General features: G+C 39.6%; 4 protein-coding genes across 6 annotated transcripts; all 4 read right to left on the bottom strand.

Annotated features, from left to right (window-relative positions):
• Positions 1-6,014: 6,014 nt before the first annotated feature.
• On the bottom strand, positions 6,015-7,615 carry LOC134817372 (glutamate receptor ionotropic, kainate 2-like). The gene has a single exon (XM_063826509.1). It carries the CDS (start codon positions 7,533-7,535, stop codon positions 6,015-6,017), a length of 1,521 nt encoding a protein of 506 aa, XP_063682579.1. The 5' UTR covers positions 7,536-7,615.
• On the bottom strand, positions 7,615-8,693 carry LOC134817373 (uncharacterized). Its single transcript, XM_063826510.1, has 2 exons — positions 7,669-8,693; positions 7,615-7,624 (listed from the first exon to the last, which is right to left on the bottom strand). The coding sequence occupies exons 1-2, from the start codon at positions 8,691-8,693 to the stop codon at positions 7,615-7,617; spliced, it is 1,035 nt and encodes a 344-aa protein (XP_063682580.1).
• Positions 8,694-13,181: 4,488 nt separating this feature from the next.
• On the bottom strand, positions 13,182-16,000 carry LOC134816847 (glutamate receptor ionotropic, kainate 2-like). The gene has a single exon (XM_063825843.1). It carries the CDS (start codon positions 15,997-15,999, stop codon positions 13,237-13,239), a length of 2,763 nt encoding a protein of 920 aa, XP_063681913.1. The 5' UTR covers position 16,000; the 3' UTR covers positions 13,182-13,236.
• A 13,119-nt stretch (positions 16,001-29,119) lies between these two features.
• On the bottom strand, positions 29,120-55,445 carry LOC134817576 (solute carrier family 23 member 1-like). Of its 3 annotated transcripts, none has more exons than XM_063826775.1 (17): positions 47,674-47,727; positions 47,185-47,313; positions 45,834-45,932; positions 45,516-45,645; positions 45,120-45,190; positions 44,590-44,713; positions 43,541-43,626; positions 42,507-42,652; positions 42,167-42,251; positions 33,304-33,351; positions 32,980-33,121; positions 32,604-32,736; positions 31,773-31,893; positions 31,311-31,475; positions 30,861-30,971; positions 30,580-30,709; positions 29,120-30,452 (listed from the first exon to the last, which is right to left on the bottom strand). In XM_063826775.1, exons 2-17 carry the CDS (start codon positions 47,266-47,268, stop codon positions 30,298-30,300), a joined length of 1,830 nt encoding a protein of 609 aa, XP_063682845.1. In that variant the 5' UTR covers positions 47,269-47,313; positions 47,674-47,727; the 3' UTR covers positions 29,120-30,297. The 3 variants fall into 3 exon arrangements, with proteins under 3 accessions (XP_063682845.1, XP_063682844.1, XP_063682846.1); XM_063826774.1 differs by lacking the exon at positions 47,674-47,727 and adding an exon at positions 47,629-47,671; XM_063826776.1 differs by lacking the exons at positions 47,185-47,313; positions 47,674-47,727 and adding an exon at positions 55,386-55,445.
• Positions 55,446-56,527: the final 1,082 nt, after the last annotated feature.

A 56,527-nucleotide genomic window follows, 5' to 3' on the forward strand; every position in this document is an offset into this window, starting at 1 on the left:
TGTTTTAGGCTAAATTGAAAGTTTAATGAATTTACAAAAATGTATGGTTTGGCATAATCATTGCCTACAATCCTGACCTGAGTAATTTCCCTCTTTGAGACTTTATTTAGGGTTGAAAATTGAGTTTATCGAGAGGAAGTGAGAAATCTCTGGTTCAAATTTGGATTTGAAGCCATGTTTAATTTTTTCTGTTGAGGTCAACTTTTTGTGCAGAAAGTGCTCGATTTTAGGGAAACAAATTTATTATTATCAAACATGTCAATCTTACAAATGTCAACAATCCTAAAATAATTTAGAACCGAAACGTGATCCTTTGTAAAATTATATGTCCCAATAATCAAATTGACTTGTACTCAAGTATAAAGTTAAACAATTTACTCCAATAACCACGGTCACTAGCAAGTTCTCTCAAATGGAGAATATCATCATACGACTCCAGCAAGATGAAGCGCTTCCAGAACTTAACCTTCAGACCGTGGTGCAGGAGGTTACGTCTGTGAGCCCCGAGTCTACCAACTTCACTACACATCTCAACAGCAAAACACAGCGCAGCTTGAGCTGGTGATCTTTCATCGCTCCTCAGTATGTGTCCAAGCATCTTCCACCTAGATAACTCAGCATAACTCTAGTTGCTGGGGAATGCCTAAATGGTACTGGGACTAACTAGATGCATGTCACCGTAACCACCTCAGAAAGATCATGAATGTCAGCTGGCCACGCAGTATGATGTCCAAAGATACCCTCTACAAACAGAGTAACTCTACCCCTATGTCAAACAAATTTAAGTTTGCTTTTAATTTTTAATGTGCTGTCGGCACCTGAAATGGACGAAATCTGCAGGGGTGTACTAAAATATAATATGTGATAAAAATGTCACCGCTTTTGCCTATTGCCTATGTTTAATGGCACATTTTCTTTGATTAGCATTTTCAATTGAGTGTATGAAGTCCAATTGTTAGTGGTTAGATAACCAATGAGTGAAGCTTAATTTTGTATTGCATATACTAATTTCTACAAACCATAGAATATTAAATATCAAATGTGTCCAGTATGGCGCAAATGAGGGTGAGAGTTGTCCTAACCAACTGCATGCCCCTACGATCGCGTCACCACTGGTGAGCAAGCATTGGATTGTTGTTTAGCTGTGTTGAAAGGGAACATTACTTGATTAATTCATCAATTCGGATTTTAACAACGATGAGCTATGATATACTGTTCATCTTAACTTATTGGATCAATTTTATTATATGATTAGATTTTGTCAACGAACTTGGCACACAAAAGATTATAATGCGGAGGTTGGCTGGCTCTTTTATAATATAAATAAATGTGACACTCCGATTTACAGAATGCTTGCTAGAGAATTAAACAAATAAATATTATCAGACTATACATGCAGCATGAGTAACTGGTGAATGAGCCTTTGGTAAAAACGGATCCGGAAAAGTCAATGCGGAAGACAATACCAAAGACCCGAGTGCACTCGGGTCTGGATGATGATTAATCACTCTACACTCGACTGTCACGTGACTTTTTCTACTCGTTCTCTAGCTGGTCCTGAACGACTATTCGAAACCCTAACCCTCTTATCTGATCCCAACCCTAACCCTAACCCAATCCTTAATAAAAGCATATGCTGAAACCCTAACCCTAACGAGAAATTGGACTAACTTCCTTATACGGTCATATCACGTGATCGAGACAGTTTTTCGCCAATATCTCGACAGGGGAGCATTTTAACCCTATGTCATAGGGGGTGATTCGGAATCATGAATCAGCGTCCGAAAATACATCGATTGAAGTTGGTTTCAACTGTCGGGGGCCCTTTTAGAACAATCTCGAAGATCGACTGTAGAGTGATTTAGCACGCTCGCTCGGGTCTTTGGTATTGTCGTCGGTATATTGTCCATTATCTACGTTCTGCTTTCATAATTTCAACAATAGTGAGTTCTAAATATACAGCTTTAAACCGACTAAGTGTAGCCTGGATGAATTAAATACTTGACAATCCGCACTCCTATAATTCAAAAGCATGAGTAACTCGTAGTGATGTATGATCCTTAAAAACTTAAAATTTAAATTTGTTGTCCTAAAAAAGTTGTTTTCCCATATAGCCTGCTAGTCTGTTGCTCACGTCTTTCATGCATGGATAGCCTAGGATGCCACGTGAAAAGGGTGCCGCGCACAAAATATTCAATCCACGTTCGGAAAGTATTTGTTACTGTTGCTTTATAATACAAACTAGTTTCATCGAACGATTTTTTCTTGCACATAAATCGTAAATCAAATCATTGATATATGCAGGATCAACAATAAAAACGATTAACTGTATCCATTCAAAATTTAAAAACTACAAACTAATATGAAATTTAATGTATTACATTAATATAGGTAACTCAAATCAAAATTTCGAACGCGCGTACGCAATGTGCATCAAACTCAAAACAATTGACAAAACAACCAAAAAATATTGCAATTTATAATCATAATGAAGTATGTCAATCTGTTGAGCAGAAATCAAAAATATTTGATACATCAAATATATAATAGGCTAGGCGCGCGCTATATTTTTACCAAAAGTACATCCAATAAATTTGATCTACGTACGTATTGAAATGTATCCTTGTGTAAATTTGTATTGATCCCGTTTGATGCGACAAAAAATTCTTTTATTAGGCAAGGAAATTACTAAACTGTCAACGTTTCAATGTTATTGACGTACGTAATTGCATGCCACTCTTCGCGCGCGAAGTGTTGTAACATTGTATCAACAATGTTACAACATCGTATGCATGATCTCAAATTATTTGTTTGCTGTAGGGGTATTGGTATGGGTACCACTACCTAGTGGCCCTGGAGTCCGAAGAGATGATGTCCATATTAGGAGTTAGTTGGATGTTCATTTGTTGTAAAGGTTGAAGGTCGCGCGCGAAAAGTGGCATGCAACGTATGTCAAGGTAGTCTTATCAGCACGTTCGTTACTTGTAGGTTTATAATCTACCAGGACGCGCGCCGAGTTGGACTCGTCGACGGTTGAAACAATCATTTTACGAGTATCACCCGTTAACAGCTTACAATCTATCGGCGGCTTACTGGGCCGCGCTCAGCCTGTCATTCCGCCGAATCTCTATTGAACATAATAGCCTGAGGTCCCCAGGTTGCTCTAACCAGAGCCCTCTCGCTTGCAGTAGCGCGCGACCGCCGTACGCGTATACACATGGCTATGTGAATGCGTAATACATACAACTTTGACGGATGTTACTCGTCTAAATTTCTTCGAAGTAGCGCGCGCCGGGCCAGATCACCATTAACAATGGTCAAATACAATTTATTGAAATGTGTCTTCGCGGCAGGAAGGGTCCAGGAGATCACGACGTAATAAAGTAATTGATACATGTTACGTATCCCAAATATATATCTTCGGCGGCGCGCGCTTCGCGCGCGAAAGGTGGCATGCAACGTATGTCAATAAAGTAAGATCAAGACAATTTACATATTGGACAAGAATAATACACAAATATTATTAATAACGTTCGTTAACTTTGAATTTACAAAGTTAATTATTACTATCAACTAGATAACTTCAGAAATGGGACATTAATGCAATGGCGTAACGTTGCCTGTTGGTGCCCCCGCCGAAAATGCACCCCCTCCCCTGTTGGCGCCCCTCCCTAAAATTGAACAAAATAGGTGATTTTAGCATTTAATTTAGAGGATACGCTGGCAAAATCTTTAAAAAAGTGCGTTTCTAGAGCAAAACGCACAGTTTTGCTGGTACCTCAGTTGAGTTTTTCAAAATTGTCCCACATTCAAACGCGAACGACGATTTTGCGGGGTCAGCGGGGCTTTTGTTACGCCACTGCATAAATGAATATCTTAAAATCTGATAAGTAGCAAGCGTGCTAAATCATTGTCATACGTTGTATGACCCGTCGCGCACGAAGTGACGATACTATAGTGACGATACTATAGTGACGATACTATAGTGACGATACTATAGTGAAGCGACAGTGGGGGTTACCACGTGATACAACTAAATCACTCTACAGTCGATCTTCGAGATTGTTCTAAAAGGGCCCCCAACAGTTGTAATTAACTTCAATCGATGTATTTTCGGACGCTGATTCCGAATCACCCCCCATGACATAGGGGTGAAATGCTCCCCTGACGAGATATTGGCGAAGAACTGTCTCGATCACGTGATATGACCTTACTGGGCGGCGCTCAGCCTGTCATTCCGCCGAATCTTTATTCGGTTTATGTTTATGAACATAATAGCCTGGGGTCCCCAGGTAAGATATGACCGTATAAGGAAGTTACTCTAATTTCTCGTTAGGGTTAGGGTTTCAGCATATGCTTTTGCTAAGGATCGGGTTAGGGTTAGGGTTGGGATCAGATTAGAGGGTTAGGGAATTTCGAATAGTCGTTCAGGTCCAGCTAGAGAACGGGTTGAAAAATTCACGTGACAGTCGAGTGTAGACTTAAAGTGATTAATCATCATCCACATCTCCTACGGTCATAAGTGCGCGTACCGTCACGAAATTGTCAACAGTTAACCTCATAAAAATAGTAAGGAGCAAAATTTAAAAAATCACTGCATCATGCATTATAATCGATTGTGCCTCTGTCAGGAACATATGTTCTAAATTTGAAATGATACGGATGAAAGTTCTAGGAGAAGATAGGTTTTGAAGGTGGTTTCAGGGGTCAATTGCTGACAGTGACAGGGGGAGGGGGTAAAATTGGTCAAAATCTTGCTGACGTTATATCACTTGATTCACGATGTCAATCCTTCGCAGCTCGGTGAGGCACAGTGGTGCATCTCGCGAGAAGCATTATTTGATGCGCGCGCGACCAAGTAGTGCATCGCGCTACAATTATATCACATAATATGTGAACGCTCCCTTTGTATCACTATCACGTCGTGACCCCAATTGTAGCGTTTCTACATGCTACACTTACAGCTCAGTACAGGGGGAGCCGCGCACTCGTGCGTGGCGGGTCATACAACGTATGACAACGCTCCCTTACTCTTAGTAGGGGTACGTTTCACGTGTTACTGTTAGATATGTTTATTGATTTTAAGTTAAACCGTCGTTTTTAAATAATTTACAAAGAATCTAACACAAGTGTGTACAGTGTACACAGCACAATTACCAAATTTACAATCCGCCGTCATAATTTTCTACTATAACTAGGAGGTGCACCATAAAAATAAACTTGCTCGGATTTTAAAATTTTTTGTACCATTCTTTTCTAGAGACTGTGAGAATTTTCACAATACCAAATTTGTCATACCTTTTTGGAAAAATCAGTGAGTTTCGCCTAGGTGTCATATTTGATGGTGCGCGGCTTTAGGAGCAAAATTAGCTGTAAAAGTCGCGTAATTTGACCAAATTTGACCAAATTCGTTGGTTTTTGTCGTATTATTTGGATATATCTTCAGTTCCTTGAATGAGATCATTCTGAAAATTGGCGACGACCTTCCAATAGTGCTTTCACAACTGTCCGAAAAATTTGGTGGATATCGGAGTTGATATAGTGATCAAAATGGGGCAAAATATGCTGCTTTTAGCTGTAACATAATGTCTGATGGTTAGATATGCTTTAAACTTTTCGGACACTTTCCTTGTAAGTCTATGAGTAAGCTTACCAATTTTTGTTGCAATCGGAGGTCGGGAAGGATACTTAATATCTATTTGTTTGAAGAAAATTGTGCTGGCCGAAATTAGCGCTAAAAAACCATCCTACAGTCGGCACGCGCGGCTCACTGTCGATGGTGCACTACCTACTATAACTTTGTCAACATCTTAATTTATAATTATTTTAGCTTCATCGCCTTTTCAGAATTAAAAAAAATTTCGGCTAGCGATTTAGTTAAAGCGGAAGGAGACACTTGTTCTAGGGTGGTCCATGTCTTCGTTGCCTTCCCATGTACTACTACTGCCTCCTCAGCTACATTGCATTTGCTTGTAGTCACATTTTCTACTATAGCTTCGTCAACATCTTCATTTCTAATTATCTGAATTCTGATCATGAAGTTTTCTTCCGTTTGACAAATCATTGCTGATAAATCTAAAGCGTCTTTTCAAAGCCTTCATAAAAGTTAGGCCGTCGATCTGCATTGATTCATTAACAGAAACATATACAAACTCAACCAAAAACAGGATGAAAGAAATCGCGACTCCTGCACTAAGTAAATAAAACACTCCCGCTAAAGTGTCCAGATCCAACGTACCCTTCTCTGCCATGACTGATGTGGAACAAACGGTAGCTCCCCCTGTCCACTTTTCCCACAGACTGTCAATAAAACCTTCTTCTCTAAACTTTAGGAGATATGTGTCTATAATAGTTTCATACGGAGAGTCTTTTGGTAAACCAAAAGCGTACGCAAAGGATTGAAACTCTTCTCCGACAGAAAATATATCACAGTCCCCTCCGAGATTGTATGCCAGGACGGGCGACTCATCTATGAAGACAAAGTTACCTTGACGTACTGTATCCAGGGCATCTGAAACGTTCTGTAACTTTATTCCCTCATTAGCAATTCTCAAGTATCTGGTGTCCATGTGCGTCTTCAGAAGAGTCTCAGGATGTCTGCTCCCAATAACCCCCCACTGGTACGTATCCTGTGCCAGTAAATCAAGGACTGTCTTCAAAGAAGTGCCGAGGTTACTGAGAGTAAGGGAGGCAGTGAGGTTAGCGGTGTACATGGAGGTTACAACCAACATGAAAGTCCACCAAATAATGATGAGGAACCGTCCGGATATACAAGGGAGTGCGGGAATTGACAATTCCACTTCACCAGTGGCCATCATCCACAACGAGCTGATAAAGGAAGCCTCATCACTTTTACCCTCTTCCTCTGCCTTGTCTATCAGACAACCGTATAGCTTATTACCATGTATTGAGCACCGTCTCTTCTTCATTTCATCTCTCTGTCCTGTACATTCGTTACAAGAACACGTTTTCACGGCGTAAAGTTTAGTTCCATACTTACTATAGGGAGAAAACTTACCAATGCAGGAGATGAGAGCAACCAGGATGAAATATGAAAGCAGAACCATCAACCAGACGAGAGGGTCGAATGGAGACAAAAAGAAGTATTTGTTACCTGTCTTTGATTCACCCTTCACCACCGCTTTTAAGCCTGCGTCCATAAACGCGAAGCTGAAATCAATGACAGTTTTTCTGGCTGAGTTAGTTGATAGGTCGATGGCTATTATGTCAGTTTTATCCGCTAGCAGATCTCCGATCATCCCATTCCATTCCTTGGTAGTCTCGTTTTTTGCTCCAAACTTTAAATCAGCGGGGGAAATGTACTCATATGTGAAAGACAACTCTTCAGCTAGCCGTACCACCATGTCGTTAACCATTCCCGACCAGCAGGCATTTCCTTCGCATTCCTTTGTGGAATGAAACATGAAAGGTTTCTCCTCGACTGTCCCTAATCTTAAGTGTCTATCTACCAGATTCTTATTAACACCAGTTGGAACGATATTGGTTCCGTCAAAAAACTGCATGTTTTGTGTCATCTGGAGGCCTGATGAGTTGGTCCAAGTACCGACCGTACTAAACTTATCATCCACAAAGTTCAGTATCTCGTAAGACGGCTCATTCCTTTCTCCGTTAATTGTAAAATTGATTTCTCCAGAAATTCCCGTATACCTGGTTTGTAGTATTGAATCCAGAACAGTTTTACCTTGGTTCCAACCTTCTGATTCAGAAGAACAATCCACGTCTTGTGTAATGTCCTCTGAAACTCCGATCAGTGCTTCGTCAACAAATCCTATTGCATCAAAAGTAAGATCTGTGTAACTGGTCAAATCTTCAGCTTTACCGACATTCAAAATGTAAGAGTCCTTATATTTCTTGTACTTGCTACTTTTTATTTGAGCTGGCTTGATCCCTATTAATCCCTCATAAAAACTCAAGGAGTTACCATTATCTTCCGCTAAATATTGAGGCTGTGCCGCAATGGCATCTGTAACTATCCACACATATTCTGGTCCCATCAGACCTATCTCGTGGGCCTTTTCCAGGACACGTTTCCCAAACTCAGCTGCGGCATTGAGTACGATAACCTTGACAAGGGAGTGCCGGATCTCTGACAGTGGGCCTGATATTTCCGTTGTAGTATTATCTGCTGAGAAAATGAGAAAATCTTTTAACTCTACACTTGAGTCTGTTAAAAGTAAATTCTCTAGTTTTATCATCCCGTTTAGTCCATACGAATCTGCCGTTGCCAGAATTGAAACTTCGTGCCAGTTGTAATATTTGATCAAATCGTAGATAGCTTCACTCTGATAAAAATCCGATGCCAACATTCGAATGATGTATTCCCGATTTTTATTCCAAAGAAACGGATCGGTCGCTGAGACTGCTATATGTGGTATTTCCAAGGGTGAGAATATGTCCGACTGAATGGCGGTGTCTGGAGAATCTCCTTTGGTGATGACCACAGAAACTCCCTCCGTCACCAGCTGACAACATGCTTCTATCATGCTCTGCAGTTTGGTGTCATCATACTCCACTGTTACCAGAGTATAGGAAACGTTCTGTGCGGCGTAGCTGGACAAGCTCTTCAGGGCATTGTTGTACCTGTCTTGTTTTGAGATAAGGAATCCTACTTTGGTTTCGGAGAAGGAAAGTGTGAGAGCGCAGAGAAAGGACAATAGTTTGTACGAATACATCCTGACTAGGTGAGGTGTTGTGTAGATTAATGATGGTTAGAATGATATCTGCTTTAATGAAAATATTGCACTGCCTACAGTCAGAACATCAATGAAAGCTGGCGGCATTACAAATGATGTATATTAGAGCTTTTCATTACAAGTTAAAACGAGGCCTTCATATTACGGAGCCAGGGTGTGGACTGGTTAAAGCCGACTAAAGTCGAAAGCTTTATTCGAGGACATTTAAGCCTAAGGGGGCAGGGAGCCGGGGGTGGGGAGCGTCTTCATGGAAATAGCTAAATTTATCGCTGGTCAGTGGTGAAAGGGCATTGAAATACAACAACAGATGAGTAAACTTTTATCCGCGGAAACAGGAAAGTAGAAAGATCCAGTATGCAGTACGAGATCGGGGACGGGTTCTATGAACAAACAGTCGATTGAATTATCGAATACAATGCGTGCTGCATATTTACCTGCGCAAAGTTATTTACGAAAAATTAATTTGCAAATTTTTTGTCATACGTTGTCAGTTAATTGTATGACCCGCTGCGCACGAGTGCGTGGCTCCCCCTGTATCGTCGAAACTCTACACTATAGTGAAGCGATCTCGTGGGGGTCACCACGTGATACATCAACTTTTGTTGTATGAGTGTGTGCGCGCAAGCGTAATGTTTACTTAAGGACCTATGTGTCATGCTGCATGCTTTATTTGATTGACGATCAGACGATGTCAACCCATCGAGATCGTTGCTTTGTAGAGTCAGAAGAAGACCTACGCCGCAGACTAACACCAACAGATTTGAGATTATCACCTCAACTTTTGTGATGAAATAACATCCGTCAGACGGCTGAATACGTTACCGATCATATTCATAACAGCTAGGGCTAAACGACCCCGTCATCAGAATGAGAAAAAACCTTCCTTTTGTTATATTCTCATATTGTATGTTAGTTTGGTGTGAAGTATAATGTTCTTTTTAAAAACTAACATTGTTAAACTAAATAATATCAGTAAAAGATGATATATTTTTCAACAGGTAAAATTCATATAATTGACGATTAAGAGATAAAGGAGTGTGTTCAGGACTCTGAAAGTGGTATAACTATACTCTTATAGCAATGGTATGAAATGATTAACTTTATAGTCAAGGTCTCGTGTCTCTATGACCTTTGCTTTTGGCGCAGTGAATCTTGCGTTTCAGCGCAATGCGCAAATTCTTACTACCACTGGGCCGGGCCGCGCTCAGCCTGTCATTCCTCCAAATCTCTATTTGGTGTTATCAGTTATGTTAATGAATATGATAGCCTGAGGTCCCCATTGTCATAGGTTGTATGACCCGCCGCGCACGAATTTAAAACACATTTAAAACACTCCTTCGTGACTAAATCGACGATTTAGAGAATTTTACGCATTCAAAGCTCGACTTTAATGTTATAAAAATGAACTGATAGCGAGTGGAGCATCGTCAAAGGGTCACTTCTGGGAAGGATGATGATTAATCACTCTACACTCGACTGTCACGTGACTTTTTCAACCTGTTCTCTAGCTGGTCCTGAACGACTATTCTAAACCCTAACCCTCTAATCTGATCCCAACCCTAACCCTAACCCAATTCGTAACAAAAGCATATGCTGAAACTTTAACGAGAAATTAGACTAACTTCCTTATACGGTCATATCACGTGATCGAGACAGTTTTTCGCCAATATCTCGGTAGGGGAGCATTTTCAATTTTAATCCTATGTCATGGGGGCCGGGGGTGACTCGGAATCAGCGTCCGAAAATACATTGATTGCAGTTGATTTCAACTGTCGGGGGCCCTTTTAGAACAATCTCGAAGATCGACTGTAAAGTGATTTAGCACGCTAGTTGTAGCGCGATGCACTACTGGGTCGCGCGCGCATCAAATAATGCTTCTCGCAACCGGTAGATCGGCGAGATGCACCACTGTGCCTCACCGAGCTGCGAAGGATTGACATCGTGAATCAAGCACGCTCGTTTTGGGATCTCTGCGAAACCTTGATGTCAAAAATAAATACATGTGAGCATGATTCATATGCATATTTCATGTCTAATAACCCATTGATTGCTAAATACCGAGGAATCAATGTTTCTTGATTGTTAAATTCAGAACTACATGTAGGGGGTGCACCATAAAAATAAACTTGCTCGGATTTAAAAAATTTTTGTATCATTGTTTTCTAGAGACTGTGAGAATTTTCACAGTAACAAATTTGTCATACCTTTTTGGAAAAATCAGTGAGTTTCGCCTAGGTGCCATATTTGATGGTGCGCAGCTTTTGGAGCAAAATAAGCTGTAAAAGTCACGATTTTTGTCGTATTATTTGGATATATCTTCAGTTCCTTGAATGAGATCATTCTGAAAATTAGCGACGACCTTCCAATAGGGCTTTCACAACTGTCCGAAAAATTTGGTGGATATCGGGGTTGATATAGTGATCAAAATGGGGCAAAATACGCTGCTTTTAGCTGTAACATAATGTCTGATGGTTGGATATGCTTTAAACTTTTCGGACACTTTCCTTGTAAGTCTATGAGTAAGCTTATCAATTTTTGTTGCAATCAGAGGTCGGGAAGGATACTTATTAATATCTATTTGTTTGAAGAAAATTGTGCTGGCCGAAATTAGCGCTAAAAAACCATCCTACAGTCGGCAAGCGCGGCTCACTGTCGATGGCGCACTACCTACTACATGTTAACGTCCTAAAAATAATTAATCATTACATGTTCCGGATAGGAACATTTTTCTTTTTGAAAATATTGTGCGAACTGCAATAGCGTAGAGTGCAGCTGCAGTTGGGTTTCAAGTTTTGTCGAGATGGCTATGTGGCCATAATCCTATTATTATTACCTGTTAAAAATTGGTAAAAAATATGGGCGTGGCTCAAGTCAGTATTACTATTATACGAATGACGAAACCGTAGAGACAAAAATTTTGTTGTTGTTGTTCCTGACCCTATAGAGCAACTAATTAGAGGTGATCTCTAATTATTTGAACGAAAAGTGGTTTTGTGAACCGCCCTAGACCGTATAAATGTATAATGAAGTTGGTGATGATCTAATTCATTGTCAGGGTTTCAGCATATGCTTTTGTTAAGGATTGGGTTAGGGTTAGGATCAGATTAAAGTGTTACTACTTACTGTTAGGGTTTCGAATAGTCGTTCAGGGCCAGCTAGAGAACGGGCTAAAAAAGCCACAAATGTAGTGATTAATCAATATCATCATCTGCATTTCCTACGGCCATGAGTGCGCGTCACGAAATTAAATTGTCAACAGTTAACCTCATAAAAAGAGTAAGGAGAAACATTTTAACAAGAATTGCGCCCGTTGTTTCGTTTTGGCGGACGCTAGATTTCCATTTCACTATAACTATTAATATAACTATAAGCTCTAATCAGCTCACCTTATAATAACAATATTGAAACATCAGTACACTACGCGTGCCACGTTCAAGTTGGGCTTATTACAAAATACTATACATTACTAGTATTCATTAAAATACGCTCGTGCCGCGCATTTATTGACCACAGACTAGCTATACACCACATCTCCGCAAGCAATCCTATTCCTCGCGCTAGTTGTCATGGTAACGGACGGAAGGAAGTAAGTAAGGAACACGACATATTCAGACCCCCCTACCGCTATCTCTAAAATCCACGTTTTTTTACAAAAACGTCCATTCGTAAACCTTTCACTATTGCCTTTTTACAAAAGGGTGAAAAGGAAAAAGTCGCTGCATCATGCATTAATATAATCGATTGTGCCTATGTCAGGAACATATGTTCCAAATTAGAAATGATACGGATGAAAGCTCTAGGAGAAAATAGGTTTTGAAGGTGGTTTCAGGGGTCAATTGCTGACAGGGGGAGGCCGAGGGGGGTAAAATTGGCCAAAATCTTGCTGACATCATATCACATATGTGAACGCTCCCTTAGGTATATTTCATGTGTTAGATATGTTTATCGATTTTAAGTTTAACCGCCGTTTTAAAATAATTTCAAGGTTGTTAAATACGTATTAGGAGGGAATACGTATTGGAATACGAATACGTATTAATCCTCGAAAATTGACGTATTACGACGTATTCTTTATTCAAAAAATTCAAAAATTCAAATATGTTGAGGGGACTGAACTTTAGAAAATGGTCTTAAACTTTGATAATTGCGAGATCGTTTTAGGAAACGAAATCATTAAATATGTATTAATATGTAATTGATAATTTCGCAAAAAATGTTAGCTTATTATCCATGAAATTTGATTACAAATTTAAGTTATCATGTATAACTGCACTCCTTTAATGCATGATCAATGATGAGGGTGGCGCGCAGCTGTAATGTTTAATTTTGACACGGCGTATTATGGCGTATTCGTGGACGTATTTAACAATCCATAGAAATGACCGTATTCCGGCGTATTACGACGTATTCTTTATTAGAACCGAATACGTCGTATTCTTTCACGAAAATTTGACGTATTTAACAACCTTGAATAATTTACATATAATCTAACACAAGTGTGTACACAGCACAATTACTAAATTTACAATCCATCGTCATAATTTTCTGCTATAGTTCCTAACAATCCATCGTCATAATTTTCTGCTATAGTTCCTAATTCAACATCTCGATTTATGTTTATTTTATTACGACTTTTTCTTCGGTTTGACAAGTCATTCCAGATAAATCTAAAGCGTCTTTTCAAAGCCTTCATAAAAGTTAGGCCATTGATCTGCATTGCTTCATTAACAGAAACATATACAAACTCAACCAAAAACAGGATGAAAGAAATCGCGACTCCTGCACTAAGTAAATAAAACACTCCCGCTAAAGTGTCCAGATTCAACGTAACCTTCTCTGCCATGACTGATGTGGAACAAACGGTAGCTCCCCCTGTCCACTTTTCCCACAGACTGTCAATAAAACCTTCTTCTCTAAACTTTAGGAGATATGTGTCTATAAAAGTTTTATACGGAGAGTCTTTTGGTAAACCAAAAGCGTACGCAAAGGATTGAAACTCTTCTCCGACAGAAAATATATCACAGTCCCCTCCGAGATTGTATGCCAGGACAGGCGACTCATCTATGAAGACAAAGTTACCTTGACGTACTGTATCCACGGCATCGTTGAGTCCCTGTAACTTTATTCCTTCATGAGCAAGTCTCTTGTATCTGGCGTCCATGTGCGTCTTTAGAAGAGTCTCAGGATGTCTGCTCCCAATGACCCCCCACTCGTACGTATCCTGTGCCAGTAAATCAAGGACTGTATTCAGAGAAGTGTCGAGATTACTGAGAGTAAGGGAGGCAGTGAGGTTAGCGGTGTACATGGAGGTTACAACCAACATGAACGTCCACCAAATAATGAGGAGGAACCGTCCTGATATACTAGGGAGTGCTCCAATTGCATGTCCCACTAGACCAGTGGCCATCATCCACAACGAGCTGTTAAAGGAAGATTCCTCACTTCTGCCCTCTTCCTCTGCCTTGTCTATAAGACAAACATATAGCTTGTTGCCATGTATTGAGCACCGTCTCTTCTTCATTTCAGATCTCTGTCCTGTACATTGGTTACAAGAACACGTTTTCACGGCGTAAAGTTTAGTTCCATACTTACTATAGGGAGAAAACTTACCAATACAGGAGATGAGAGCAACCAGGATGAAATATGAAAGCAGAATCATCGACCAGACAAGAGGGTCGAATGGAGACAAAAAGAAGTATTTGTTACTTGTCTTTGATTCACCTTTCACCACCGCTCTTAAGCCTGCGTCCATAAACCCAAAGCTGAAATCAATAACAGTTTTTCTGGCTGAGTTGGTTGACAGGTCGATGGCTATTATGTCAGTTTTATCCGCTAGCAGATCTCCGATCATCCCATTCCATTCCTTGGTAGTCTCGTTTTTTGCTCCAAACTTTAAATCAGCGGGAGAAATGTACTCGTATGTGAAAAACAACTCTTCAGCTAGCCGTACCACCATGTCGTTAACCATTCCCGACCAGCAGGCATTTCCTTCGCATTCCTTTGTGGAATGAAACATGAAAGGTTTCTCCTCGACTGTCCCTAATCTCAGGTGTCTATCTACCAGATTCTTAGTAACACCAGTTGGAACGAGATTGGTTCCGTCAAAAAACTGCATGTTTTGTGTCATCTGGAGGCCTGATGAATTGGTCCAAGTACCGACCGTAGTGAACTTATCATCCACAAAGTTCATTATCTCGTAAGACGGCTCATTCCTTTCTCCGTTAATTGTAAAATTGATTCCTCCAGAAATTCCCGTATACCTGGTTTGTAGCATTGAATCCAGAACAGTTTTACCTTGGTTCCAACCTTCTGATCCAGAAGAACAATCCACGTCTTGTGTTATGTCCTCTGAAACTCCAATCAGTGCTTCGTCAACAAATCCTATTGCATCATAAGTCAGATCTGTGTAGCTGGTCAAATCTTCAACTTTACCGCCGTTCAAAATGTAAGAGTCCTTATATTTCTTGTACTTGTTACCTTTTATTTGTGCTGACTTGATCCCTATTAATCCCTCATAGAAACTCAAACAGTTACCACTATCTTCAGCTAAATATTGAGGCTGTGTCGCAATGGCATCTGTAACTATCCACACATATTCTGGTCCCATCAGACCTAACTCGTGGGCCTTTTCCAGGACACGTTTCCCAAACTCAGCTGCAGCATTGAGTACGATAATCTTGACAAGGGAGTGCCGGATCTCAGACAGTGGGCCTGATATTTCTGTTGTAGTATTATCCGCTGAGAGAACTATCATATCTTTTATCCTTACACTTGAGTCTGTTATTAGTAAATTTTCTAGTTTTACAATCCCGTTTAGTCCATACGAATCTGCCGTTGCCAGAATTGAAACTTCGTGCCAGTTGTAATATTTGATCAAATTGTAGATAGCTTCACTCTGATAAAAATCCGATGCCAACATTCGAATGATGTATTCCCGATTTTTATTCCAAAGAAACGGATCGGTCGCTGAGACTGCTATATGTGGTATTTTCAAGGGTGAGAATATATCCGACTGAATGGCGGTGTTTGGAGAATCTCCTTTGGTGATGACCACAGAAACTCCCTCCGTCACCAGCTGACAACATGCTTCTATCATGCTCTGCAGTTCGGTGTCATCATACTCCACTGTTACCAGAGTATAGGACACGTTCTGTGCGGCGTAGCTGGATAAGCTCTTCAGGGCATTGTTGTACCTGTCTTGTTTTGAGATAAGGAATCCTACTTTGGTTTTGGAAAAGGAGAGTGTGAGAGCGCAGAGAAAGGACAATAGTTTGTACGAATACATCCTGACTAGGTGAGGTGTTGTGGAGATTAATGATGGTTAGAATGATATCTGCTTTAATGAAAATATTGCACTGCCTACAGTCAGAACATCAATGAAAGCTGGCGGCATTACAAATGATGTATATTAGAGCTTTTCATTACAAGTTAAAACGAGGCCTTCATATTACGGAGCCAGGGTGTGGACTGGTTAAAGCCGACTAAAGTCGAAAGCTTTATTCGAGGACATTTAACTTTAAAGCCTAAGGGGGCGGGTAGCCGGGGGTGGGGAGCGTCTTCATGGAAATAGCTAAATCTATCGCTGGTCAGTGGTGAAAGGGCATTGAAATACAACAACAGGTGAGTAAACTTTTATCTGCAGAAACAGGAAAGTAGAAAGATCCAGTATGCAGTACGAGATCGGGGACGGGTTTTATGAACAAACAGTCGATTGAATTATCGAATACAATGCGTGCCATATTTACCTGCGCAAAGTTATTTACGCAAAATAAATTTGCAAATTTTGTTGTATGTTTGTGTGTTGTCCGTCATACGTTGTACGACCCGCTGCGCACGAGTGCGCGGCTCCCCCTGTATCGTGGAAATTCTAACATAGTGAACAGTGAAACCCCACCATAGTGAAACGACCGTGGGGGTCACGACGTGATACAAAGTAGGGGGTGCACGATAAAATAAACTTGTTCGGATTTTCAAAATTTTTGTACCACTGTTTTTTGATTCACGATGTCAATCCTTCGTTGACCATTGTTAATGATCTGGCCCGGCGCGCGCTACTTCGTAGCACTTGCCGTCGGGCCATAACATTTCGAGAAGAAAACGGCGCGCGCTACTTCGAAGAAATTTAGACGAGTAACATCCGTCAAAATCCTTCGCTGTTCGCAGCTCGGTAAGGCACAGTGGTGCATCTCGCTGATCTCGCTCCTACTAAATCGCTCGCCCAAATTTTAAGAAAATTCTTGTGAAAAGGCCCTTCGGGTATGAATTTAATCTGGATCGGTGTATTTTTGGACGCTGATTCCGAATCACCCCCCATGACGTAGGGTAAAAATGCTTCCCTGGAGAGTTATGGGCAAAAAACCGTTTTGGTCACGTGACAGGCTAGTAAAACATGAATTCGATTGTTTAGGGCTCGGGTTAGGGTTAGGGTTGTTACTTTACTTGGGTTACTTGGGTTGGGTTCCGAGCTAGAGTGCTACCAGGCCAAGAATGTCTTGCATCTCCACCGCCAAGTAGTAGCACGTCAGACACATGTGCCACCGGCCCACTCCAGCATTGAGTTCCTGTTCTGTCCAGTGTACCCAGGTGTTGGTGGAGTGTCAGGGAATTCATTGAGGAAAGCATCAAGAGCAGGTTTGAAAGTGGTCAAGGTTAGGAGGGACTTGATGCTAGGAGGGACCACGTTGTACAGTGCAGAGGCTCTAGAGGCAAAGGAGTTGAACCTCAGGTTATTGACACTATTGTACTTGGAGGACCCTAGTGGTCGTATACACGTAGTTCCGTATCGTGAGGTCTCGCGGAAGTTGATGTTCATACTGTTTGGAGCGAGATTGTTATAGATCTTCCAAACTAGGATGATAGTGTATCTCTCACGCCGCCTGTAAGGAACCTCGAAATTCTATATTAATTTCAATCTTCCTTTAAAGATAGTTAAATGAATTAGGCTTATAGTTAACAACCATTTCCATAGAGGATAGATAGTAAATTTGTTAACGATAGAAGTATACCAGAAATGGAATATACGTTGACGTTTAATTAACAAAAGGACACTTTCTGTGAGAAAACTATCAAATCATTTGACACGCTTGATGAGTTACCACGGACTTATAGAGGGGTTAATTAGGAGCACAAGACCAGCCTATCACAAGACGAAGCGTGACGAGGAATGATAAGCAGGGAGTTTAAACAAGGAGGAGCAATTTCGATCGGGATGAACAATACTGCGTTCCCTGAGAAAAGGCTGGAACGGCAGAATAGACTCTGGGAAATTCAGGGAGATATAGCGGAGAATGATCGAAGGACCGATGTCTTTCTCACGTCAGGGCAGTCTGTTAGGTTGTGTCAGTGCAACGTGCTTGTAAACAGAGTCCAGTAAGTGAGTAAGCTGGTTCCGCCCGGGTGCTTTAACCTTTCCAGTCATAAGTATTCCAGTTGCAGTGGATCCGATCCGTCGCATCGAATAGATTCCACCGTACATTAAAGAACAGTGACTATTAAGTTTCCGGGTAGAAGTAAGCTAACGACGATAAGATTCCCGATCTCCTTCTCACTTGAAGGACCCTGGACCATTATACGGATTGAAGTTGTTCTCGAGGTAGAGAGACACGAACATTCCTGCTCAAACCGTGCTGCCTTTGCCGATACCTGCTAGAGTAATTGATTCTCCTTCGTCAACCGAGACCATTCGTGACAGTCAAACTGTTGACGGTGAGACTCAGTCAAAGACGCGTGATATTCCAGCCCTCCTACACTATTTCTAAGAGAGAGACTTATCATAAGGTGATTGCACCAGCATATACTTAGATACCAAGATAGTTCCTTTAATTAGGTTATGAGAAGAATTTCTACCGTGTCAATTAATTAGTATAGTATCAAAATGTTACTTTCATTGTTATATAAACATCTTTCAAGACAAGAAGGTTTTCGCTCATTAATTATACTACCATTAGTTGTTCTATATTTTGTTCTATATTGTCGTTTCAATTTGTGTCAACCCACCAAAATTGAAAGTCTGAATTATAATCACTAACCGCACTAAATTAAATAAAAAGTAACATGAAACTCTGAATTCTAGCAAAACTATAATTTCCATAAAACAAAAGTTTTAAGACGCTCAATCGTGGGTTCAGAACCTTCCGAAACGGACTCTCTTGATATAACCGGGGCCTCCCATGTATAGTTCTAGCCAAGTCAAAAGGAGCTCTAAATAAATAATTTCTTGGAGGAAATAAAGTACTACATACCATGGACATGGGAGAGGTGATTATTACCCGGTACTTGCAACTAACACCTGATTAAATTGGTACCGTGGTTAATAACACCGCCTCTGAAGGGAGTACATAGACAGGCGACGGAGGCGTTCCCAGTAGTTGAGACTTCCAATTCAAGACACTGGATTTTAGCAGTGAAGGATCGTTGAACTGCTTCGAGTTTGATAATTTCGCACTGCATGTGAGGAGACCACAGAGGACAGCAGTATTCCAGATGAGATCGTACGTAGGACTTGTACAGGAGCATCATGGTCGCTACATCCCTGGAGATGAAGGTGCGTAGCACCCAGCTAGCCATGTTTCTGGCTTTGGCAGACTTCATCGCTATGTGAGTGCGCCAGTTGAGGTCTGGGTCGATATAGACACCCAGGTCCTTCACGTGGTCAGAGCCCTTAAGAGTCTCTCCAGATGGTAGGATGTAGGGCTGCTTCAAGTCTTGTAGTTTGCCGTGTTGTAGAAGCTGGAACTTTTCCTCGTTAAGCTCCATGTTGTTAGCATCAGCCCAATTCACAACCGAGAGAAGATCTTCTTGGAGAAGGATGCGATCGATATGGGGAAATATATCTTTGTGGAGCTTCGAGTCATCTGCAAACACTTTTATCTTGCTGTGCTTGACAACGGAGAAGATGTCGTCAATGTAGATGAGGAAGAGAAGGGGACCTAGGACAGTACCCTGAGGAACCCCACTGATGACATCGATGATCGTGGACATGACCCCATCCACGATAACATGCTGCTTTCTGCCAGTAAGAAAGCTGGCTATCCAGTCGTAGAGCTTACCACGGATACCAAAGGCCTGGATCTTCTTGAGAAGAATCTTGTGGTCAACCTTATCAAAGGCTTTGCTGAAGTCGAGGTAGAGCACGTCAGCATTTTTGTCGAGGTTGTGGAAAGGGTTATGGATAGCTTCGGGGTTATGGTTAGGGTTAGGGTTGGGATTAGGGTTTATGTAAAACCGTTTTGTACGGCTGCAAAACCATAAAAACCAAAGTCACGTGAAATTTTTGGGCGAGCGAATTAGTAAAAGCCCGCCGATCTACCGAGAAGCATTATTTGGTGCGCGCGCGTGTTTTAGCGCGATGCACTATATAGTTATACTGGGTCGCGCGACCCAGTAGTGCATCGCGCTAAAGCACTGTTTTCTTACTAGAGACTGTGAGAATTTTCACAGTACCAAATTTGCTATACCTTTTTGAAATGATCAGTGAGTTTCACCTAATATATAAGTGCCATATTTGATGGTGCGCGGTTTTCGAGCAAAAGTAAGTGTAAAAGTCGCCTAATTTGACGAAATTCGTTGATTTTTGTCGTATTACTATTATTCTGTCATATCTTCTATTCCTTAATATAAATGAAATCATTCTGAACATTCAACATTGTCATTTGTGAATTGCTCTATTCACTTCCAGAGCCCTTGCGCTTGCAGTAGCGCGCGCCCGCCTCTTGACTTGTGAAACAAGCGCGCCCGAAGTGGCGCGAAAGCACATGGTTAGGTGAAATTTGTGAAGACTGAAGACCTTCCAATAAAGCTTTTACAAGTACAACTGTTAGCTGTCCGAAAAATTTGGTGGATATCGGAGCTGATATTAAATGATATAGTGATCAAAATACGCTGCTTTTAGCTGTAACATACTGTCTGATGGTTTGATATGCTGAAAATTTGTTGGGCACTTTCCTTGTAAGTGTATGAGTAAGCTAACCAATTTTTGTTAAAATTGGATCAAGGGAAGGTTACTAAATACGCATTAAAAAACCATTCTACACTATATTGCTCTAACCAGAGCCCTCTCGCTTGCAGTAGCGCGTCACGCAGTACGCGTAGGCACATGGCTATGTGAATACACTATATACATCTATACATATTGATATACTTCACGACAATCTGTTGTAAAACAGGAGTTCCAGGAAGCCCACTTCCCGATACTGGATACTGTACTCCTTAAACATGAAAAAAAAAATTACAGTCGATTTGGTCAACGTCTAAACGCCCTTCAAAGTTTCAGATCTCTAACTCAATTTTAACATGGTTTTTAAGGCACCTGAATATGGCTATTTTGGGTTTTTACCGAATTTCGGGCACTATCCGTCGTGGAGTAGAGTCCGCGGCGGAGCCGCCGGACTCCGAGCGGACTCCGGCGGTGCTCCGCCAAAATGTATTTCGTTTGGACTCGTATACATTTTGGCGGACTCCGAGCGGAGCCGAGCGGACTCCGAGCGGACTTTAAAGTCCGCCGCGGACTCCGAGCGGCTCCGCGGCGGTTCGGCGGAGTGTCCGCCGCGGACTAAGCCACTAGGCGGACTCGGCGGACTCTCCGCCGGACTTGAATCCGGCGGAGTCCGGCGGAGCTTGGCGGAGTCCACCGGCTTCCAACAGAGTCCACTGACTTCCGACTTCCGACTTTCGACTTCCGACCCTCGGCTAAATTTGTCACGTGACATACAACATAGCATTTTGCGATATTGTGGTCAGATGAAAAGGTCGCTAGTGATAAACCTTAACCATTACCCTCACAATGTCAATAGCGTAGAACTCTAATCCTAACTTTGACCCTATAATGTATAAACGTTGACCCTAACCCTCCACCAAACCGTCAGCAGCGAAATATCAATGTCATTGACTGGTCACGTGACCAATACAATTTTTGTCATAATATCTCATATAGTACAGTCAAATCCGTCCTAATTTAAGCCTTTGTCGGACAAAATTCGCAACAAAGCGATTTTAACGGGATATGGTCGGGACAGGTCCCAGGAATCATTCCAGAGAGTTCCCAAAATCCTCGACTTCAGGAAAATCCACAATTACCACTTTTTTACCACCTTTTTACCACTTTGGTTTTCTGCAAATAAGTCACGTTCTGAATATCCTAGAAGATTCTAGTTTAAAGCATTGTGTTTAGAAAACAAAGAAGAACAACTTTTCCTTTAACAACTTTTTCAAAAATAAATTATTTAATTAATAAATTAAATAATTAATAAAATTTCAAATATTTCAAAAATATATTTTCATAAAAAATGTTCACAATTACATTCCACGTGCAATGAACTAATTTTTATAAAAATTTTCACTTTCAATATTTTGGACTTGTAAAATTTTCGAAATTCGTAAAGAATAACCACTATTTATCACTTTTTATCACAAGACGTCACTCAGAGCTGAATCAGTCATGCCGTTGTACTGCCGTTTAATTTCGTTCAGTGACCAGGGGTTGTTGATCCAACCTGTGGTGCGTTGATTTCTTTATTTATACAAGGTATGAGAGGCGTCAGGATAAAGAATAGGACTGTACGTATCCGTTTCAAATTTGCTGGGCATAGTTTAAAAGTTAGTGCACTTACTTAAAAGATAAATAGTTTAAATAGTACCTGAGGACAGCAACCCTTTCCATATTTCATTCCATGCAAATTTACATTGTCGATCATTCGCCCTCTTAAAGCTATTCACCGAAACTAACTCCTCATTTGCCTGGTAAATTAAAACATTGTATTGGTTAAGAATAGCTGATTTCATAAAAATCGAGATCACTAGATGAAGCAAGACTTTCAGTTCTTGAACAGAAGTCGCAATCTTCAACAGCAGACATCAAGTGCGAACAGCTCCCGCCAACATTCTTATCGTGTTTACCATCAGCAGCAGGTGTGGGATGAGAATGACCTAGATCCGATAAGCTGGGATGGAAGATGAACAATGGGACACATGTACCAGTGACCACTCTTATGAGTACAGCTCCGAAAAAGCTCATTCAAAAAATCAGTTGCAAATGTTTAAAGTCAGGTTGTGGCAATGAAGCAGGAATACATTGTGGATCAACCTGCCTCAAATGTCAGGACAATTGCAGCAATGTGCCAGCTGAGGACTCATAAGTTAGACTGTTATCTAGTATATATATGGTTATATAAAGAATTACTTCGATTTCCCGATTAATTTAATGGAAATTTGTTAATTATTCGTGATATGTAATTTTAAAATATTTTGATCAAAAATAATTTTTATAATTTTTGGATATTTGTTTAATAATCGAATTAACTAATTAATTAATTATCTAATCCAAAGGTTGTCAGATAAAACTTTGTTCTCTTTATATTTTGAACACATTGGTTCAATCTAGAACCTTCTACGATATTCAGAAGTCGTTTTTTTAGCGGAGATTCAATGTGGTAAAAAGTGGTAAATAGTGGTTTTTCTTCTCAAATTTCGTAAATTTTACAAGTTCAAAATATTGTTAGTGAAAATTTTCAAAATTTTCATAGAAATTAGTTCAATATTCGTGGAATGTAATTGTGAACATTTTTCATGAAAATGTATTTTTGAAATATTTTAAAATTTATTAATTATTTAATTAATTAAATAAATAATTTATTTTTGAAAACGTTGTTAAAGAAAAAGTTGTTCTTCTTTGTTTTCTTAACACAATGCTTTAAACTAGAATCTTCTAGGATATTCAGAACGTGACTTATTTGCGGAAAACCAAAGTGGTAAAAAGGTGGTAAAAAAGTGGTAACTGTGGATTTTCCTGAAGTCGAGGATTTTGGGAACTCTCTGGAATGAATCCTGGGACCTGTCCCGACCATATCCCGTTAAAATCGCTTTGTTGCGAATTTTGTCCGACAAAAAGACGGATTTGACTGTACTAATATATAGGGAAGCGTTTTTAGTTTTACCCTACACGTTGCATGTGGCGTCATTCGGCCGCCCGGCCGGATCCCAGCAAGCAAAAATACGTCGACCATCACAGGACGACGCCAGCACTTTCTGACTCTACGCTCTTCGAGCTCCGATCGTCCTGTGACGAAGTAAGGACGAAGCCTGAGGTCCTCAAGCTCAGGTAACATCGACCACCGATTGAAAATTCAGAAATTTTTTGACATAAAGGTCAAATGTAAAACTAAAATCTTGATGTTGATTGATTGACGACGTCAATTTTTGAGCACAGCGCGAGCGCATGCGGAAAAGGACCGCGTAGCTAGTCAAGATGTTGATAAATATTTGGCTTGTGGCGCGATGTGTTGCTCTAACTATAGCCCTCTCGCTTGCAGTAGCGCGCGACCGCCGGAGGCGGAAATGACCTGGTTAGCTAGGTGAACGCGATGTGCCTTGTAGGATGAAATCCTACTAGCTGACGCCACTCGCAGCTGTGCTGCTCGCTGTACGTCAGCGATCGAAATTTATACGCGTATCACCCGTTAAGATGTGCCACCCGACGCGCCACACAATTTTTCTCGTTGCTCGTCGCACGTCGACGAACAACGAAGCTCGTTGCGACGTGCCGCGCAATGAGCTGCCAGGCTAGGACATCGTCCTGGTCCAACAAATTTTGGCGAGCGATTTTCTCCAAAAATTTAACGAGGGCGCCGACTTCCACTCTGGCTAGGTTTCTTTTTACCCATCGCGCGTTCCTTAATGGGATGAGGTAAAATTAGGTAAAAAGAATCCACTGACTTAAAATTCCATGCACTCTGGCCTGGCCAGAGTGCTTTCATAAAACTCAATTACTAGCTTGGCGTTGTAGGATTATATACTTTAATTTCGGATCGAGTGAAGCGAGTGATACACATTATTTTGATTAAACTCATGCTGATCACAATACAGTACAGGGAGGTGGGTAACACGGCTTGCAGTCGCAGCTGCGGCTCCTCGCTGGCGGTAATATTTCAATGAACAAGAATTAAGAAAAAGAGAATTTAAGAAAAAGAGAATTTTATTTTCCACAGAATAATCAATACATATAATATACTTCAAAAACTTCAAAATATATTGTAAGTTCATCTATCGTTCATAAAATGGGGTACTCTCAATAATCAAGCACCACACTGCAAATGCAATTGAAATTGGAGATGTAAGCATAATGGGCGCGGGGGCGCCGCGCACGTGGATCGAGCCGGCCCACGTACCCAAATTGCAAATGCAAATGTACATGTCACAATGTCACACTCACAGTCACATTTATTAATTTCTACACAATTTATTCATTATACTTATCTGCCCACGATCGAGTGCTGGTATCAGTTTGTGTCTTTTTTAAAGATCTTTTTTATTTATTTTTATTTTAATTTTTTATTTTTTTATTTTTTTTTCAATATGCAACCTACTAAAACCAATGGGGCCCTCCCCGGGGTCATTACTCTCGCATTTGCGAGAGTCGTCTCAAAGGTGTGAAAGTAGGTCAAGATTTGTTCACACCAAGCCCTAGCATCGCTATTTGCTGACCATCTGCCTTCACTGAAGGTATGTTTTTAGACTTAGAGAGTGGAGGACGACCGTCAGCTTGGGATGCAGGGCCAAGTGGTCAACAACGTCAAGGCTCCCTTCCACATGGGCCATGTTGGTTTTGGCAGATACTGTGGTAATAAGATATGAAGTGAATGAGTGAAATGAAGTGATTGAAAAGGGTTTAAAAGAGGAACAGCTTGTAAGGTAGTTTAGGAATGGAAGGAATTAGGGCATGTACTACAAAAAACAGTTAGTAGTATTGTAATTGACATACGTTGCATGCCACTTTTCGCGCGCGAAGCGCGCGCCGCCGAAGGCAAAGTGGATTATAATGCAGTAGAGTTAGTTATATTATCAATATTTACTTACCGCTTGATTTGAATATGAAGTATAAAAGCTCATTCCGAGTTGTGTTCTATGAGTAAGCTAGATGGTAGCATATTTATTTTAAAGGGATTAGATTTATTTATGTTTTGTTTTGGAACCATCTACTTCTGAGCTGCCCTGTCAAAATTAAAAGGGTGTATAGGTTGTCCCGGCAAAAGCCTCCTTAAATTATTAATGGACGATCCTAAAGACCGTAATTTGGTCATGAACACTTCAAAAGAATTGAATGAAATAAAGGATATTGCCCGCTGTAAACAATGTCGGAGGAACCGTTATTGTAGCTTTTGCCCATTTTACGGTGTGAAGATGTTTTTACCATGGTAAATTCGGTACACGTACTCAAGTTCGACACGCACTCTAGTTCGTCACTTACTGTAGTTCGACGAACCCTGAGGTTCGACTCTGTCGAACTAAAGTGCTCTATCTGGACTCAAGTTCGATACGCACTAAAGTTAGACAAGAGAACTTTGACTGTCGGACTACACTTTTGAAATCTCCAATATCCAGCAACGATCCTTTACGAGCTTGAAATCTATTCGTTTGTTTGTTTTCCACTTCTCTCATCAATGCTGTTCAATTATGTGTTTATATAATTTCTATAATCCATATCTATGGACATTTAATTGACCTCATACTCCATTGTTAGTTATTAGAATTGTAGGCTTAACGAAGAAATAAAAGAGTAACGTGGTAACTCTTACTTCGTATTGTAGATCTAGATTGTAGTTTATGCTAGTTAAGTATTTAGCTAATTAGTGATTCACTCCCGGCGCGAGAACAAAGCGCCAGGAAAATAAGACAATTTTTCGCGCGAACTTGTAAATTTACTTACGCCGCGCAGAGGTGTTCCTTCATGGTGTATCCATAATATCTCTGATATTTGGATACGAAACATGTATCAATATTGTAAGATAGTAACAATAACCATTGATAATAAAATAACAAAGACAGCAATATAAATGGGGTGGACAATTTGCCCTAAGGCTAATCGGCCAAGATCGAATTCGACACAATAGAACTTTTGTACATTGTTGTGGCCTATTTTGTCTCCTGTAAGTGAAAGTATCCCTGCCAGATCGGCATGTCCCCTGCCTGAAATCTTTTGCTAATGTACCATTTGGCAACAATATTAAAATAATTTATAATTTGTGAAGTGTGATTACAAACTATAAAATTAATTTTATTGGGGTCGTTGTAATTTCTATCGATATTCCTTTTTATAAAGTCTTCAAGTATTGTGATGAAGCTATTTGTGTGGATACAATGGAGATAGATATGAGGAATTGTTTCTAAGTATGTGTTACACAGGCTACACATGGGAGTATCTGTAACAATTTTCATTTTGTGTCTCATGTATCTACACAGTACACGTCGTGATCCTCATTAACAATTAAAAGCTTGTACTGAAATTGAATCAACTTAAAATTTTTAGATACTAAGAAAAATAGGTTGCTAAGAACGACCGCCCAATCTATTGGTTGATTATTTAGGTCTGGTTGATTATTTAGTTTGTGTCTTAAGACACTCTTTAGTGGTCTGAATAGTTCTGCTATGTTGAGAACAGTTCTTTGAAGGTATTATTGAAGGTATTATTGCCATCTGCAATTTACTCCTTTAGTGTATGCAGCCAACGCTGCCTGTGGCTCATCGGCAGCAAATGTAGAAAGTTTCTCTATATCCTTTACCCATTTCTCTACTTTCTTTTTGACATGATATTCCTCCTTGAACCTAGGGGTTCCAATTACCGCTCCGAGGTAATAATATATGTAACTATAATATAAGTTAAATTTTGAAGTGAAGGAAAAAGGACGAGTTTTCGATAATCTGTGATGATGTTTATGTCATTATTTTTGATTTGATTTGATATTTCGCTGCTGACGGTTTGGTGGAGGGTTAAGGTCAACGTTTATACATTATACTTATAGGGTCAAAGTTAGGACTAGAGTTGTACACTATTGACATTGTGAGGGTAATGGTTAAGGTTTATCACTAGCGACCTTTTCATCTGACCACAATACCGCAAAATGCTATGTTGTATGTCACGTGACAAATTTAGCCGAGGGTCGGAAGTCGGAAGTCGGAAGTCGGAAGTCGGAAGTCGGAAGTCGGAAGTCGGAAGTCGGAAGTCGGAAGTCAGTGGACTCTGTTGGAAGCCGGCGGACTCCGAGCGGAGTCCGCCGAGCCCGGTGGACTCCGCCAAGCTCCGCCGGACTCCGCCGGAGTCAAGTCCGGCGGAGAGGTCCGCCGGAGTCCGCCGACCACTCCGCCGGAGTCCGCGGCGAACACTCCGCCGAAGCGCGGCGGAGCCGCTCGGAGTCCGCGGCGGACTTTAAAGTCCGCTCGGAGTCCGCTCGGCTCCGCTCGGAGTCCGCCAAAATTTATACGAGTCCAAACGTAATACATTTTGGCGGAGCACCGCCGGAGTCCGGCGGCTCCGCCGCGGACTCTACTCCACGACGGATAGTGCCGAATTTCGTATAACATGCCATGGCGCGTATTTTGCGCAAATTTCTTAAAAACCTCCACATAACTATTTCTTATTCCTGTCATCTTTAACATTGAATTAGAATGTTTTGAACTTAAATATACCTGCCGGACTACGTTCGATGAGTCTTAATGCCTGTAAAATAATAAAGGGGGTATAATAGTAAAAGGGGTAAATAGTATTGTGAATATAATGGCAACGGTAATGCTTGCCAGCATTGTGATCAAGACCTTTTTTATGCGTCACAACGTTACGAGATTAAATACTTGTGGTCAGTAGTATCAACTTATGTCAACTTTTTTCTGGTTTAATTGACCCTTCTACTATCTTCTACCACCTTCTAATTCTACCAGTACCACCTTCTAGTTCTACCAGTATCACCTTCTACCAGTACCACCTTCTACCGGTACCACCTTCTACCGGTACCACCTTCTACCAGTACCACATTCTACCAGTACCACCTTCTACCAGTACCACCTTCTACCGGTACCACCTTCTACCAGTACCACCATCTACCAGTACCACCTTCTACCAGTACCACCTTCTACCAGTACCACTTTCTACCATTCAGGATTACAACAACACAGAACACAAAAGATAATGTATGCCATACTTGGACCTTTTGATCGAGTGTCGAACTCTGTCCAAAGGTCAGTGAGGCAGTGGTTCACACTCTGTTGAAATCTCTTTAGGGAGATGTTGGGGACTCCTTAGTTTTATCAGGGATAGGGGCGGTAGTTGAGTGTGTCCCATATACCTAGCACCCTGCCTAATTGTCCGGTATTATAATACAGGGTGGTAATTTATATTATATTTACGTACATTATGACTCTGAGCCACCCTGTAAACTTCGATTTCGATCCAGGATTTATGCGACGAGTTTGCTCCGTAACCAAAACCAAATACTTCAGTGCGGCCGGTTTCTACTGACAGTGACCGAGTTGATACTTTTGCACCGTTTCAACTACGACAGTACAATCCCGGCCGAAGGCCGGGTTACAATAGTTTACAACATATACTTATAGTGAGAGAAATAGAGAACGCGCTGTTTTTTACGTGTAGAGATCATGTTTACATTACAGGCGTCTGTTGTAAAGATTTTATTGTCTCACGTTGCGATCTTAACTATTATTCAAATAGATCCCTTCGCGCGGCAGGAAGGGTCCAGGTGATGCAAGAAGGACCAGGAGATCACGACGTGAGACAGTATACATATAATTGAACAAGAATGAAGAATAATACAAAATATTATTAATAACGTTCGTTAACTTTGTAAATTTACAAAGTTTATTATTAGTTATTACTATATAACTTTAGAAATAGGACATAAATGAATATTTTAAAGATCTGATAAGTAGCCTAAAAAGAAAGAAATACAGATATATAAACTGAAACAACGTCTTCCATCCTGTTCTATGAGAAGCTAATCTTCTTAAACTATACAAGTCGTCTGTATTTACAAAATACAAATGGAATGTCTCTATAACTTAAATCGAAAATACTTATAATAATACAAAATGTAAAACTGCACTCTGTAAATCGAACCATTATCATATCAACGAATTTGACATGCATATCGTTTGGTTACCAATATAATCAGAGAATTGTATTGCTAGCAGAGAAAACATCCGCCAGCCTCAAGACCGGCGAACCGTAGGGCCAGTTACTTGAGAATTGCTTATATTATATTACCCAGTATTATACTTATAGATAACTTCAAAACTATACGATAACCTCACAAATTAACCAAGTTTTGTCCGGCGTTTAATAGAAATCTTTAACCTTTACTTTGGATGTTATCGTTTGACGAAGTTGTTAGTAATGGTAATACCATAATAATATTGATACAGTGAAACATATTTATATACCGGGTGCCTCCATTTTTTGGGCCTCTTCCTTTTCCCCAAATGTTCCGTCAATTATCCCGTGTTTTGGTATTCCGCGAAAGCAATGTGATTTTTCAATGCTCACATCGTATTTGGTGGTAATGTGATTACATATTATCAAACTGTATTCCATCGATATACGACACAACAGGTACATAATGTATGAGACGCTCCAAAAGTTATTTGACAGGCTTTAGATACTAGGAATTGGGATCATCACCCTTTGAACCTCTCTATGCCGAGTTTGTTTCTATATCATGCACTACTCGTTTCCCCCGAGGAGCCCAGTATTATAGATATGTAATATGTATGGTACGCATGGTTATTATCTCATAATACATTGTTATTACATACTGAACCCTTTAAACCCATTAACAAATGGTAATCTTCTGAGGCCAGGGAATCTCTTGGCAGCCTTCTCCATCAAAGGTTCGTAGTATATCTTCTCGAGGAGCGCCTTATCAGAACAAGCTTTTGTTGCCAACTTGTAACTCTCCATCCCTGAATGATATGGAAAGTTGAAGACGGTGACTTAATCCAGAATGGTGCATATTATGAACAAATAAGTTATAAGATTGAAGTGAGATTGATAATCCAGTTAATAACACTGAGACACACTACACAGTACCTCTCTCCTTATCAGTTCCAGGGATAGTGTTATCGAGGAAGCAGGCTATCACTGCCCCTATTATCATCCCAGAGGTTAATATCACTGCCACCAACTGGTCAAACTCTTCGTTACCCGTCTGTATAGCACCCTACAGGTTAAATCAGGGTAAACTCGGGATAAAATCGGGTTGAAATTAGGATGAAATCGGGGTAAAATCGAAGTAAAATTTAAAACTATTAAATTGTTAAATTAGTAAATTAAATGTTTCAAAACACTTATGAAATGAATAAGAAATGTACTTTAAGTTCATCGTCAGCCATGACTTTTTCAGCCCACATTGGCACAACCAGACCTATGTACAGAGATACACCAATAATAAACACGTTTCTGGATGAGGTCAGGTCTACAAACTGAAGATGAATGCGTTAGAAATTATCAAATTTGCCTTCAAATGAGACCAATCTTCAAGGGTTTGTAACTGAGCTGGAGTTGTTTCATCACAGAAAGTTTTAATATAAATTTGATCGGAAAGCATCTCAGTGTCATTGATTCAAGGACCAATGATTGAAATTCTAAGAGCAAATGTTTACGCATATAGAAAATGTCATGAAAGCAAAAAGCTTCCTAGTATTTTATTAACATTTGACCACGAATTGGCAACAAAACCGTTAAAAATGATTTTTACGAGATACTCGTAGTTTAAGATAACGAATACGATCACAAGATAAGAACATAAACTAAGATATTACCTGAAGATTGGAGATACCGACAGCTGCAATGATTCCAAACATAACAAGATACATTCCTCCGATGATTGGCTCGGGCATTGAAGCGAAGAATATTCCTACCTTTCCAATCAGTCCAATAATCAACATTAGAATAGCACTACACAGTATGACTGTTCTGCTTCCGACCTGACAAAAAATCATTGTTTTATTTCTATTGTAAATTGTACAACTATACATTTGTGTTAGAAGCGGTGTCGTTAATTTCACGAATCACACTCCCTTGCAGTGGCGTAACTTTCATAAATCATGTTATCACCTCATTGTAAATATTCTGGTACTGTGTAAATCTAATTGCAATACTGCTGAAAATGTATTTGAATTTTAGAATTTATTATGAATTGAAAGTCCGAAAAAGCAAATATAGCCCTAAAATGGTTTCCATTAAATTATTTGAGCCTGAAGCTGCTCACTTATTTTGTGTACCTTGGTGAGGGCAATAGCTCCAATATTTTCACTGTAACTAGTCACTCCGACTCCTGGTCCACAGAGACCCGTCAGGAAACATCCGACCCCTTCTAATAATATGCCCCTGTTCAACACGTACCTGAAATTATACAATGTACAGTTGTTAAATAATAGCACAAATAAAATAATAGCACATATACGCTGAATTATATGCATTTTAGGTGGTGATGGTTGGGTCCGGGACTCTACGGCGTGAGTCTTACTCCGGAGAGTCCGGACCCCGTGATGGTTGTATTGAGCAATGATCTGCAGGCAAAGAGCAAACTAGAGGCACAACCCGGCCCCTTTCCTTAGAGGTTCATCATGTACGTGGTCCTGCTTAGTGGGACATCATATGATCATATCAGCTTATCAAATCAAATCAATCGATTGATCAGTAATACTCGTCAAAATTTAGTCAAAGCATTCTTTCTGCTATATAATTTTATCGATATCAAGGATATTCATTGCCAGAACCTGGCCTTATATAAGCGGTAAAAATTTAGTCAGTCAGGATCACTCGATGAAGTGGCATTTTTGATCGACCACAATTTATAATTAATTATACCATTATTTTATGAATTAACAATGAATTCTTTCTGCTATATTAATTTCATGCTTTCAGTCATGTTTTCTATATCTGTGAGAATTAGAGTTCTCAAATTATCCAGACATGATTATGATTTAACAGGATAGTGGAAACCTGAGAGTTCTCAAGCCTTTTTAAGCCTCCTCTGGCTACGACCTAAAAGCTGAAAAAACCTATCTGAATACAAAAAAATAAAGTAATATAAACAAAAGTTAGCTTACTTTGGTGGGGGTGGGGCACCAGCCAGTTTAGCACAAGCATAATAATCACCTATACTCTCAATAACACCTCCGATAACCCCAGCAACCATTCCAACGAACCCTCCGACGGTCACTATCGGGGTTCCAAACTGACCTGGGGAGTTGATACAAATAATTCAAATGAAATGACTGCTAGTTGGCAGAACTAATAATTTACTAGTTTTTATTACGTACCAGAACTTATAATTTACTAGGCGAGCTGGCTAAAATTGCGCGCGCACAATGCGCGTAGGAAGATTTATGGGTATTCGGATTAATTCATCCGGTCAACGTGAATGAGACATTTTTATTTTCAACAGTAAAATATCGTTCGAAGTTCGCGCGTGCTGCATTTTACCTGGGTACGGGAAATAAAACCAAGATGCTTCATCAATTCTCTTTTTAAGGTCAGTCACTCTGGCAGGGTTACCTTCAGCAAAGGTATCAGTGGCTGTCAGTATACCACACAAAGCCCACACGATAATTAGAGATAGGATGATCTGAGGAAAAATCGTTAAAAGTGATAATTGACCAATAAATAAAGAACAATAGGTATTGGTTGCGAGAAGTGAGGTGATCAGACGATAATTATTATCCTGTAAAACTATACAAAACGGGAAAGGGTCGACGTATTGGGTGGAATTTCTTCAAATTGACATCAAATTATCTTGATAATACTTACGGACAGCGTCGAGAACAGCTTCAGCCAGGCGACTTGAAATTTCGCACCCTGTAGAAGAATGCTGCGTTAAAGTGGACAACTTAATCTCCTTATTTATTCATCAGCAAAAATTGTTAACAAATTTAGACAGAAATTATAACGGGGGTGAAAGCGGCACCTAACAATCCTATTTCCTGACTGATACTAGTCACTAGTCCGATTTTCCACTCTAATTTGGACACAATCCTTGGTAACAACTAACACACATCTTGTAAAGGTACAAGTGGGCCGTGGGAGGAAGGGAGAAGTGTGCTGGGTAGATCCGGAGCTCTGGCTTGCTGAACTACTTTACTGAGGGATTCCATAATCGGGAGCGTTTACTTCTGTTGAAGCACCTGAGACCGGGTTCTGAATTGCTGACAAGAGTTGTTCTGTAGGCTTCCTCTTGAGCGTTGTTAGAAGTTCACGTCTCTGTGGGGTAGCCAGATTTGCATCTAGTGGTTGTGTGGTTTAGTTCCAAGGGAAAGAGCGTTGACTGAGAAAGCGAGGTGGAATTGACACTAAGTAGATATGTTCTTCGAGCAACGCCAAGCAGAGGAGAGGGCGGTGTCACGGGGTTTCTTCCTGCTGTAGATGTATCCGCCAGAGTCCAGCGGTTGGTGACTTCCTCTAGGACCAGTGATGAATTTGAAGAAGGATGGCATGATTGTTGATAAAATGGGATACTACTGTCCTCAAATATTTATATCTAAGATCTAGACCGCGTATTAAAACCTGATTGGCTCAGGTACTCCCCTTGATACGTACGTATCACATCCCTTGATACGAGCAGCTCTGTTTAATATCGTTATAACCTTGGCTGCTTACTCTTATTGTCAACAGTGCGTGGGAACCCCCATACACCCCGACCTGACGTCCCGTCGAACATCTATTAATTTAAAACCACATTTTTGGTGATGACTGGACTGTGGACTGTGGACATGAACAACTCTACAAAAGTGTAAACTCTTTGCATGGTATTCTAATTACGAGTAATGTAACGGATTTTAACTCTCCGCCATGTTTAGATAAACACTTGATTGAATGTATCTGCTTTACTTCCGGCGACTAGGAACACAAGATAAAAGCTTATTTTACCGGTTGCACACTGTGTGTAAAGATGTATAATATATAATACCATATATAGCATTGAATGTGATTTAGGTGTTTTTAATACAGGGGGGCCGAAATACGTTGGCCTTTATAGCTCAGTTACTGAGTGCCCGATTGAAATAATTCATTGACTTTTGGCCCCCTCCTGTATGAAAGATATAAGTAGGATTTATTGCCAACAGGAGTTTCTCCTGGATACACCAGACCTTCTCAGTAACATAAAAAACCTTAATGAATCTGCAGACATGTCAAAATATAGCACCATCAACTTGTTTACTTTAGACGTGATCAGTCTGTATCCAAGCATAAAACCTGAAATAGCTATGTCTGCATTGGAACATGCCCTGAACGGTAGTGCTATGATCGATAAACGAAAGGCTATTCTGAAAACATTCACGGAGATTATCTTCACAAACTCCTTTGTCACTTTTCAAGAAAATGTGTACACAGGCAAAAAGGGTATCCCAACTGGAAATTGTATTTCGCGTCAAGTCGCTGATATCATGCTTCATTGGGTGCTATTCATCAACATCTGGCCTGAAATGATACAGCTATGGAGTCTTATTTTATTCTGGCGACGCTTCATCGACGATGTCTTTGGAATTTGGAAGGGCTCCAGGAGGCAATTTGATCTTTTTGTGTCGAAACTAAATGAAGCCGCAAAACGATTTGGAATTCAGTTCGGTGATTGTCAGTTTGGCAAATCAGTTAACTACTTGGATGTAGAACTCTCCCTGGGGGAGAACAACAACATCGACTACAGACTATTTAAGAAAGAGACTGATGCCAGGCTTTACCTTAATACTGATAGTTTCCACCCAAACCACGTCTTTAAATCAGTAGTATTCTCACAGATGATCCGAGTGATCAAGCGAAATTCGCAGGATCACACATGTGTGGAGGACCTGGAGGAACTTAAAGAAGACCTAATGAAAAGTGGACACAAGGAGGGGACCTTAACGAAAACAGAGCCTGAAGCAGTCTTGAGGTCAATAGAACACGATTTGTATGAGAGGGAAGATAAGAAGCCAATCACTGACAAAGTTGTCTTTTCAGTGAAATTTTTCAAAGAGGTCACTGAACTTAGGAAGTTGGTACACACTACTAGTGAGGACATCAAACAATTATGCGGAGACGTACAGATATTGTTTGCGCTACGTAAACAGCCATCTATAGGCAACACAGTAGTGCGCAATAGAAAACTCAGTTCGTGCTCCGAAACGGATTCTTTCACCGTCAGCCAAAACTGTGGCGGGAGAGGCTGTGCAACCTGTCCCCAACTGTTCAACTCCAACGAAGTTATCACTGTCAATGGTTTGGATTTAACTCTGGATTTCCGGTTGACATGTAAGGACAGCAATATAATTTATGTCGCCCAATGCCAAATTTGTAATAAACTTCCCCAGAGCCTAAAAGACGACACCTATTTCGGCCAAACGGTTTCTCCATTTCATATCAGAATGAATGGACACAGAAACAAGTTTAAAATTGATAATGAATTGTCATTTGAGAAGTCGGCACTTTCCATGCATTGTTTTCTAGCGCATAAATCTGATTTCACTATGGGAGTTTTTAAATTAGGTGTAGTAAGAAAAGTCCGACCAACAGCACTTGATAGAGAAGAGAGCATTCTTATTTCAAAATTTAGAACTAATATTTTTGGGTTAAATAGGATTGTAGTTACTCGCTGAATAATCTGTTATGCTCTGTTGTCCATTCTACCTAGCACATTGAGCTCTTTAGTAAAGTTTCAGATTAAAATCTGTTTTGAATTTTCAAGTTGTTAACTTTTAAATTGCTTTCATTAGTCTAACCTAATTTTATTTTTATAGGCTAGTGATGTAAATATACGAAGAATTCACCTATATTTGTGCTGTCTTACTATGTGTCCAAACCAAATTGAAAATAACATTGATACTTTGATAGCTACAGTGGCTCCATGCTCCATTCTAGTTTCAGACTTGGTCGTTTGCCAAGGTTATGTGGAATGTGGTCGCTTGCCAAGGTTGTGTGGAATGTGTTGCTTATTTGCGTGGTTTTAATATTCACATGTATGATAGTAAAAGTAAAAGTTTCCCCACGCCCTATCATATTTTACCAGTGGCAAGAACTGTAGCGTTGATTTTTCGCTTCCTTTAGGATGTGCGCCTTATTCTACCCCTCCCTGTTGTGCAACTATTCAACAAGAATAAAGAATTTCATGTACCTTACTCGGGATTATTATGACCGGGATAAAGTGGTGGGTTTAGGGTAATTTCGCCATATTTTTCCCGAACCACATTTTCACCGGTCGTTAATAAACCCGCCTACTCAGCTTTTAAGGTTCCCAAGGGGTATGGGTGCTCATATTTTAATCGTTGTCTTATATTCACTAAAGAAGACTATTGGGACACTTGTTGTAGGTTTTTCGACTTCATTTGGCTAAAATTGCAAAAAATTCACCTTTTTGCCCAATTCTTGTCATATATCCTTATTGTCAAATTTGATTTAAATAGGCCAATTTTTAATTTCTTAGGTATTGACTATCTCTATTCTCTACATAATGAAATAGGACTCAAAGTAAAAGTAACAGTTAAATTAAAACTTGAATTAATTAAAACTGATGAAAGGGATGATCCAGATGAAGATAACGAAGATGATTACAACTTATTGGAAGACTAAACAGCTCTCCCTTTATCTTAACTAGCAGGAACCCGTATAAACCTAAAATAGTGTCAAGACTCAAGAGACTAAAATAATTATTACCTATTTAATTCGCGTTTTTGACACCACTTGGGGGTTCAAATTTTGGGCTCTAAAACTCCTATTCCTTGGCCAATTTTTTATTTTTTCATGCTGATTTGGAGGCCATTAAAGCATTTGACCCAGTCAAAAAAGTATCAGTTGTATATCTTTTACGGTTTTTGCGGAAAGTCGCGTTAAAGTTGATGCCGTGGTGTCAGTAAAATGGTACGGATAAACACATCCATATATATCGTCTCGCTTTATATATAGTAAGATATCGATCTGGTTGTTACGCTTCAAATGTTAAAAATTATTTTCCATCTAGTTTGATTAACCACGAGTCATTATTTCTGTCTACTTTCAACAATTATTGATAATTCGACTTGTTTCACAAGTTTTAGCAATGCGAAAATTTCTAAACTTGCTTATCTCTAATTAGGAAATTTACATCTGAGACAAAATTTTTGAATCTAAAATTGAAAGGTTGGACACCGGTAAAATGGCGACCGGGAAAATGTGGTGGGTTTTGAGCAATTTCGCCATATTTTTCCCGAACCATATTTTAACCGGTCGTTAATAAACCCGTCGTAATAATCCCGAGTAAGGTACGTAAGGTAAAATAGGAATTTCGTCACCTTAAAGCTTTAAAGCTTTAAAGTGAACTGTCTAGTATGTGGTATTTGGTAATCAAGTAATTATTCTTGAGGTCATTAGTTTGTGATATTTCTTACAGAATTCCAGAGGTATTCACCCTGATAGCTACCGGTACAATTAATATCTAGGGAAATATGTCACTTATTGATTGACAGTTTAGACAATCATCCTTGCTAGAACAAAATTATACGCCAAATTACTTTATGTAAGGCAATAAAACCTTAAAGAAAAGTCCAGTTTTTAAAAACCGAGATTTGCCCATGCTTGTACAGAAGTTGCATCTGCACTCCGTATTTTGGTGACCCACAAGTCATTTAATTACATACATTTTAAGTCTTTAAGCATATTAAGCTCGTTCGCAAATCTACATTAACTTTCAGGAAACATTTTGTAATTTAATCCATTGTGTAATTTGTATGTAATTGGTTGATTTGAAAGATATCAATAAAAATAATAAAATATAAGCGAGCTGATAAGAGATTGGACCAACGTAAGCTGTTGGTTCTACAGTATCCCAGTTTGTTAGATACCTTCTACTGCGGGAGGATTGTTGAGATGGTCTGAACGTCTGCAGGTATACGAGGTGTAGCTTTATTATATTGATTAAATAATTTGCAGTGTGTTCTTTATCGAGCGGTTACAGAACCCTACCGTGTTAAATGATCAGGCAATTGTTTAACTTTTATTCATCTAATTATTTACTGGTATATTTTGGTTCAACGGACCAGCAGCTACTAGTGGAAGTAATTAACTTTCAACAACCTCTACAATGTTAAACAATATTTTAAATCAGATGACTACCACACGTGGGCAGAATTTGAAAAACTTAATTCATAATAACAGGTGTTAGGAGACGTCGTGTTAGAGGTCTACTGAGAAATCTATTTTTTCAAGTCTCAATCATATGATTCTAGACTAGGGAGCGAGGAGCGGAGAGTAATGGTCTTTATAAGTATACTGGTAAGATGCAGCTCAGTGAGCAGGAATATAGGTAAATAGTTAAATAGTGCTGATTTTCGAAATATCTAACTATTTGTTGGTACAGAAAGATTGCTCCATATAATAACATGAAATACTTATCCTGCTTCTTTGTTTCCTATGTAATGTGATAATTTTACGTGAATGATAATGCGATGGACGCAAAAAAATCGAAGCCAATTTTATAATTTTTGACCCAATTTAACGCACCTGTGGGTTGATGTGGGTAGATTAGCGAACTAGTGGCAACTAGTGGGTAACTAGTGGCAACTACATACTGCATTATGAAGCTAGTCTCACTTCTGTCATTTATAAACAGCTGCGGTTGTCGTAATTTATAGGTCAGCTGGTTAGTATAAACTTTTAGTTTTTACGAAATTTGTTTTCTGTGACATTTGGATTTTTTGAAAATATGCTGAATATCAAAACTGTATTTACTCAAAAAGTGAAAGAAGACAATCTTGTGTCCGGTTTACTGTAGCTAGCTGCTGCGAGGAATGATATGTCCTGAGTTTTGAATCCCTTTTTGAATGCTTATTAGAAGTTTTATTCGATAAAAGATGTTTTAATTTAGCCTTTGCCTTTTTCGAGTTACACTTACGTTCACATTTCTCATTTGCTCATATCACTCACAGCCAACCGCTCTGACATGGTTAACCACCTTCCTTGTGTTGTTTTTTCTTCCACTAAGAGTGAGCTTCAATTCAATTCAGGATGTACATAGATGACTTGTGTTGATACATAACACCAAGACGCTGATCTTGATCAACTCTGCATCAAGTGACTAAAATGCACAAGTTCATCAAATTTCTACCGATAATTCTTATTCAGATTTGTGCAGGTAAGATTGTATGAAGCTCTTTACCAAATACCCATTAAAAATACTCATTTGACTGATTTTTAACCCGAATTTTTCGACCGGAAACGTGGTACATAACTTTCAGTTTCAAAATTAGCATTGTTCCATTTATTAATATTTATTTGATATTGAAAATGTTCACTAAGTTAAGAATTAAACCGTTCACATATTTCGTAAACTATGAGGAGCGGGTTTGGAAAAGATTAAGTGTCATTTCTACAAAATAGCTATGTTTAAGGTGACTTACGGAGGGGAGAGGTCTAAAATTGCCAAAATCTAGCTTAAATAATAAATAAAGTATCCCTAATCTAATAAACCGACAAGGAGAAGCAAGAGAGGTGCAAATACAGCTAAGACCTGTAGCAGCTGAACAATCCTGTACACACGATCATCAGACAGCAAATCTGGGAATAGACAGTAAAACGACCACCTGGGCCTTGAGTGGTCCTGCTGCGGTGGGTGAGGAACCCTGGTTCGAGGCAACAATGGAACATGTTTATTACATATGTGAGGTGGCCAGGTATGAAATTCGGTAGAGTTTTATGTATTTTCTTTCTGTTTTCAATCGCCAAAATCAATATTAAACCACGGATATCGTCGGTTTAAAATGTTATTAGGAAGCCTACTATGTTATAAATATTCTTCCGTGCAGTCCAACCTACAGTTGAACCGTGATTCGTGCTTGAAACCCAGAGCTAGATCCAAATTTCAATACTAACGAATAAATTATTAGTATAGATTTCTGAAAACTTGCAAATCTAATGGATTCAGCTGAATTATTGTCCAGGTGGTGGAGTATTACTAAACGTGACATATGGACCATTGAACCTAGCAGGATGTTCTGTACTGGTGACGACTGTGATAAGACTTCAATCTCTGTCTATATAAGTGATGGAGATGCTGATAATGTATCTGAGAGGTGCAGACAGGGGAACAAGATCAGAATATCTAGACGACAGAATGAAGCTGACAGCGGATTCTTATCAGTCAACGAGCTCTTTATCTTTGGCTTTTCAGGTAAGACCTTGGACCATGAAATTGCTACAAATAAGAAAAAAGACATATGATCGGGTAAGTCCCTGCGATGCTTACTTTAAAAACTCTGTTTACAGGTGTGTCACTAGTTTGTGAGAGTGTTGACATGTCTTGGTTACACGCAGAAACAGACCCCCCATTACCAGTCAATCAAAATGAGGTATTTGGTGGCCAAATTTTAGTGGCAAAATTTTAGTGGCACTAAAATTTGTGCTCAAAAGAAGGACAATTCTGTTAACTATTTATTAAGAAATTTGATTATGTATGTTAACTATCAAATTGGCACTTAAACTTTGTGAGCACCCGATATCAAATTATCCCTCATTCTACGTCTATCAACAATTTTATCTTAAAGTAAAGTTTTATATCCCTTATAGCTCATCCGTTTAGCGATGAACTTGTTTTATGTGATAGTACCCTAACAAAACTAGACCCCACGTGATAGTGCCCACGTGATAGTACCCACGTGATAGTGACCACGTGATAGTGCCTACGTGATAGTACCCACGTGATAGTGCCCACGTGATAGTGCCCACGTGATAGTGCCCACGTGATAGTGCCCACGTGATAGTACCCACGTGATAGTGCCCACGTGATAGTACCCACGTGATAGTGACCACGTGATAGTGCCCACGTGATAGTACCCACGTGATAGTGCCCACGTGATAGTGCCCACGTGATAGTGATCACGTGATAGTACCCACGTGATAGTACCCACGTGATAGTGCCCACGTGATAGTACCCACGTGATAGTGACTACGTGATAGTGATCACGTGATAGTACCCACGTGATAGTGCCCACGTGATAGTGCCCACGTGATAGTGATCACGTGATAGTACCCACGTGATAGTACCCACGTGATAGTGCTCTAACACAAATTGAACTAGTACCCACTAAACACCCAGGTAGTGAGGGTGAAGTGTAGCAGTGGGTACATTAATCTAGGTGGGAGGGCAGCTTCTTGTAGTTACGGGATCCTCAGCTCACCTCCTGAGAGTGATCATCCTAACTGTGTCAGAGCAGGTAAATAGGGAGTGTAGATAAGGAGTAGTGATAAGGAGGGTTTCCGGTTCTGGTTCGTTATTATGATATCCTTCTCATAAATTTCATTGATATGTATCGTTTTTATCAGAATAAGATTCCTTCAGTTTTAAGGTTTGTGGAAAAACGTTCGTGGGAATATGCGTTTTTTCACGAAGTTTTGTTAATTATGTACGGTAATCGATACTGTTGTTGATGATTTCAGGAATTACAGAGATGGCTGGTAACCATTTGGCAATGATTTAGTTTGTATGTTTTTAAAACTTTATCTTTTGAGGTATCTGGTAATTAACCTGCATAAAATCTTAGCAATTCTTTTACTTTGTGTGCGATATCAGACGAAAATCAACAAAAATCCCACCGAAAGATTTTATAATTTATCATAACATAACTTACCGAAATAAAGTTAAAGCCTAAATCAAATAAAAGGAATAACTTACGGAGCCTCTTGAGTACGTAACGTAAGGAAGGGGAACTGGCACATTCTTCAAGTATTCCGAGAACAGTGTCACCAACGCTACCATCCTGTCAAGTAAACATGATAATTAAACATGTATACTCAAACATGATAATTTAAATTACTGCCAAATCCTTCAATATGCAAAGTTTGGAGGGGCATGAAGAAAAATCGTATGGTAAAAAATCTCTCACGCTCCTTTAATAAGTTAATATGTGCCTAAATTTTTGCAAAATTCGCTTTCACTCTATAAAAATTAACACTCATATCTACCACATAATTAGCCAGAAAATCAACAAATTTGCCAACTAGTATATACTCACAGTAGAGCAATCCCCCAGTTTTGACTGGCTGAACCAGCAGCTACACCCGCCAGACACAGGCCAATAAGTGATATCAGCACTGTTATCGTTATCGGACCTATAATCTTGAGCAGGAACCCAACCAGACCGAACCCTCCGAGAATCATCTGAAAAATATTTTGTTGGAGTTTCTGAATCTTACAGAGGCACCATTTAGGTGGGGCAAAACATTGGAAATTATCCGATGCCACGTCATCTAATTTTTGCATCTAGTTGTTGATGAAATATCTGGAAAATGTGGACTTCTCGTACAACATTAAGGGTCTGTTGACCTTGTTGGAAAATTCAAAAACTCTGAATAAGCTGACGAGTATACAGTATCATTGATCAACCAAGTTCCTGACATAGCATGCAAGACACTTAAAACCATTATTAATCTAGCAACTGGCAAGAATTCCGTCGGAACAACTTGCACCCCAAGGTCAATATACTAAGAGTGATATTTCACTGGTTTTTATACCGAATTATTATTGCAAGTAAAATTTTGTCAGCCATAGTCTCGGTCCCGGTCTTAATCCCTGAATCCCGGTCCCGGCATTTTTTTCCAGTCCCGGTCCCGGCCAAAAAAATCAGTCCCGGTCGAGTCCTGATGCTGAATCAGTATACAGGTTATAAAGGTGATTGTGGTAATTGTGGCAATAGTGGTAAGATGGTGGTAGTAGTGGTAGTAGTGGTAGTAGTGGTAGTAGTGGTAGTAGTGGTAGTAGTGGTAGTAGTGGTAGTAGTGGTAGTAGTGGTAGTAGTGGTAGTAGTGGTAGTAGTGGTAGTAGTGGTAGTAGTGGTAGTAGTGGTAGTAGTGGTAGTAGTGGTAGTAGTGGTAGTAGTGGTAGTAGTGGTAGTAGTGGTAGTAGTGGTAGTAGTGGTAGTAGTGGTAGTAGTGGTAGTAGTGGTAGTAGTGGTAGTAGTGGTAGTAGTGGTAGTAGTGGTAGTAGTGGTAGTAGTGGTAGTAGTGGTAGTAGTGGTAGTAGTGGTAGTAGTGGTAGTAGTGGTAGTACCTGAAGAACACTAGCTGCCATCAAGTTGCCCTGTAGTTCAGCCATTCTCTTGTGCCAATTAGGGTCCCAATCTTGTGTTACATTATCTGAGAAATAGCGCAGTGTTAAGTGTTAAGGGGGGGGGGGGGGGGGAGCCATGGGTATTTTTTTGTGAAACTTGATTTCGAGATAGCAGTTGACCAACAAACTAGGACCAGTGACCGAACTTTTGAGGGGGTCCCGGACCCCAACCGCCAAACGGTGCCCGCGAGGCAGCCACGCCCATATTGGGTCCAAAGTAGGCCCAATTTAGCCAAATACCCTGAACACGCCCAAAACCCAGGTTTATGGTGCTCTTGGTTAATCATGCTCTTGGTTAATCAGCGCAGTTGGTTAATCATCGGCTTTGTAATCGTGAGGTTGCGAGTTCGAATCCCACTGCCTGCCTAGTCGTGGGGTGAGCGTCGTTGACGCTCTGCTAAGGATCCCGAGTGGTCTATGTAGCCCCACGGTCCACTCAGCCGAATGCTCGAGAAATCGGGTGTGAGGGTTAAATGAGGAGCTGTGCTTGATCAACACAGCGAAGCCTCGGGCGAAGAAAGTGTGGCATAGTGCCTTAACCGTCGCTGGCCTTAGGAACGATCCTTCGGCTTCTTGTAAAGCTCTTCCTTGAAAGTGCCGGTTTACATTGTAATGCAGGTAATGCCGAAGTAAAATAACAAAGGTGGTCGACTCATTCGATGGCCTTGTTGCGTCGCAACGAATCCTCATAAGATAAGATAAGATAAGATACTTGTATCTAGTGGTCTCTTGAACTCGTATATGAAATTTCATCAAGATTGGACAAAGAACGACTGAGTTATGAGCCAAAAACCATATGCCCATATTTGGGCATACGCACCAAATTTGGTAGATTTCGTCCCATTTATTAATCAAATATCAATATTTTTGAATGAGACTTACTTTATATGAAAGTTAAGCCTAAACTACATATTCTCTGTAAGTTATAGCTTTATATCTGTTTAAATGACAATAACTACAATAAAGAATATCACAAAATATTAACTTACTGCCATTCTCATCCTGAACAAAATACTCCTTCTGACAGGGGCTCTTGGACATTATTCCAGCAGCAACCGCGAAGAAAACGTAGGATCCACTTTGAATGATTGGTAGTCTGGTTCCAAAGAATATCTGCGGGTATAACCGTGTTACAAAAAACATGTGTTCATCGTCTTTAGGCTTTTATATTCAGTTCAAGATTGGTTATAAATAGAAGCTTCTAAAGTTCCATTCAGAGCTACTGAACTCAGCTTAAGCCTCAACTTAGAGCTTAAAATTGCAGATAGGTTATAACAAGGCTAGGTCTAGTTTACATCCGTGTATTAATCTATAGAATGAAATGAAATGCGGTATTTATATCCCGCTCATATGACTAACCAAACATACAAGGAAGGTGGTTAACCATGTCAGAGCGGCTGGCTGTGAGTGATAAAGCAAAACAGATATGTGAACATAAGTGCAAAAAGGCAAAAACAAAATGAAGAACAGTACAACAACATGAGAAATGCCGCACAACAGTACAGTGTATGTAACCTACCTGAAGCAGTGTAGCAAGTCCACACATTACGAACATAGTGTTGAGGAGTTGACCTTTAGCTTCTACGTTAGCTGGCAGAAAACATAGTCAGTACTGGACAAACAGGGGTGGATATCGAACAGGAAAATTTAAATAAAAAAGTAAATAATTTTAGCTGGAATCGGATCAAAATAATTACAATACGCCTAACAAATTGCATGGAGAACCTATAGAGCAAAGAGTTTCACTTCCCAAACCAGTGACACTGAGCTGAGCTGATATATCGCTCCAGCAGCACCTTATCACATAGTACAGTGAATCCCCCGTTTTACAGCGCCCAGATTTAACGCAAACCCTGATTTACTGCGGTCATTTCCTTTCCCAAACTGCAAATATTTATCGATTGATGAGACTTACTCGCGATACATAAGCTTGGAGACAGAATCACAGGAATAGCAAAGGTAGGTCCGAACATGATGAGGTATTGCTGGAATCCAAGCAGGAATGCCATCGCAACTCCAGGAGACTTGTCCACTGGAAATTTCAGCTGGGGATAAGTTTCAGCTACTAATGTGATACAACCTTTAGAAAATGCATTTTATTTGTTTCGAGATTCAGGATTTATACGTTTAATCGATATAAAAGGCGTCCTTTTAACAAATTAATGATTTTAACGAATGATCAGTAGAGACTAGAGAACAATTTCTATAAAATCAATATCACCACATTACAAACCTGTTTTCTGATGGCAATGTACTCGTCTGCAGGGTTGACTTCTCCTGATCCCGCGTCTCCATTAACTCCCATATGTGTTTCGTGCACTGGTTTATACTCCTGAAAACAGACAAAACTAGAGATAAAATACAGATAGAATACAGAATATAAAGTACAGATAAACTACGGGCTAAATAGAGAACCATGGGATTTAGTTTTACAGCCCGAGGATTAGTAGTTTGAGTGATTGAGGACTATACTGGAGCAGAAATGAACGAACACTATTTAACACGTTAGTCTATATGCTGCATGACTGTAGGATTCGCAAATCACAAAAATTCATATCCAAAGCAGTAGTTTCGAACTTAAAGTAAAGTTTTGTATCGCAAACTTCTCGTTGAGAATCATTATCAAGTGAAACACCGTGTGAGTGTACCTGGTAAATCCGCTAAACTTACTCGTGCGTGACATGCCCGAATAACTGGATTACCTTAAGAACGACAAATACAGTCTACCATAAGTTTAGTCAAACTTTTGACTAAAATTGTTGTAAACCAAATTTCATGAGACTAAATTTTTCGGCGACTAATTTTAAAGCAGACCAAAATTTCAGTAGAGCAAATATGACATGAATATTATTAAGCTAACATTTTTATAATTAATATATGACATCACCGTTCCTACTGCACAAAACCGTACCAAATTCCTATTGCATTTAAAGGGTTAGAGCTCCTCTTGGACATTACATTTTTAATCGATCCATCCCAATGCATGCTCTGTTGAAACGGCTGAAGGATCATATCGACATAAACTACGTCGTTCCGACAAAAATGGTAAAGTTGAAAAAGGGTGAAAAAGAAACTGAACAGTGTACTAAAGAACTTAGTGATACAGAGTCACAAACTCTGGATCTGATGTTATTGAAATTCCTGAGTAATGCATTGCAGCTTAATCTGTAATGCTCAGACGGGGTAGACTAAATTTGTCGTTCTTAAGGTAAAATGGAATAGAAAATGGTCTCGAAAAGTCGAAAAATGTGACTAAAATTGTTGCAGACTAAAAATTTGCGAAATATGTGACTGAAATTATGGTAACTAACATTTTGGTAATCAAATTTATTGTGAACCAAATTTATTGTGAACCAAATTTATTGTGAACCAAATTTATTGTGAACCAAATTTATTAGCCCTAAGGTATTAATTGTAGCATATTATGGGAGCACACCGGTGTTTCTGAAACAACTCTAATATCATCTTGCAAACGACACTTCATAAGTGTTGATAAAGAGAAGGAGCCGGGGGATACCCCCCCACAAAATCTCAAAAATAACTGTTTAGATCTCTTAACAATCTCAACAATATACCAAACCCACCTTCTCTGGTTTGTCATCATCTAACGGAGGAGCAACAGGGTTAACCATAACCTCTGCCTTATCAGTGTTGTAGGAGTAGGACATGGTCCTTATATAGGGTGTTAAACTGGGTGTATGTTACCAGACAAACTGCAAACAATTGTACCAAGGACTAACAAATCAGTTAGAAAAATAACACGGATCACAAAGGATAACTTTAACATGACACTAAATTCTTATACAAGCATATTTAATACATTAAGCATATTTAGCAAGCAAATTACTATATATCCCTCCTCATTCTAGTAAAAGCACGTGCTATAAAACCGTTATTTGTCAGAAGCAACATGTAAGTGCGGTAATATTTTGTAAATATAGTGCGATAATGGTGGAGCAATGGAGTTACCCATTACCTCCGGTTCATCAGTGTTATATGATACAATTAATGGGACACGCCTCGCATACCAGTGGTTGTTGTTTAAGCAAGCAGGTTTGGAAGTTTGTAGTTACCGGTTTAGAATGCGTTGGTTGGTGTACATTACAAATAACTAAACAACAACAAAAATTGAAATCCTCAATGTGGCACAGAGAAAGCATTTAGCAGAACAACAACTAACAAAGATTGTTTATAATTTCCGTATGTGTACGTGGTAAAGTTGAATAAACATATATATAATATAGCTAGCGCGTATAAATAATATTAATGTTAACATTACTAACAGGACCGGAATTCTGATTCCTAGTCGGTCCCATTCTTTACTTAAGACGTAAACAGTCGTTATCTTAGTTGGATTGCGAGCCCTTCTACTACATTTCCTTTGTAAAAAGTATTAACGACGAGAAATTATAATACAATAATACCTTGGCTGTTGAGTGCTCCCGGAAAATATTATAAATTGTAGTTCCTAAAAGAATGAGACGTCATGAGTCATGACTAATTGATTCCTCGCGTGACATCTTCTCGACCTACAGGGAAATATCTCATGCACTTTCATACAGAATCTCTGTTTATTTGCCAGAACATTTAAATTACTACTATTGGGTTATGCGTTGTTCTACCCAGTCAGATGAGTGCGATGTACAACTGTGCAATACGGCAATTTGAAAGAAACAAGTGCCGAATTTCAGTTCCGTTATTCAGAAGTTGTTGCACAATTATCACTGTTAGTAATTGTGCAATACATGAATACATCATAATGGAAATTAAAAAACTTAATGTAGAACCGGAACCGGATCATAACCAGACGAAATTGTGGCCGTTTCCTTACAGTAATAGAATAATGTTATTAACTTTATTATAAATTAATATTGTTATATTTACTGCTCTTCTGATTTGCTTCGTTTAAAAACTGTGTTTTTTTTACAACAAATTTGCCGCACATAAAAAGTGTAATTATTTAGGCGGGAATCGCACAATTTGCAAACTATTACCACAGTTACATGTTGTCTCTAAACATAAAGTCTGTTACTAGTCTGTTACTAGTCTGTTACTAGTCTGTTACTAGTCTGTTACTAGTCTGTTACTAGTCTGTTACTAGTCTGTTACTAGTCTGTTACTAGTCTGTTACTAGTCTGTTACTAGTCTGTTACTAGTCTGTTACTAGTCTGTTACTAGTCTGCTACTAGTCTGCTACTAGTCTGTTACTAGTCTGCTACTAGTCTGTTACTAGTCTGTTACTAGTCTGTTACTAGTCTGTTACTAGTCTGTTACTAGTCTGTTACTAGTCTGTTACTAGTCTGTTACTAGTCTGTTACTAGTCTGTTACTAGTCTGTTACTAGTCTGTTACTAGTCTTTAAGCTATAAGGGGTTAAGAACACAAAGAAACGATACCAAATAAATTCTATCTACCATAATAAACTCAGTAAACATACGTTGGGTCTTATAACATATCCAAGTTTCATAACAATATGCCGATACGTGAAAAATTTAGGAGACGGAATTTCTAGGAAGCCTTTTTGGGGCCTTATATCAAAGGTCTATTCAGCTTATCGTGAATTAAATCGAGTTTATTATGAAACAAACGAATAAATGGACACATGTAATTCACTGAGCATACAATATAATTTGTCGTAGCCTTATTTATCCATGAAATAACTTTGCTTCTGAAGATGATTTTATTCACAACATGTCGTGCAGATTACTAAATTAAATTATACAACATGGTACAATCAGGAGGTAACAAGTAATAATATAAACAACTTCGTAAAATGTTCTAATACGTGCTTACTTCATAGCATGTACCGCTTATTATGGTTACGAAACCAGCCAAGAATGCTTAAGAAACTTAAAAAACGACACAATACGGAATTTGTCTAAATACAACTTCTAACTTATGGGACTTTGAGATTAAAGTTTGAACCTAGTGACACGATGGTAGTTAAGGTATTTTACGCAGTTTACGTCACGTTATCAAGCTTGTAAGATTAGATAGGCGTGGGTGATGCCACTCGAACATCCGTGTGAAGTTGACTGTGAAGTCGTGAAGACCTCTGAAATATCAAATCGACATAATTATGGCAACTGTTTTAATGAAAGTTGAGGGACAAAATTTGTAATTATGTTGACACTAAAAACTATATGGATAATGATTACTGCCATTAGAAAGCACACTATCTTCAGTAACGGTAGTTCCGACTAGAACTATAATTTCAGAACGCAGCACCTGCCTTTAAACTAATAATTTCAAAGACAGGTGGCTGGAAGACACTTCATTCCTATATTAAGTTTTAAGACTGGTATCTTATCAGTTTATTAACTTGCAGTGAACTGACCAGAACGGTGGTAACGGTTCTGCAAGATTATAAAGTAACATAAAGTAAGCGTATTTTAACAAATTTACTTATCCTCGTTGGTTTTTGGTTGTTGTTATCTAATAATTATGTTTAACTTAAATTTAGTCAAGACAAGAAGTCCCCGTAATAACAATTTAACGAAGATACAATCCTACGATAAGAGTAGCAAGATTTGTAGTCCTATATGTGGTACTATGGGGTAATATGTGATACACAAGGGCGGTGAATCAGAACAAATTGATAACGGATTTGGATAAACAAGTTCTCTTCGTCAGACGAAAGGAAAAAAGATAGTCGGACGATTTTAGCAAATGTAATAATATATGCAAGAAAAATGTATGCGAAATATTTTCATAATGACAATATTTGCGTAATATTTCCTGCAATCTTTTGTGTCATTGGTATTTCAGACTCAATTTAGCGGGAAAGCCGTCAAAGATAGATGTTATATCACGCACCAAAGATTAAAATTAAGGTTTACACCATTTATCTGGGAGACTGAATAAAAAACCAGGAAAACAGAATAAAAAGACCAGGAAGGTGGTGTAAAACACGAAATAACAAAAATAATCGAATCTATTGTACCGTTATTCTTAACCCGGAACCTTTGCTAAACTAACGATCAAACAACCATAGTCCATGGTATGATGTTATACATTAAGAGCATTAAACTCAGAACATTAGTCTTAATCTCCAACTTAACTATCTGTTCAGATTAATTTGTGTTATTGAGTCTCGTCCCATGAGCCTTTCAAGACTCAATTGCGTCTAGACATTAGTTCTAGGCCCTAACCTTACTGTTTGTACCTAGGGGACGTTATATCATGTTAAGCGGTTACATTTTAATTTCATCAGAGTTGCCAGCTTGATATTACCTTGATGCGATCATCTTATTTAGTTATTATTTGTATTTCAACCGATATTAAATTAATTAAATTTATTTCAAGGTCAGATTCTGTCCTGATGTCGGAAATTGGGTTATAGTCTCAGTATTGGCTAGTGTCACATATCAACTAGCTCCTACGAACATGGAACTCGAAGGATCCCTAGTGACCCCTAGTGACCCCTAGTGACCCCTGATAACCAACTTTTCGACTGTTTGTAATGATCAAATTTGCGTTCTGAAATGATTATGTACTTACTTCATACTTGAAAAGGTCTCCTCCTAGTTGTTGGAGTGGCCTGCACCAAACAGTAACTCCTTTTTCTGATGTATGAGACCTCCCCAGTTTACCCTGTTTGTTGCTTGATGCCCTGCTTGTATTGTGGTGGATCTTCCATTATGACGATGACCAATTAGGCTTAGTCTAACATTGAGAATATCAGGTTACAGGTAAAATGGCAAGATCAAATCTAAACTTTCAAAAATTCCGGACTTTATGAACTAGGAACCAACCGCTCTGGGGTTTAGCCTGCCGGACGGGAAATTGCAGGATATAAATTTATTTTCTGGTCTACAGGATTTTCCAGGACGGAAATGGGTGTTTAGAAGGAGAAATTCTAGTACGCTGGATCTTGCCGAAAATTGTAATTAATTCCTTTTTAACCTCTGCCATTTAAAAATGTGTTACTAATAAAAGCCAATAATTTGATTTTGAGATAGCAGTTGACCAACAAACTAGGACCGAACTTGGTGCCCACCGGTGCCAGCGGGGCAGCAGGCAGTCACGCCCATATTTAGTCCTAATTTAAAGGGGATTTGGCCAAATCCCCTGAACATGTCAAAAACCCAGGTTTTAGGTGTTCTACTTGTAGCTAGTGGTCTTCTGAACTCGTATATGAATTTTCATCCAGATTGGACAAAAAATGAGTTATGAGCCAAAGGGTGGGCGACAATTGACCACCCGACAATTAACCCCCCGACAATTGACCCCCCGACAATTGACCCCCCGACAATTGACCCCCCGACAATTGACCCCCCGACAATTAACCCCCCGACAATTGACCCCCGACAATTGACCCCCCGACAATTGACCTCCCGACAATTGACCCCCCGAAAATATAATTTAATACAATTAACCCTGACCCTGACCCTGACCCTGACCCTGACCCTGACCCTGACCCTGACCCTGACCCTGACCCTGACCCTGACCCTGACCCTGACCCTGACCCTGACCCTGACCCTGACCCTGACCCTGACCCTGACCCTGACCCTGACCCTGACCCTGACCCTGACCCTGACCCTGACCCTGACCCTGACCCTGACCCTGACCCTGACCCTGACCCTGACCCTGACCCTGACCCTGACCCTGACCCTGACCCTGACCCTGACCCTGACCCTGACCCTGACCCTGACCCTGACCCTGACCCTGACCCTGACCCTGACCCTGACCCTGACCCTGACCCTGACCCTGACCCTGACCCTGACCCTGACCCTGACCCTGACCCTGACCCTGACCCTGACCCTGACCCTGACCCTGACCCTGACCCTGACCCTGACCCTGACCCTGACCCTGACCCTGACCCTGACCCTGACCCTGACCCTGACCCTGACCCTGACCCTGACCCTGACCCTGACCCTGACCCTGACCCTGACCCTGACCCTGACCCTGACCCTGACCCTGACCCTGACCCTGACCCTGACCCTGACCCTGACCCTGACCCTGACCCTGACCCTGACCCTGACCCTGACCCTGACCCTGACCCTGACCCTGACCCTGACCCTGACCCTGACCCTGACCCTGACCCTGACCCTGACCCTGACCCAAGACCCTGACCCTGACCCTGACCCTGACCCTGACCCTGACCCTGACCCTGACCCTGACCCTGACCCTGACCCTGACCCAGGACCCTGACCCAGGAACAGCTGTCCCTGACCCTAACCCCAACCCCAACCCCAACCCGAACCCGAACCCAAACCCTAACCCTAACACTAACCCTAACCCTGATGTCGGGGGGTCAATTGTCGGGGGGTCAATTGTCGCGGTACCGAGCCAAAAACCATATGCCCATATTTGGGCATGCGTACCAAATTTGATAGATTTTGGCCCATAAATTGGTCAAATATCAATATTTGTTGAACCAGACTAACTTTATATGAAAGGTATGCCTAAATTACATATTCCCTATAAGTTACAGAATTATATCTGTTTAAATGTGGATACTAAGGCGAAAAAACCACACATAATGAACATAATTGCCTGTATCTTGGTTCGCGAAAGTGCGTATTCTCAAAGAATTTTTTTAATGTATTAAATCTCATTGGTTTTATCTATATTTTCATAATATGAAGTCAAATCCCGAATCACGGCAAAAAAGGTTTTGGTGTATGCCCCCTTAAGGAATTGTGCGAGAAGACGATACATAGAAGCCCTCTTATGAACAAAGACGAGGCATCCGTGGGAAAGCTGGCGGTGAGGACATGTGAAGTACGATTTCTTCAGAGCTCGCCATTGACAAGGCCAGCATGGCAACCGCAGTACCCACGTGACCATGGTAACATTGTGACGCAGTCCGCAGATCATTCAATTTTGTATCGTATCTCATGTATATCAAGATCAATCATCAATACGGCAATGAACACGGTTCCCATATCATATACTTCATTTTTATTAATTTACTTGATTTGTAATATGTTACCTGGGTATTATCGGGCGTGTTATTTGTATAGGCCATTATAAGAGACAGGTTTCTTCGGGCAGGCCCGGTGGAGAATAAAGTTGATTGGGACTCGGCGTGTTCTTGGGAGGAGATAATTATGCTGTTTCAGAGACTACTATAGTAGATTGATTTTATGTTTTTCGTAAAATAAGAAATTAGGCTGCCTTAAAACCCGTAATTGTAGATAACTTCACAGGGCTCTAGATAGTGGTTTAGATATTGAAGATGTGACTTGACAATCCGGGTCACTCTGCTAATTCTCACTCAAAAACCCGAACGAATCTATAAAGTATGGAAGAATTTAGCGGGTTCAAACTTCAACGGAAGAAAATTTTGCCACAAATATTTATTTCGGATTTTAAGTGCGTTCGTCGTTAACGAGTTGATAAAATGGAAGATTGGAGCACAGCTATATTTTCCTATTTAATTAAATCAGACCCACAAGGCCACACTGGTAAAATACCCATCCTACTTTTAATAAAACAATAAATAATTGTTTTATAAAATAATTGTTTTTATTAAATAATTGTTTTATTATCTACAATGGTCAAATATCCATCTTTCCCTGGAAGCCGACTGTCCCGGCAGTTTTTCCCTTTCCACAACCTCTGCGGCAAATCGGTGTTCTTTCTGTATATTGTTCTGATTCGGCTCCAAATTTGGAGGACTGGATGGATGACTGGATCATGGCCATCCCATACAAGTACAACCAGTACGTGACCAAACGGGTTATCTTACTAAATAGCACGAAAATAAACGAAGAAAAATAGAGATCCAGTCATTGGCCCTAGCGTGGATCCTAATAATATAATGTAAGAAGCCCTGTGTAGTGTGTATGAAAGCCATTTATGTTGCTCTTACATTTAGACTTTAGTGCCTGAGAAGTTATGAATATTATGGTTTGTCCAGGAGTCGTTTTAATTATTTAAAAAATTCAACGCAAATATTTCTAATTATGCCCCAAACGTTCAGTAAATGATGGATATGCTGCTAAAGTAATACTAACGTAATTTTGTATTTGAACTTTTAAATCTTAACTTTACATGGAAGATCAGCAACATGTTTATTAACATTGTTTATTCTGCCGAAATTCTGATCCACGTTCGAATCATTTAAAAATATATCCGAGTTATTTTAAAATTCAAAACAAACACTTTCAAAGATGCAACTTTGATTTCATATCAGGGTTGAGGTTTCCCTTTTTAACACGCAGCATTTCCATGACTGCTTTTTTTGTACCTTTACACTCAACAACATCTGCTTATCTTGGGTTTAAAGTTTACACGCAGAACCAGCGGCATATTAATATTAACACAATGTGTTTCCTTGTACACTCAAGGCAGGTGGTGGACGTTGTGTTTTTGTTAGAAACACGCACACTCATGTGTAATGTATATGTGAAGTACACGTGTATCCCATACAGCTCGATGATAATGATAATGATAAAATAATAACTTCCATCATGTACAGGGTGTTTCAAGACTCATGTCCAAATTTTGAGTGTATAATGCTTATGCTACAGGTTGAAATGAGCATTACGGAAGCAAATGTTTCTTCATTCTTGTCTCAAATCGCAAGATAACACATTTGAGCGGACAATATGAGCATTTAAAAAAAATCTACTGTCTCACTTAGCACTCTATTGTACAAAGAGTATTTTATTGTACTCTATTGTACAAAGATGTTTTCTGCAATACACTCCATAAGCTGATACATAGGAGTGCTTGCCCCCCCTAAACTAACAAAGTAAATAGCAGTAACTATTACTCATATGCCTGACCCCCCTCCCCCTAAACTAACAAAGTAAATAACAGTAACTATTACTCACATGGTTTTTGCCGATAGAATCCTCCGAAGAATCTGATACCATATCTCAGTCGCTAAAATAGTAAGCTGGTTTTAAAATAGGAAGGTATATTTTTGAATTAGTGAAGTAGTTTTAACGTCATATTATGTGAAATTTTATTGTTAGTCATAAAATTCTAATATCGACAAAAAATTCTTCAATTAATTATATGTTATTCACTGAGGCAATGACTTAAAGTCGCAATTTCTATAAAAGTTGCATCATAGATTGACAGCGACGTTCATTATTATTAACAGAAGAAATAAAATTGATAGAATGTATTTGTAGAAATATAAAACTTTTACTAGACTCATTACGAATAAATAAATAAATTATAAAGAAATAAAACGTCAAATATTAAAATCACAAAGTTGTACCTGATACCTGAAGTAACGCACAAACGTGAAATCGTGATAACGTATAAACGACAACCACGTAACCACTTTAAATACATGCCACTTCTCCGAGAATATAATAATGGAATAAAAAATTAACTAGTTCAAGTTACGTTATTGTAAGGTGTACCTGTAACAGTCTCCAACATTTACCTTATCATGACACCAAATTCAACGCGGTAAATAACTTAACACAATACAAATTTTACGGTAGCTGCCCTGGATTATTACCAGAGAAGAGGGGCCTGCAGATATTTACATCTTCCCGTGTATCAAGCCCTGCGGAGAGTCCTTGACAATCGTTCCAGAGACCACTTTATTGACAAATATCATCAACGTAATTAATTAGTACAGCAAAGCTCCAACAAAAACCCCAAATAAAAGGTTTTCATAAAATTGAATTCCTGCGATCTGTTGCTAGCGTATACGGTGATTGATAAATTGACTTTGAGAATTCTACAACTAAGCTACATAATATATTATATTATGTAGCTGATGTATATGTAATATATTATATTATATATATTATATAACATATTAAATATAATATAGACTGATTCTGGTGCTCCTTTTTCGCCTGATTCGTCGACGAAAATAGAGAGAATTTCAAAAACATTTACTCCTTTTTCACCACCTTTTTCACCATTCTCGCCATTATCATCATCGATGATGAAAACCAGAGGCAACACATAAGTGCGATGGGTGCTGAATTGCAATATTGACCTAATA

The sequence above is a fragment of the Bolinopsis microptera genome, chromosome 6 (genome assembly GCF_026151205.1).
Source record: "Bolinopsis microptera isolate Bmic1 chromosome 6, MBARI_Bmic_1.0, whole genome shotgun sequence".
NCBI lineage: Eukaryota > Metazoa > Ctenophora > Tentaculata > Lobata > Bolinopsidae > Bolinopsis > Bolinopsis microptera.

Coding starts and splice junctions, on each gene's coding strand:
- LOC134817372 (XM_063826509.1), bottom strand. CDS start 7,535: ATGACACAAAACATGCAGTTTTTTGACGGAACCAATATCGTTCCAACT.
- LOC134817373 (XM_063826510.1), bottom strand. CDS start 8,693: ATGTATTCGTACAAACTATTGTCCTTTCTCTGCGCTCTCACACTTTCC.
- LOC134816847 (XM_063825843.1), bottom strand. CDS start 15,999: ATGTATTCGTACAAACTATTGTCCTTTCTCTGCGCTCTCACACTCTCC.
- LOC134817576 (XM_063826775.1), bottom strand. CDS start 47,268: ATGTCCTACTCCTACAACACTGATAAGGCAGAGGTTATGGTTAACCCT. Junction 31,894..32,603: donor GGTGCCCCACCCCCACCAAA/GTAAGCTAACTT, acceptor GTATAATTTCAG/GTACGTGTTGAACAGGGGCA. Junction 31,476..31,772: donor GAGCTATTGCCCTCACCAAG/GTACACAAAATA, acceptor ATTTTTTGTCAG/GTCGGAAGCAGAACAGTCAT.